Here is a 72,089-nt window from a genome sequence, read left to right as displayed (position 1 = left end):
CTTGCACTGGGTACTGCTTCATTTACACATGCGAGGCCGCAAATTCTGAAAGGCCATAGAATGGCACATAAGGGGTGTCAAAAAATAGTAGATATTCAAATGTCCTCGAACTACGGAAACAAATACATATTTTGTGGTGTGGTCGTTTTTTGTGGTTGTTTTTTCTTGGCTATGGCCTCTATACATAGAAACAAACATGTGTCCTTAAATCGGGTCATTATGCACAAAAAGTGTATCTTTATTTATAGCGGCACCTAACAAAAACCGAGTAGCAGAATTCAGGGCTGTGCTCAAAGCTCTTGTATTTTGCCGCGCTGTCTAGGCTCGGTGCAGGCTGCCCTGGCGGAAATTCAATTGTGTGTAAATGTTGCAATCCCAGTGCGCGTGCAAAAAACAGTAGTATTTTATAGCATCTTCTAAACGAGAACTGTGCAGGAAGGAAATCGATGCCCTTTTTCATCATCATCATCATCATCATAATTATCATCATCATCATCAGCCTGACTATATCCACAGCAGGGCGAAGGCCTCTACCATATTTCTCCAATTACCCGGTTCTGTGCTAGCTGCATGCACTTGACCCCTTCGAACTTCTTAACCTCATCCGCCCACCTACCTTTCTGCTGCCCCGTGCTACACTTTCCTTCCATTGGAATGCAGTTTGTTACCCTCTAATGCAACTCCGACGATGATTCTGAGGCGAGTGATTAGGAGAGAGATTCCGGCAGTTCAAGAAGCTGCTCAGAAGAGCACGGTGATAACAGTGAGCCTCTACATGCTAACGGCGCTTCTGTTAGGTCTTCCACTGTGAGAAAAAGCAGGACATTGTGGATCACTAATAAAGAGAACCACTATGCAGGGAAGCGTGCTGGTTTTTTTGGGGTTTACAGGGTCAACATGCATGACAGATATATCGACTGACTACTTCCTCGTTTTAATTCCTCAATCTTTACTTCAAAATACTGTGTAACAAACATGTTCGTATGCAGTTCCAAAAGACAACAGGAAAGAGAGCAATGTAACCGAGGTCACGAGGCCGCACTCCATGGAAGTTTACAAAATGCATTTGAGGCGTCAACTTTATGAATTCTTTGATATCAAGGTACAGAAATAACGTCTGGAACCCAAAGGGTTACTTAACAATGCTCTTCCATCAACTAAATGCGGCAGTCCCGAACACCTCGACAGTATGGAGATGCAACAAAGTCAAGAAACGCTTTGTGGACTAACTTGAGTTCTGAATTCGCATTTCAATTGCGCTCATTAACCGCGTTGAACCAGATCAGAGCTCGGGGCGCGGGACAGTTAATCCGATGATCCTGCGCTAGATTTTATATAGAAGAAAGTGCTCAGTCGTGTGTGCCTGGAAAAAAACATGCGACGTCTGGCAACATTTTTTTAAACACGAGTAACTGAAAGTAAGCCAACGGCTGATCACGTCCTGCCTGCCGTAGCGAGACAAGGTACCTCCGCAGTCGCTGCAACATCTGTCTCTGTACGAAGTGACCCGAGTCCTTCCACAGCGCATAAGTGATGTATGCACCTTCGAAGGTTACAAAACTATGTCATTTAATAATCCAGCAACACTTCACGCCATTGAGCCAGAGTCCTTTTAGGCGCAATGCAAACTTTATGGCCAGAAGGCAAACTTATACTTTATGGTATGGGCTTGTTAACAAAACGCCAGTATTGACATAATAAATCAGCCAACGTGGGAAGGCTGGGAGGCGGCCCTGTCCAGCTCGAAACTCAAGGAACAGCGGGCCCTCGTCGAAATAGCACGGGCAGCGGCTTTTATCAACGGTGTCCCGGACCAGGAACCCGATCAGCCTTCCCTTAATCTAAGCCAATGTGGCTTTCAATAAACGCTTTCATCTTCATCATCATCCTCTCCATGCCACACGAGCAAACTTTCTCCTTGCTGCTTCTCGCCTTCTGCGCATGCGCCTGTCGCGCTGCAACCGTCTTGCCGGGGGCGTGGTTTGAGCCTGGCGTGGTGTCGCCGACTTGACGTATCTAAATTCGACCAGGGCTCGCCTTCTCACCGAAAACGTTGGAGTATAACTTTACTTTCACTAACCGTAGCCAAGTCGCAGTCATTTGTTCTCTCCGCATTCTAAACAACAATGAGCCTATAAGGGAGTGCAAAGGAGTAGCATTTCCTCCAGCGCACTGCCGTGTAGGGGCACGGTATTCTCTTCCATCTCTCAGATAGATTATCTCAACTAAATATACGTAATGTATTATTCTGGAAGCAGAAGGACAGTCTCTTCCTAAACAATATTTATTTGATGTAATTAGCTTTGAAAGAAGGCTTTTAACCGCAGCACCAGAATTATTGACCTTATTGATTAGAGGGCATAGAGATTTCATTTCATATCTCCATAATGGCTGGAACTTTGCACATTTTAAATGCGAGAATGGCTTTCCGTATTTCTAGTGATGAAAATTTGTCCCACGGCTCGGCAGCATGTCCCTACTATAGAATGGAGGGCGCTAGACGACAAGCTACTGCCTTATTGCTCCTTATAGGCCTACTTTTTTCTCTTGTAGACACATTGATCTGTAAGGTATTCATGGTGTCGCAGGGAAGTGAATTGAACATGCTGCAGCTGCACACTGTTATACTGAAGATCTCTTGGCTGTCTGGGTGAGATGTGCTTTCATGATGACACAAGAACGCGGCAAAGCTGTTTCAACAGCATTCCTGCGAACATAATTATAGTTACGTCATATTTGTTATTTGGTGTCCCTGATCTTAGGAGTTTGCCTCAAGTGTGCGGGCCCACTTAGATTTAAAATTTATTGAGATTATGATATCGCCCTGTTAACATCACATTACTCAAATTATTTTCTGGTCGGCGACCACTACCAACGTTTCCACCAACCAATCAGGTACTGTAACGGAGAACAAGGTAGAAGAAAATATACTGGCAGAACTTTAAAATAAAAATGAATACTTGGTGCGATTTCGACAAAGATAAAAAAATAATTACTTCATTGCGCTAAAATGTCTGGAAGCTACATTAATTACCTGTTTATTTTTGTACTTTCTTCATGTTGTTTGGTTGTTTTTAAGCATGTAATTTTCACTATTTTTCCATGGGTGGTTTATTCCATTATTTTGTCGGACAGGAGGATCTTTTTCGCGGCTACTTCCTTTGTCATCTTTTTCTTTCATCTGTATCGTTTTATTACTTTTCACACAAGCCGTGTGTATCAATTAATGCGACTCTGGCGTTATTTATTCACTGCATTTAATTCACACAATCGCTTGCTCTTGGCATACCCCCACAGTTTAAATTAATTTTTCCTATGAGCTGTTACTTCGCCTACTTCACACGCAGCTTCGAATTATGGCTACATGCACGGTCAGGCGTTGATACTGTTCATTTTCATCCAATAGGTGTGCCATTTGTATTAGATATTTGGTGCATCAACAAAATTTTCCGTTTAGTGGTCTAACTTGTATCTTTCTTAGCACAAGCCTCAATTTTAGAGATAATTGCTTTGCATTCTCGACATTATTTTCACTGCTATTTTGATTTGTGCCAAGGTTTTAAGATGATGAAAAACGGACACAACAACGAAAGCACTGGGTAGCATGACGCACAATGCTAGTAGTTCAGCCCCCAGCCACCAGCAGGCAGCTAAGGAGGCTTATATAGGCGTCTTCAACGCAACCACTATGCATTACTATGCTACAGAAAGACCCTGATTACATTAAAATCTTTTTATCTAAAAAACAGCAATCGGCATCCCAGAAACACTTTGTATATATGAGCCATTGAGCAATTTCTCAAAATTGTAACATACATGTTTCAGATGCTCGTAACGAAAACGTGTTATAAAAATATACATACCGGTGCATAGAACTAAGTGAAGGACTGAATTTAAAGAACGATGCTTTCTGTCGAGCCTTCTTTTCCTCATCAAATTCTTAGCCGTTCTTGCCATGATCAAGCACAATAACATGAATAAATCCCTTTCAAAACCATACACTCCTGCAATATAATCCGAAAAGAAAACCAAGAACAATATGCCTCAATGTGCCAAATAAGGGACCCTACTGGCGCACGCTCACTGCTAAAACTAATTTAAGCTAACAGATAATGACAGCAGTTTATACATTTTGCCTGCCATCAAGAAAAATAAAACCACTACAAATATCAGTATGCATGCGAAAGATCGAGTCTCGTTTCTAAATACTAAGTCCAGCGGATTTTGGTGTTATGTAGGTGCACTACGGTGGTCAACGTTCCATTGTGTTCTTCCTTAAACTACGTGTGTTTAAAAACCGAAGCGATTGTTTTTGCGGTCTATATATCTTCCATATCGCCGCAAGTGCAACGGAACGTGTGCGCATATATAGGTGCTATGCTTGTTCCACTTAAATAAACACAGATTTGCAGCGAATAAAGAGACACTGATTCAGATTTCTCCTTAAATTTATTTCAGCATCAACAACTTGGAACAAGTGGCAGCCTAGGCTCGACCAGCGTCAAAACTATGTACATGCGGTCAGTGTTTATATTTTTACCAAATAGAAAAACCACCATCCTCCGCTGGCTGACAAGTTGCGCCACAACCAACACCCGGTCAATGTTGGACCAACTCTAGATATTCGCTTCTATATTTGCAACAAAGCCACATTGCATGCTGCACATCATGCCTTCGGGATGGAAGATACACACGCCCTCAGATTTATTGTCTACAAAGCGACGCTTCTTATTGGATAAAAAATGACAATGTCGAGAACAGCTTCGCATCGGACAGAGCAGTGACACGCTGAAAAAAAGTGACAGTGCTTAGAAAGAGTGACACGCTCAATAATTATTTATAAGACACACCACTTTTTTCTCTCATACAACAAGTTTCCTCTCTTGTGTGAGCTGGCTCAGTGGACCTTCAATACTTCTCTCTGATGTACTGCTGAATGTGCATGACTCGCAATATTATTATTTGCATTTGTGTACAACAGAGCCCGTTTGTTATAATACATATCGTTCTTCAAGGGGATAAACTATACCTCTTCACTTTTCTCAGTGGCTAACGAATTGCACTCGAAGCCTAAGCAAAAAGAGCCCTGGTGCATATTCGGTCTCCGCCTTTTTTTTTTTTTCGGAACATCATTCATTAGTACTGGACGTGAATTTCATCTTTGTTGCATTTTGCTTTCAGATTTGTTCTTGGGGAGCTCTTGCTACGTGATGTTGTTGGAGCGCACTTCACTTTCGATCTTACACATTCGCTTGCTATTTCGTCCCCAAAAATACCCCGTTGTATTTGTCTGCCCGGATGTTTATTTGCTCCTGTTCACTATACAGCAATAATAAAACAGAGTGCGTGTATGTTGCTTCGTATTTTTCTCGCACCATGCACTACCACAAGACTAGGCTGAAGTTCGACCCATGTGTGTCTTTTATCTTTTAGGCGTAATGATATCCCTTAGTTTATGACAAGGCCTGGCCTATAGGTAGGAATCCGATTTTAGAAGGTGCAGAGGTTTACTCCTTTCTACACTTTGTTGGGAGAAACTAACATTTTCAATATAAACAGGTGTACCTGAATGTGGTCCTATTCACAATTAATTGTGGCACATGAAAATAAATCAACTGGTTTCTTGGTACTATGAAGCTGACTAGTATCAGCATCGCACTCCATCATGCCTTATTCATGTTTATTCACAGAAATGAGCAGCTACAGGTCTGCTCACCAAACCATTACCCGAGAACAGATTTAAAGAAAAACGACGAATAGTCACTAAACAGTGACGAGCAATGCCGTATTCCTTTCGACATTCGGCCCAAACTTCTGCATCTCAGCACCAAGTTTCTTACACCCGGGGACCACAATAAATGCATTAAAGGTCGCTGTTCTGTAAGTATTAGTTGCCATTTCCATTAACATTGTTACATAGGGGATAGTGTTTCAATCTGGTGAGTTGGTGTGTATTTCGCACGAATGAACCATTTCGTCTGAGAACAAGGACGAAGATTTCCTGCAGTGTGTGTGAAAACACAAGGCGTGAAAACAACAGTGCTTCTATTATAACTCTATTTTAGGTTTGTTTCTAAAAACTGTATTTCATGCCAGAGAAATCAAGGCTATCTTAAGGTAATGACTGCGGTATATACCTACTGTACTATTTCAAACGTCGCAAGTCATAGACAGTCAGTCACTATATTGTTCGTCTTCACCCCATGGCTAACATTGTCAACGTCAGTTCACCACTCGTGAATTCCAGGTTTAAAGTCCCGAGCCATAAAAGGGAAGCTTCTGCCAGCGTTGGCCCAACATTGGCCAGTTCTGGCGTTAGCACTGTAGTCTGTGCAGGGGCGATCGAGCCCTTCGCCTTGAAAAAGGTAAAAGAGCAAGCGTTATTGATTTTAACATGTTTTATCGCCTTCGCCTAGTTATTCAGCTTGTATTCTCTAAACACTCTGTCATTGAGATAGCAACGCAGCAAAGTACTGTAAAGCCTGTCACACCACGCCGCATATTCTAGCCTGGTCGCTTATATGCCTGAGCATCACATTTTACAGACAATTAAGTACGCTCCTGACGTACAACTGCGTCACAAAAATCAATTGTATGTTTTCGGTCTGTACAGAATCCTATACTACACAACAATTTCCAAATCAGACCGATGATTACAGCGCCGACATGGGAATTCAAACATCTGGACAAGCCTGTTGGCTTTATTTACATTGCATTCCAGGAATATTTGAAAGCTTAAGACAAAATATTTCCATAAATTCATATTGTAAAACAAATTTTGATAGGCCCAAAACCACATAGTAGAGGTTAGAGTACAAGCAGACATCGCTTTCCTTAATTCATATAATTTTTCTCTGCATATCTATGTGGTCGTACAAACAGCAGCCTTACAAAGAAAGATGTAACTGCAATGTCATTAGTTTCAATAGATTGCAAGCGCGCCATGTTTTCTTGCTTTGATCACGTGCGACTAACGTTTGGCTTTCACTAGCAAAAACACATTCGTTTCGCATCGATAGAACTGGCTCCGGCTGCTGGACCAAACATAGGCGGTTTCTGCTCAAGATTTTGAGAGTCTTTCGAATAGTGCAATATGAGTTCTCAGGTTGCGTGCGACCAGGCCAGAAGATAAATGAGCACTGAGTCCTACGAGTGGCCTTTGTGAGCCCGGCGTTGCTAAGAAAAGTGTCTTCGAAAGCACTACGGTGAAGAGTCCTAAAAATTCACCTTCTAAACAACAAGGTCGCCCTTTGTTTTTTTCATTGTTTTCTTACTTGGGGAGTAGACACAGCCACGTCAACGCAGGAAAGAAAGGTGCGGGCGGGTGTCTCTGCTTGGGATCAGTGAAGCCTCAAGGGGAACTTTGCATTCACTATCCGCGTTTGTATATTTGGCGCGAATAGTGCAGCCATGAATAGTGCAGTTACTGAGATGTCCTCAATGTCAAGAGAATATCTTTAGCTGGTAATTTTGAAGCAATTATTCTGAGTAGCTAAATGTGCAAACGTACAGCGCTTTCCAAATCATCAGGGTACCAGCAGGCTTTTCGACACAACATGCTACTGTTGCTCGTAAATAGTTCCAAAGAAGGTATCTGCAGCCGTATAATTTTTCATCCTGATTATTCTCAACACTTACACGGTAAACCCACCCTGCGAAACTGCCCGTACACATCGCATATTGTGTAATCAGGCTCAGGCTAATATTAGTACCCTAATTTCTAAGGTTGTGTCGTAACAAGCGCAAAGTTATGTTGGACTTTCCTAAATAAACATTTGCGCCCGCATTTTACTGAGGTCGAACCTTATTCAAGTGAGCATACTCTGTTACGGATGCAGGAGTTTTGTTCCGCAGGTCAAACAGAAACCTTTGGGTGGATGTGCATGATGCGTGCGTTCCAGATCATTATGTGAGCATGATGCTAAAAAGCCAGCTTATTACCTGACACGCTTTGTGCCATATATAAATATTTCTTTTTTTTTCTGCGGGAGGGTCGTTTATTGCCAGAGGTAATCGGTGTAGCTTAGCACTTCTGCGTAACGAATATCAACGATATATATAGTGTGGATATAATTTCAGCAGAAGAGGTGTACTAAACTTATGCAAGCCTCAAAACATTCTTCCCTACCGTGTCAACCGGTGCCTGCTTCACACTTGCCTAAAAACACCCGTTCGCACCTCGTCCTCGATTTTGCTGTGCGGATATTTCGACAACAGTGAAGTGTAACAATCAGTTAAACATAATCAGAAAAAGAGAGTTTCCAACATAATATTTTGCTCTTCCAGCAAGTATTACGGCCATATGCAAAATATTGGAAGGAAGCGTCACGGATTCTCTCTACATATAATATATACCGTAGATTTTCTAAGTGCCACGCATGTCGAGGGGTATTCTGGTTCTACTCTTACATAATAAAAGCGATGAACGCCTACTTGCATACCGACAAACATCAAACTCGAGACTTTGACAAAAGTTCAAAACGATTCCCAGTTGTAACCATAAAATCAACATACGGGCTCCGAACTAGATGAAGTCATGTCCCTATTGCAATTTCTTATTCAACTGTTCACATGGACAAAGTCACATTCTTGCATGTTCATATTTGCGGCGATATGCCACAACCAGATAACCCTCAGTGCCATACAGATAAATGTCGGTTGAGCTCATAAGCAAGGAATCAAGTATTCGAGTGAAGTTCGGCACACAGCTGTAAAAACTCGTGGTAGCCATCCCATGAGACACAATTCCATCAAAAGCCAACAAGCCTTGAGTCGTTCATTCACAAATGTAGCATAGCAAAAACATGACCATTGTCAAGACAAACATCACGGGAAGCATGGACTCACAAAGGAGGATAATATGAACATTGCATATGCAGCAATACTAACAGTGCCTAAACATCTTTACCGAAGTAACATCTAGCTCAAGCAGCGCAAAGAAGACAAAGAACAAATTGAAACTTCTTCCGATACGCATGAATGGGAGACAAACTACGAAATTGACTTCCATACGCTTCGTCACATTCCGTGGTTTGGCAAGAATGTGTCAGCCTCATTGTCACTATTGTCACTTTACATGGTGGCTTGATATTGTACAGAGAACTCCACAACATTTCTCGTACTATTTCATTTCGAGACAATGTCAAGGTTCGTGCTACGGGTTCCGGCACGTTTGGAACACATAATGCATATTTGTGACCATATCGAATACTATAAAGACGCTTAGCTTGTCATAGAAAAGAAAAAGCAAAGAACGATTGTTGGCATAATTATGTTTCTATGTCAGCACCTAAGAAATTGTCCGACAAAGATTTCCGCGCTAAAGAGCACAGCTCAATCAAAAAAAGTTTAGAACCGAATATAAGTAAATGCTTGAAAAGGGAGTGTATGTCTGCAACCCTAAACCTGTTTCGATATGTACAGTTCCCGCTTTCCTCCGGAAGGCTTACTGAGTCCATATGACCACTCCCATGTTATTCTTTCCAACATTTAGAATGTCCACTAATGTGGCCATTTAGAATTTGGTTGTGCTGAAACACTAATAATTCCGCTTATTTCATTTTCTTTGACTGCATGCATGAGTTTTAACCAGCATTTTTATTGAAAACAATTAAGAGGCAACTGGCAATGCGCTAGTAGATTTTGGCATGAATAAACCGTCGCATTCACCTTTTATTGGTGCAATAAAAAACAGAGTGAGGAACTATTGAATTCGCGGGTAGCGCACTCAATCCAAAAGCGCCGGTGGTGGCTCCAGACAGTGAGAGTGAACGCTGAGTACCTGACAAATACACATTTCGAATGCTTCAACGGTAGAAAGCCGAAAAAACCAAATGTGCAACCGTCACTACGAAGCTCGATTCAGCGCCCGCTAGTGTCCCTGCATAGTCATTGGAGGACCCCTGCCACCCTCCGCGCTCCAGAGTAAAAGCTCCTGAAACAAGCACCAGCACAGTTGCGGCATGCATTCATATGCAGATATACAAGCTGGCAGAGAGAACAGTTTGAGAAAGTGCATAGTATACATCGGAGAACGGCTGGCGGCGTTGGTTGGCGTTGCTGGCTCGTGCGTCAGCTTCCTATTTTTTTCTTTGATTGCTTCCTCAAGGCATACCGATACTTCCCGTTGACTGGGTGTTACAATTGCGCGTATTTCGTCTAGAAACTGGAGATTCTCAATAGTTGCCGTGATGACCAAAAACCATGAGGTATAAATGTATCTTTTTCACTTACATGCTATCTAGAGCTGGAGCGTTCTTTTCATGCACTGAGTTCTGGCAAGGTTCACAAATCTCTTCCATGTCTGGTAATAATATCAAACTTTAACGCAAGAGCCACCGTCTTGAAATAAATTTAAATGCGTCGCAGGGGCTGAAATATCATTGCACGCGATTTAGTACTTCCAGTTCCTATCAAGCATTCTAATGAGCTGCATTCTTTCACGGTCTGCGCCTGCCAAAGCATTGACACCTTAACGATGACAGCAGCGAAGTATAGCTTTAGAAACATTGAATTGCAAAGCGCTTTCAAATGTTGCAGTATTTTTATCCCAGTTTCATTTTGCCACTCTTTGGATTTGCTTTCCTCTCCAGTCCGCTGAACCTCCTAGTACTTCGCAATTACACTGAGAGAAAGAGAGACAGGAATAACCCCCTGGAACCCGATGAACAAAAACTCGCTGTGTTTTTATCGCGACGAGATATCTTTATGGAAAGCACTCAGCAGCCATACCAAGTGTCTGCTGGTGTATAAACAGTGATCTCCATAGGCGGCGTTACAATCTCACAAACGCATCAGCAGCTATATTTAAAGAGAACCAAATGCCGCTATTCTAAATGCCTCGCAGTACGCGTTCTAGAAGATGCGTAGAAGTTAAAAATACCCTCTTTATATTTGCCTATGGCATGCTTTAAAGCAAGCACTACCATGTCAGCTGTGATATAAGAAGCTGTAGGAAAGGAACGGGACAAGCTCTGCTGGAGTGTCAAACTCTTCTGAATAGCCGGATGAAAGGCTCGCATACAAAGCAAGCTGGAAACCTTACTCTTACAGTAGTACATTTTGCATTGTTTTGAAGTGATCGTATTTCGCAAACCAACTCTCATTTGAGACCTCTGAAACCTTTTTGGTTGATGAAAAGTATGCTTAAAAAATCTACTACCATAGTACTAGCTTCCCTAACCTTAACTGAATTGAACTGCCGTCCTACTTGGAGGCATAAAATAAAACTTAGAATATGAGGAAATTAGAACGTGAGACTAGAGCCAAGCGTATTGCATACTATGGCCCGCTCTCTAAGAGTTTCGATCTATTGATGGCTTTGTTATGATTAGCGCCAGTTATTTTGGAAGACAAGGCGACGCAAGCCAAGCCAAAGAAATTGAAAACTACTACTGGCGTCCTTAGAAAACTGTTCAGGGTAGAGTTCCAATAAAAGCTGCCGCACTGATATTTGTTGACCCTTTTCAGCCGCAACAATAACCATGACCTTCAAATCATGCCATATTCTCCTTGTTGCTACCTCTCATGATAGAGCGCTCCTGAAAGATGGCCTCGGAAACACGCACTCACATTTGTTGTGGGAACCCCGACTGACAATATCAAGTGGCAACTTATATGTCTAGCCAGGATAGCAACAGTCATTGTAGTCACAATCTCAGATTAGAGCATCGCCAGCGAGAAACTGTACTAAGCCATGACAGAAAAATAAATATGCATAACGCTCGCGGTACTCTTACCCCAAGTTTAGAAGGCGATCATCTTATGCTCACTCTGCAGTTTCCTTGCGTCATGCAACGTTTCTTTTTCACTTTTACATATACTCTAAATTAGAATGACTCCCGGAGTCTTGAAATGTATAACCGTATTTCTGGAGCTGAATTTCTCACTACTCTATAAACCTCAGCGGTAATGTAGCAAATACAGGTGTAATGCACGGACGACTGTGCTGCTAATGTTTATCCCATTTATGTGCACTGCACGTCGGCGCAACTAAGACCAAGAGAAAATAAAAAGAACTTCAGAATAAATTATTCTCGGGAGTTTTGGATTCAACTGAAGACGTTTTTGAAAAAACAAAATGTTTTTAGCGCTGCTGAAGCGCTCACGTCTAGAAATAATTATCCGCCTAAATCTACAATGCATGCTTTCCACTCGATTCCGCGTACCCTATTAAGTTAACCAACTGTAACCACAATATGAAACAGCGGTACTTTCTAAACGACATACTTAGGTTCACGAAGATTTTATTCAAAATTTTTATCATAATGCGTTCTTCCGTTCATTGAGCACCCATAATATTTACGCTCTACTACTCTGAACGTAGCTGCATCAATTCACATTTCAATGCTTTGTAGTAAACTGTTCAGATAATTAGAGCGCCAGTCAAGGCGGAGCGTCGGCAGCCCTGACACCAACACAACCGTATTGCTTCTTCCAAGTGTTGCTAGTAAGATACATTTTTTCTCTTGTTCCGTGTGTATACGCGTCTATATGTATATATTGTATATAGTTTATATGTATATATATATATTTATAGATATATATGTGTATGTGACTCTTCTCGGTAGAGGTGTGCCAAAAATCACAAAATACTACATCATCTTCCTCAGCCCCACAAACCACATCCGTGTAAAGCGCTATTAAATTCCTGCTTCAGGAAAGAAGCAAGTTTTTCATGCGGTGTCTGTTGAGCACAAGAGTTGCCTAAATTAAGCCTGGAATCATTCAGTACACCTAGTTGAAAGAAGGTGAACACAAATCAAGCTTCAGAAGACACACTGTGTGTCCTAATTGCTGCATTTTTCTTTAATCGTAGCCTACGTCGTAGATTTAAAACATAAGCTTTTGATTGCAATCTTCTTCTTGTTCATTTTCAGGGTGTTCAGCAAAGTCTAAGTCCTTTTTTTCGGCTCTTTAGAAAAAGAAGCTAAGATATTTATTTTCGTGGAATCCGGAGTTGCAAATATTTGCTACTGGTATTGCCGAATGAATTTAAAGAACGCTTCAAAGCCAATACATCTGGAATAGCAAAGAGCTGTTCTTCCCGAAATGCATAGTACACAATCGTTAATGTGCTGATACAACAGCTTTCTTCAAGAACAGAAAGCTCAAAATGATTGCAAAATATTTGGTACAATTCTTTTTCTGACTTATCCCCTCACAAGAAACCTGCTCTATTTTTGTGACGAAGTAACTGTCTCAAGTTTTGTCAGAAAGCGACATTCAATTCATTGTGAATGAACATTTGTGTGCTGATATTTTTCGTCTTTGGGAACTGGTATAGGTTCCAACTTTTCCGCGGCAAGGATGTTTTCATATGTCTTCGATGCACGAGCAATAGATGTTCTAAAAGTGTTTTAGCCGACAGTAGATCCTACTTACTATCACATTAATGTATGATGATACTGACAAAAAATAAACAATTATACCCGCTGCCAGCGGATATTCTGCATAAGAGTATCAAATGAACGAATAAATACCACATATGGTATCGTGACACTTGAGCGATTCGTTTCCGACGTTATCTTCTAAACGAGGCGTAACTAAATGACAGTACATAGAAATCGGTAACTGTAAGCAGATTACATTAGATTTATCGGGGCTAAATGTCCCCGTTTTTACGCTAATAGCATAGATTACATGAAATAAAACATTCGAAACATCTACCGAGCGCACAAATCATTAAACATGGGGCAGAAGCAATCAGATACATGAAAACATCTATGAGAAGCACAATAGATAGCAACGTATTGATTAGCTCAATAATCCGTGTAGATTAGCGTAGTAAAACGATTATCCCTTTTATCTGCTTGTACTGCCGTGTCTTTCACAACAATTTGCATAAATGCTTACTCAAATCTCGAAATTATTTCTCAATGTGTGCCTTTCGAAAGCTCTCATTATGTGAAAAAATTGAACAGTGGAAGTTAAAGGAGCCCGATAGTTTAATACGGTTAGAGTAGGCAAGCATTTTCGGATCTGCAAACTGGCGGAATACTACCTACTTCACATACAATAATAAACTAATTGCAACAATCCAATTGTATTCACACCTTTCATGTCGGCAATGAAGAAATGTTATTTTTTATATATAAAGCTCGCAATCATCGGCTACTAACAGAAGCATACTTCACGTTTTTCAATTAAACCTCGGGAAACATATACACGGAACGAGTTTCATTTACTATTTGCACCTGTAGGCCTGTTTCTAATAAGTGCTTAGCAGCAGTCAAAGTTTGACGTTATTATTCGAACAAAGTTCTCATGCTTTTAGGGGCTAAACTATCGTTGTCTAACGCCTCCCGCTTCCCAGATGTTTCGAGGATCATGGCCGAACACTTGTGCAGAACATCATCGGTTGTCTGGATGTCTCAGGAGCTCAGGAGAACAAGAGTGAGCAGGGCGAATTAGCTCAACTACACAATGATGTGTTTGCTTCTTATCATTTGAGCTACGGAATGATGCGGGGGCTACAAACAAATTGCCTCCCAAAGACTCACCAGAATGCGCAACATCGATCCAACGCGACGAAAAAAAAAAACAAAACAAAAAATGAAAGCGATGGTAAAGTGGTCGTTTCCTCTCTTGCTGAAGATAAAGCATTAGGAAGCATTGGACACCGAATCTATCGACCTGCTACCTCGCTTCATTTCGGAGATTGTGCATCAATATGACGCATCAGAATTATTTCATGATATCAGTTGCAAATCTGCTCCCCATTCTTACATGTATCTCTCAATCGCTCGTGGGAACAATAAACTTTGATCTATCACTATGAGTGAAAAAAGTTTCACGAGCCCTTAAGTCAAATTGGGTGCACATTAATGCGAAAGCATTTCTCGCGAAGCTGCCTTTTAAGTTGCTCCATGCACGTTTCTTGAAGCGTTCGGCGTATCTTAGACACGTTTTTTCGCTTTAACGCAAGGATACTTTCAGGCTCGAGACTTATTCACTGTTCCCTGGTGCATGAAACTATTGTGACTTGGTGCTTTGTGCCAATCTCGTTAGATGGCGAAAAGTGCCTCGCTAACGGGAGATTTATTGGTTTTCTTTAGGTTAGAATTTTAGTCATTCTTTTCCCGCCATAACCTATACTCTTGGACAGCTTCCAAAATATCTTTTATTTTTTCGCTATTATCTTAGCTATTGTTCTCCTTCCCTTGAGTGCCCTTACACTAGAGAATGAGAATTGCAAACAAGTGCACAGGCATTCCCTCAATGCAGTCGATTGCGTGCTCGGCGGAGGAACAGAAGGACGGCAGTGTGATTCCTGGCAGCGCATCGAATTTTTCCTTACGCGTCATTTCGATCGTAAACATTGACGACCGGCTCTGTCAGCGCTAGCCATGAACTAAGAAATGCTTTCGCATTTAAAAAACCTACACGCACGAATTCTTGCACGAAAATGTTACACTCTCACATTCTTGTGAGGCATTCTAGAAGTCAAAACTTGATGGAATGAGCATATCATTTCTATTACGATGGGTTTCATGCGCAGCTTTGTAGCTGATATCACGAAACACTTCTCAGAGAGCGGGAAGTGCGACTAAGGGGCTGCGTCGCTAATGTATGAAGTCAGCAAGCAGGGAACGTACGGAGGTAAACTGTGGCACTTCTAACATTCGGCCTTTAATCCTATAAAGGATTCTCCTGAGATGAATACTATAACAATAAACAGCGGCTGAACACGTGTCGAGAACTGGTCGTGACAGGCGCAATGAAGCATGTAAATGTCCCAGTGCCGGAAGCTTAACATAAGCAGCTTTTTCTCGAAGCTACTGGTAGCACAGCAAGGTTAAGCTTGCCGGCTTCCACCACACTGTAACTTGTAGTGCAGAACAGCTGTGACCATTTGGTTAAGCCTTCTGTAGAGGCTGCCACGTTGGCGAGTCTGCGGTTTTCTCAAGTGTTGTTGCAAGCCTCTCTAAAACCTTCCTCAGTAGCGAGGTCTTGCGCTGCTCCACTCAAATACAGCGACACCAAAATGCAGTGGCGTCTTCAGCGACCGTCTATCATAACCAGCCTATAAGAATCGCCTCTCAAAATTTACTTGGCAGTTAATCAACGCTCACTGCTCCAAAACCACTCTCCTCACGGTGCTCCTCGTACTCTGTGTTTCTGGCACACATTGCACAGTTTAGGGAGTAATTAGAGGTGTAAGTGTGCCACTGTTTGGTCCCAGGGTGAGACTGGATAGGCTGGGGACACGAACCTGCGTGACTTTGTTACGCCATCCCTGCCGGACATTTATCTCTGCAACGTATTCAACAACAGTTGTTCTCATTCGCCGTTAAAAGGATCATGTAGTATGTCTATCAACGTTTGAGCAGAAACGTGTAAACTTCCTTCCATATACAACATTCCTGCTCTTGATAGAATTAAAAACTCTTCAATAAACATGCTAGAATAAACTAGTCATCTGAAAGGAGCATTGTTCAAAGACAGTCGTAACTGTTATTTTCCATTCAGAATTTTTGCTATAGAGAATTAACTATATGCACGTCTCTATACCGTGTTTTAGAAGCCATCGAAATAAGATCTAAACCGTAATATGTACATGCGACTAATTTTATTCAACTCAGATTTTAGATTTCTTTAGCTGTTCCGTTTGCCTAACCGGCATTTGACAGATATTTAGTGCATATAGCTGTTGCGTCTGTTGCACACGGTGACGCAAAGAAGTGAAAGGATTGAACTGAACGCCAATGACAAAAACCGCTGCTGAAAAAAATTCGCATGATTCACAATAACCTTTTACAATTTCTTACTAAACTCATACTAAACTGATACAAATGTCACTCAACGCATGAGAAATATATGGTATTGTATGGCATTTGTATGAGTTTAGTATAAGAAATTTGTATGAGGTTATTGTGACTCACAAGCTCTTTTTCTCTAGGGACAGCACACACACCAAGACACCAAGATGAACATTGGTCGTTTACGTTGCTTTTGTTCCATTCGTTCTGCTTGAACAGCTCGTTTATTACACGGTCAGTTCACGCGAGACTCAAAACTTGCACTGCACCTTCCAGCCTAAGTAATACCGCACATTACGCAACATTTAATGATGTGCATCCGAATGCCATGACAAACGTTACAACCTGATAAAGAAAACGCCTTGTCATTAGGCGCTCTTCGCGTACCATTACAGCGTGGTGAATATGTCAAGTGCTCCTCATAGGTTACCAGCAACCAGTCTCTTTCATGCCAGTTCACTGGACCAGCACTTCTTTAGAACCACGCCGTCCCTGATATTCTAGTTTGGTGTGTCGAGTACTGTTGGTTTCAACAATGGTGTTCAAAACTTCGATATCGAGACCGCTATTTCACAACATCACCGATCGTCTACCCCTGGCGATCTTCGCGCAAACTCACTGCATATGTCCAGCAGGGATGGCTGTGTCAGCGTCGACGCTAAGCAGCAATGATTACATGATGGGCGTCGCGACGTGCGCGACGTTTAGCACCATAGGCTTCCTCCACCCATTTCAAGACAAAGAGAGCGATACTAATAGAGAAGGCAGGGGGAGAGTACATTCTCCTCGAAAACGCAACTAGGTTAACAGCGTGTCCACACCACGTATACGAGAAGGAAGGCGGAGGAGCCAAGAGTAGTACAAGCAATAATAGCTAGCAGTAGTAGTTATAGCACAATAAGAAGGCGATAGCGGTTCGACGTACAGAGAGATAACGGACCCGCGGTTGTAGGCTCATCAAGTGCTGCAGTATGTGAGTGAGAAAAAGATGGTCTTGGGCACCCGGTGAACGGCGTGGAGTCCTTTGGCAGAAGTTGAGGCTTTTAAATCACCGCAATCGAACTGTTGAAGCACGTTTTAGGGAGCAAACAGTAAGGTGTCGCCAAACACCTGCGAAGCGTGCTTGCTTCCTGGCGTCAAATGTCCTGCCCGTTGTGCATCAAAGTGGACTGTGTTGCTTCTGGAAATCTGTTCAATGACTCTAAAAAAGAATACAAAGAGCCACTGTGGTTTCCCGCAATAAGCAAGAAATATCCTGTGCGTAAGTCAACAAATCAGGACGGCCTCCTGGACTCATGCGACGACTGAATGACGTTTTTGCCGCGATGCTAACAGGTGACACTAGGTGCATATGTGAGAAGAACTGCTTGCGCACTGCGGCAAAAAACTCGACTTCTGCATAGCGATCGGAACGCCAGTCCGCGTCCCAACACTGCCCCATGCCTGTAAAAAACAGACGAGGCTTAGGGGCCTCCCGGCCGTCACAAGACTTAAAAGCCCATTTCGCATTCGTTTCAATGGCGACCCTCAACGGTTGTCGCACGGAAAATTATAATGAAGAGCCGCCTCGCGGAGCGACTCTTCTTCCCATCATCAGGGCGGCTTTTTGTGAAGCGCGTTGTGCAGGAAGGCCAGTTTTCGCTCCAGCGCCTGCTTTTCGCGTACCGCCTCGCGTAAAAGGTTGAGCAGGCGCCGCTCCGAGTCGCGCCAGCGTCGGAGCAGTTGCTCACGCGACAGGCCCTGCAAGCAGACGTCGTCCAGCGCGCCCGACGGCGCTAGTTGCACTCTTCGGGGTTCCCAGGGCGGCCGCAGCTGAGAGAGATCGCCCAGGGACTTGGCCCGACGTCGGCGCACTGGCACCCGGGGCGCGACCAGTGTCTCGAGACTGACGCTGAGCAGGGCACCCGCGCCTCGGAGTCGCGGAGAACCCGGACGGGAAGTAGGACTGCTGCTGCTGGTTGACGGGGACCCTGCGACGGTTGCCCGAGCGTAGCAATGAAGACGAGTTAAATGGTTGTAGATCGCGTCACAAAACGTTCTTTTCATTTTCTGGGAACGCTTTCGAAAAATACAACCAGTGATTTTACTTACCGCTCGCTATGCAGAGCTTAGAAGCAACGGCCTTTTGACCCGAATATTTTATTGGGGTTGTAAGAATGAGAATGCATTGTCGAATTTGAACGGCTATGATATGCACTCAAAGCATTTGTGCCAACAGCAATACAAGAAAATACTCACTTGTTCTAGCGTTGTCTAGTAAGTGATACTCAATTACTATGTCCCAAGGCAAACTGCTCTGCTAGAAGCAAAATGAAAGGGAACAAGGGAGCACGTGGCCTCCGCGCTTTGCAAAGCGCTGCCACCAACACAAGACGAGAATGGGTAGCACCTAGGGCATGCTTGGAAAGAGCAGCCGACCAAGCTTACTTTGGGTGCATTTTTACCACTAATTTTTATCACCTGTCGGAGGCAGCGCATTTGAAAGCGTAGAGGCCACGCGCTCCCGTGTTCCCTTTTATATTGATTCTAGCTGTACTTGGCACTTCGCAAAGCCTATAAATAAGCACCAATGCCTTCAAGTGTTTTGGAGCAACATCGCTATCATCAGCGGGATTACACCTGCTGCACGGCGAAGGCCTCTCCCATATTACTTCGCCTTCCCCCGTCCTGTTCTAGAGCTGCATCCACTTGATTCATGCATGCGAACTTCTTAACCTCATCCGCACACACAACTTTCTGCCTCCCCCTGCTGCTGTTTCCCTCCCGTTGGAATTCAGTTTGTTTCTCCAATGCGGCAAATTGTGGCACAATGTTGGAAATCTGGCTCAAATATTCCAAATGTCAAGTCTGAAGACGGGTGTGGCCGTGGTGGCCATTATTTTATGTAGTAGGAGATACTTTCTTGGTCAGCTATGGACCCGCCTGCTTCAATGTTCCTCTCTCTAACCTCAAACATTTTAATCCTTTCTCCATAGGTAAGCCACAATTTCTTGTCAGGCAACTTTTTTCGCTTTTATTTATTTTGTATTTGACTCTGGTGCAAACATATTCAGTGCATGTGCCTTCTATATGATTACCTCGGTTTTAGAGGAAGCAGTGCGTCAGACTCTTCTAATAAACTAAGCACTGGCAGTTAAATCACTTAAAAGTCACACAGCCTTTATCATCATTTATATATAATTTTTAATTCAGGAACTGCACCTCCAAAATCGGCTGCGCTTTGCACCCAGGAACTTAGATGGGGCCGCGGATGACGTTGGCGCAACGCCGGTCGGACGCCGATATAGCAGCGTTGCCGACATTGCATTATATAGCGCATTGAGTTAGTACTATTGATAAAATAATGCTGTTATTCTCTGAGCGTCTTTGCATTCTCGGCTGTAGTGCAAGTTTTTCCCTGCAGTTTAGTGTGGGTGCTGGCACAGTGGATCAGTTATCAATTGACGACATAATATAGCATGTGATATTGAACGTTATATCTTGAACGCAAAAGGTTTAAAATTATTGCGTTCAGATAGCAGGTGGTGTCGATCACCTATTTTTTAGAATGTTTTAGAACAGGGCAATTCTATTACAATGAACTATGAGCCAGAATACTCCAGCAATAATGGGCGTAAGAGGAAGAAGAGACGATTCTCTCCGCCGCCCGATGACGCTTTGTCTTGCAGCTGGGATAGAACAGTACACCGAAGGGACAAGTTGTTGCGAACAACATGAAGGGTGTGCAGCAGACTCTTCAGGGAAAAAGATATTGTTCAATATTGTATGAAAACAACCTGCAGTAAAGTAGCCAAAATAACCTACGGTGCTGGACGGTCCTTCAAGCATGCATGATGCAGTTCGTAGCATGTTTCCTGGTGATCTAAATAACTCTCTTTGAATCAAGAATGGCAAAAATCTTAAAAAGCAGCAACATTGCACGCAGTGGCACAAGACCAAGGGACGTGTGGAAGACATTGAGTAAATCAGCCGAGTAAAAATTATTTCACTGGAAGAGCAAAATTGGCGCTTTATGGTTACTTACAGCTAGACTAGGAGCTCTTCATGAAAATGGGCATCAATTATAGGTTTTTTTTTCAGGCAGGAATATTATCAAAAGTCAGTGCTGGGTTTCGCGATGTCATGAGTTGCGTAATATCTACCTGCTGACAACTGGTGCCGAAGTTGCCCATATTGATCTGGCAATTACTGCGTTAAGAGATGTAAAACTATTGTGTAGGCTTTGATAACTACGCAAGGCATGTTGGACCTCTAAGAGGTGAAGGACTGTCTACCACCATCAGGGTGAATTTCCGAATTAGACAGAAATGGTGTGTAAAGTGAATGAAAATGGGAGGCCGTGAAAAAAAAGGTGCACTATATTAACCTACAAAAAAAGTTCGTTTTGCGGCCCCTCATTTGACGATGAGGCTAGATGACTCCTGCAGCTTTAGCCCGCACAAAAAAACAAACAAAATTAGCCAACTCAGGGAAGAGGGGATGAAAGCGCAAAAGTTCTTATGAAAGTATAAGAAGACCTATAAGGTTAGGATATATGGCAATTAAAGCGGATGTTTCGATCCTTTATAAGGCCCACAGTCTTTCAATCGCCTCAAACCTCGGATTCAGGCGACATCAACGGCCAGAGGCTTCACCCGTACTTCTGATACAATGTATTCGAAATGGCGTGCCTCTTACTGTGAGAACAATAATGACGAAGAAAACGTCCATTTTGATGGAACGCGTTGCAGTAGGAGTGAGTGTAGCGAGAACGCGCTCTATTTAAAGACAACTTACGTAGATCACGTTGTAAAATCTAAAAATAGGGGGTCCGCTGTAAAGACGCTATAGCCTTTCACGATGCTTTTACCGTATTTTTCTTTCTTAATAATATTATTTTTATTTTTATACTCTAGTATTTAGCATCAGCAGCATTAGCTTTCCATTATGATAATTTTGACGCCTTTAATTCTTTTTCCATTTTATTTTTTGCTTTAATTCGTTCAGTTATTTTCAGCGATTTCGTTAACTCGCCATCGTCGGCCACAAACCAATCAGTTATCAATCACTAGAACCACGAATAACAAAGGTAGGATTTAGCTACAGCAGGCCGCGACTACTTCCGACGCATTGAGCGTACTATACTACTTCGCCGACGACATTTCGACTGGAGAAAGTGTAGAACTATAGCTTAACATCTAACGCTACTACCAAGATTGAATCACTCGTAAATGTTAGAGCCCGTTGCCGTAGCGCTTATTTTTCGAGCGCAGCGCTTTGGCGCCTGGTCCTGCTTTTCGCATCGTCGTCGCCGTCGGCGTCGGCCCTCGTAGTCAGCTCCGCAGCCGGAACATCGCCCGCTTCTGCCGCAACCATTCTCCGCTGCGCTAACCTCCCCCTCGTGTTCTCCGGTTGTTGTGCGCGCTCCGGCCGCCACCGTACGCCGCTGCGTGTACCCTCTCTCCTCATTCATCGTCCTCCGTGGTGGCGAAAGTGCCTATTCTCCGAATGCAGCGCTCGCTCCAGCCGCCACCGTTCGGCGCTGCGTGTGGTGGTGGTGGTAGAAAACATTTATATAGGACAAATACAGGAGGTTATGCGTGAGCTGACCCTGAAGGGGCCAACCCTCACAAACACTAGGTGGAGGTCCCTAGTTCGGGACCCCAGTGGCGTCTGCCGCCGCTCGGGCTCGCCCGACTAAGGCCCGTTGGGCCTTCAGGTCGGAGCAGCCGAGCAGGGTCGCCTCCCAGTCCTCCCGGGTTGGGTTGGGGTGAGGGGGGATAGCCGGATTTGAGGGGCAGGCCCACACCATGTGGTAGATGTCCGAAGACACCACCCCACAGTGCGGGCAGCTGCCAGAGAAAGCAGGGTCGAAGTGTTTTAGAGCTGCCGGGCACAGCAGTGTGTTTGTATAGAGGCGGAGTAAGAGCCGCTCATCCGCCTTTGAAAGGCCTTTACATGGGCGGGGGTAAAGGCTGTGGCTAGATTGGTAGTAATTTACGATATCTTTGAATGTATAAGCCGGATTAGGATCAGCGTCCTGGTCGGAGGGGGAGGAGAAGGAAACTTCCCTGAGAGAGAGCGCGCGGGCGGCGGCGTCGGCAGCCTCGTTTCCAGCCAGCCCCTGATGAGCAGGAGCCCAAATAATATATCGGGTAGCGGGGTCCCCAATGTAGGAGCTATTTTGAAGTATTCGGTAGGCTAGATAAGGGGTCCAGCCCTGTTCGACATTCCGACAGGCCCCTCGCGAGTCAGAAATTATATATTTCGAGTCAGAGTGGGAAGCAGCCAATGCTATGGCGACCTCCTCCGCATGAGTTGTGTTGCGGGCCCTGAAGCTAAGACCGCTGACTGTTTTCGCCTCGTGGACGACTGCGGCCGTGTACCACCCCCCATGGTGCGGGCCAGAGGCGTCCACATAAAAAACGCCGGGTTTAGAACCATAATGGCGTGCCAGGGCTTCCGCCCGCGCCAGGCGTCTGCCATCATGGTCTTCGCGTGCCATTTTGGCGGGAAGAGGGCGTACGCGGAGGGCGCATCTCCACGGCGCTGGAATGCGTGCCCGTTCTTCCATAAGTGTCGTATGTTTGATGTGGAGCCGGGCAAGAAGGCGGCGGCCCGACTGCGTCTGCGACAAACGCGTGTATTGATTTGTGAGGTGCGCTTCCCTCAATTCCCTGAAGGTGTTCACCATTCCCAGTGCCATGAGGCGCTGGTTTGAGGTAGTCACCGGAATATCGAGGGCCCGCTTATAGATTTTGCGGAGAATGACCTCGAGGGCATCCTCATCTTGCTTCCGCAGGTGGAGATATGGAGTCGAATAAAGGATTCGACTGGTTACGAAGGCGTTTGCCAGCCGCAAGGCATCCTTGCTTCGTAACCCCCCGCGTTTATTGGAAACCCGGCGGACCATGCGGCCCACCTGGTCCCCCACCTTGCGGAGTTTAGCCAATGTGGTGTCTGGCTTGCGGTGTTGGTGAATGGAGTCCCAGTACTCGGACTTCTTGTGTTTCTGGAATTTGACCTGATTGAAGAGTAAGTTGAATTTTAGTAGTGCATTTTGGAGAGGGGCGGATGTGCACAAATTCCGATTTCTGTGGGGAGCATTGAAGGCCGCAGCGGCTAGCATAGCGGTCTACTATAGTCGCCGCCTGCTGCAGGCTGGCCTCAATGTCTCCAAGTGAGCCCTGTGTAGCCCACAGGGTGATGTCGTCGGCGTACAGAGCATGCTGCACGCCCTCGACAGCACCCAGCTGGACCGGCAGGCGCATCATGGCCAAATTGAATAGCAAGGGAGAAAGCACTGCGCCTTGCGGCGTTCCCCTGGTACCTAGGGGGAAGGGGCCGTGTTCGTTATCCTGAATGCGGATGTAAGATTGGCGGTCTGTGAGGAATTGGCGGATATATTGGAAGGCACGGTGGCCACAGTTGGTTTGACTTAAATGAGTGAGAATAATATCATGCGTTACATTGTCGAAAGCCCCCTTAAGGTCCAGGGCGAGTACGACCCTGTCGTTATGAGGGCACTCGAGGGGGTCAAGGACTTCCCGATGTAGTTGAAGCAAGACATCCTGTGCGGATCTGTGTGGGCGAAATCCGTACATGGTGTCCGCGAAGACATGTTGTGTCTCAAGGTACTCAGACAACCGGTCCCGCACCATCGTCTCCATAAGTTTGCCCACACAAGAGGTAAGAGAGATGGGGCGAAGGTTGTCCGTGTTTATTGCTTTGCCGGCCTTTGGTATGAATGTGACCACAGCGGTTTTCCAATCAATGGGGAGTGGCGTATCTCCTCGCCATATTGCATTGATGTAGTCCAATAAAGTGGTATAAGCTGAGTCGGGAAGGTTAGCTAGTAATTTAACAGTGATTTTGTCCCGGCCAGGTGCAGTACCACGTTTCATTTTGCCCAGGGCTGCCCGTAAGTCGTGGAGCTTAAACGGCTGATCAAGCTCAGCGTTCTCAGAGCCTGCATAAGAGTACGCCTGCCCACGGGTGTCCTGTATGTTGCACAAATATCGGTCCCTGAGTTTGTGCGCGAGTTGTGTAGTATTACCAGAGAAGGTGTGGATTACACGCTGAAGATGTTTTTGTGTTTCTCTACGGGTCTGAGTTGGATCAATGAGGGCGCGAAAGAGGCGCCATGTGTTTCGGCTGGACATTTGACGCGCTGCCGTGTTGCACCTATCCACCCAGTTAGAGTCGGCGAGCTGGGCCGCATACTCAGCCGCTCGCTGGGTGAGCTCGGCAATTCGAGCTTTAAGGTTTCTGTTATGTTTCTGCCGGCGCCATCGGCGGACGAGGGAGTGCCGAGCTTCCCAGAGGTGGAGTAGGTGGTTGTCCACATCCGATACCACCTCTGAAAGCTGAATCTGAGTTTCGGTGGAGCGAAGGTGTGAAACCAAATGCTGGGACCATGAGGTGTACCCTTGCTCTGTAATGGATGTTGTGTTGTCGAAATTTTGTCTGAATTTCGTCCAATCTGGGAGACGGGCTTGTGTTGTGGGTTTAGAGAGTGGGCGAGTTCTGATTGTGGTATTGATAATGCAGTGGTCGCTGCCGAGGGTTTCCTCGGTGTTGACCCAGTCTGCATGTTGGATGTTATAAGTAAAGGTGAGGTCCGGACAGGTGTCCCTTGTCACGGAGTTACCAAGTCGGGTTGGGTGGACGGGGTCAGTGTGAAGAGTGAGGCCCAGCGTGGACGCAAGCTCCGCCAACCTGCGCCCTCGCTTTTCTTCACGGTGGTAGCCCCAAAGCCGACTGGGGGCGTTAAAGTCGCCTACAATCAGAAGGGGGTCTCGACCCGCGACTCTCAGCGCTCGGCTGAAGAGGTCTGAAAAAGAAATGTGTTGCAGTTTAGGAGGACAGTATACATTGAGAATGTGAAGTGGTGGGTCCTGCTTGCGGAGAGGGAGGAGAGTCACCATCACATAGGAATATACAATTTGGAGGTCGAGGTCGACAAGATTAGCTGTATAATTTTTGTGGACACAAAGACAAGTCGAGGGGTCTTGTTGGAATGTCGTATAGCTTGTAAGTGTGGCGCCCATCCCTGGCTCTTGGAGGGCTACCACGGCTGGTAAGCATTCAAAAGTTGCGAGGTAAAGACGAAAGTTGGCCCGCTTACAACGAGCACGGAAACCTCTGCAGTTCCACTGTGTTATTGTAAATGGGGAAGCCGAGTTTGAAGGTGGAAAGCGCCTACTTTTAGGGGGCCCCGCCATCATTAGGATTAAATATAAATTTGGAGGGAGCGACTACCTCAGAGCCAGCACCCAAAGGCTGGGCATGGAGCTCAGTCCCCGGGTGAGGGGCAGCTTCCTCGGAGTCCGAGTCTATGACTCGACGGCTTGTTTTGGGAAGTCGAGAGGACACAACCCGAAGGGGTCCCGATCGTCGGAGAAGGCGGGCATTTTCACTGACATGTTTTGAAATCATAGCCGGAACAGTCTCCATGACCTTGGTCAGGACCTGCTCCATTGCTGCACTGATCATTGAGGTAAGTTTCATAGTCAGGCGGGCCTCCATCTCAGCAAGGACCGCCGGGAAGGCTGGTGATGATGCCACCGGCTCGCTCTCCATGTTCTCCGGGCTAGGAGGGCAGGGAGGATTAGAAGCCAATCTGCTTTCTAAAGCTTGAATTTTGGTAAGCAGCATCTCATTTTGGGCCCGGATTGCTGCCATCTGTTTTTGGAGCTCGATATCAACGTGAGAATGGGAGGGAGGGGGAGGAGAGAAGGCAACCCCACCCATGCCACTCACCTGTTTGTCATTTTTCACGGCACGGGCCCAAGCGTCAGCTGTGCCATCCGTCTTGTTAGTATGGGCTTTGTGGCCTTTTCCCCCATTCGGTGGTGGCGGAGGCGTCTGTCCCTTGGCGCCAGCTCCGTCAGGGGACTCCTGCTGCTTTTTCGCTGTGATGTTGGTCTGACGTTTTGCGATGTCTTTGGTTGTGGCGCCGGAGTGTTTTGGCTTCCCGTCAGAATGCCGTGTTGCTGCAGGCCCCGAGCGCTTGGCCGTAGAGGGCGAGCGGAATTTCCTCGAGCACTCAGGAGAGTTTGTTGGGTGCCCGAACCCACATGTCGCACATTTCGGCTGACAGTCGTGAGGAGCCCGCACCCCCTCCACTGCCGGCACTTTTTGGCCACACAGGCCGCAGTTTTCACCATTCGGGTTGGGACATGTGTCCGCCCGGTGTCCAACTGTACCGCACTTCACACATGCCGGAATTGTTCTTTTGTATGCCCGGACCAGGGCAATTTCTGAATTGTAATGCACATACCGAGGCACAGTCTTCCCGGCGAAGGTGAGCTGGGCCGCGTTGGAGGTGCCGTATTTTCGGATGTCGACGATCTCTCCGGCTCGCCATTGAATTTTTTGTTGCAGGGACGCAGTGGTCTCGCAGCTCGCTACGGTGATGACACCTTTAGAAACATTGTCGGTTTGCTTAAGATGACCCCGCATGGCAATGGAGCCTTTCGGAGAGGCAAGTTGAAATTCGCCAATGAGGCGATCTGCCACGTCGGCAACCGGGGTGCCCGTGACAACGAGATTTTGCTCCCATGAAGGAAGCAGAGTGAGAGTAGCTGCTGCCGACTCACCCAGTAGGGCCTTGAAAGCTTCTCCCAACTGACCGCATTGATACAAATCCCGGAGGGCCACCGGTGTGCTGGGTTTGAGGACGACTTGATAGTCATCCGGATGGAATCTTGGAAGTGGTCTGGGCTTCCACTTCGGTGTCGGCTTATGAGCTGAACCGCCTTGGGACGCATCCTCGCGATGGACGCCATTTTGCTGATTTGAGAGCGCTGACTTCGCTGACGCGGCGGAGGACGCTATCTTGGCTCGTCGCTGGGAGCGGCGTTCCACGAGCTTGAACAGATTTTCATGCCGGAGAGCTGATCCCGGCGGAAGCTCTTCGGTTGGGGCAACCGGGACCGTGGACCAGGCCATAGTCTCGGGATCGTAGCCTCGCTGAGCTTGCAGAGCGGCCATATTCTCCGGAAGGGCTCCTCGGCTCGGAGACGGCGTCAGCCGTCGGGCGGAGGAGGCAGCCGCGGCAGCGCGGCCTGGGCCAGACGCTTTTCGGCGAATTTCAGCCCCGCTTGGGTCGGCGGGTCGCAGTTCGCGGCGAGAGGCACCGGAGCCGACGGAAAACACGTCAGCCCTAGGTGCGCGCTCGAGGTGCCGTTGCTTCGCTGCGTGTGCCACCCCCCTCTTCCTGCGTGGCAGTGGCGGTATGCTTCGGTTGCCGAAGCGCCGGCTCGGTATCAGCGGATCACGGTGCATGCATCCTAACCCTAAACGCCGAGCCAGTTAACTTGAATCGCTAGCGGCGTCAACGTCATCGGTCAGTCGCTGCTATCTATTCGCCCCGCAATGTTCCTATGGGCCCACGCGCTGCCTCCCACGACACCCCGATAGCTTAATTGCTTTCTTCGCTTCTTTTTTAATGCCACTCCTCTGCGGCAGCAATCAGAGCGCCGGATCGGGGGCGGCGGATCTCGATATGTGTACCACCCAAGCCGCAACGCATAGCCGCCGCCGTTCGTCACTGCGAACCGCCTGCCAAAAAGTTGTGTGTAATTGCACATACATATGTTCATGGCATTTTGTGCCACAATCTGTCAAAAAGCTGAAATACCTGATGAGCTTCGCTCCAATTTCGCATCAGGAAGCAACGTAATCGTCGGTAAGTTTTTCTCGTATACGCATTGTCGCGAGCGCAATACTGCGGGACGTCAGAGCGCGTGGCAATAGTGCGTTCTGCGCCAGCTAACGGCCACCGCCCACTCCTTAACCTATCGCAGACATCTCTGTATCCTCATTCCTTTAGGCGCATCGTACTAGAGCGGAACCGACGCCAGGTGCCGCATCGATATCCGCTGTGCCCCAGCCACCGCGACGGGTGAAGCAAATCGCGTGCCGCTGGAGCATGGTCTGAATGAAGGGGAGGGTTCATGATGTAAACAGCGCAACTACAAGGGACAAGAAGAGAAGAAGAGACACAGGACCAGTTCTGATTCGCAACTAGAGGTGTATTCACTAAAATCTTCATGTATGAAAGAACAGCCAAAAGAAGGTTCACAAACAGCCAAAAGAACGATCACAAAAACATAAACAGTACAACCGCCACACATATGCTCGTAGAATCGTCAAGAACTACAGAGATACACAATCTCCCTATCGCAAAGGGAAACAGCTGGTTTGCTGAAGCAATTCTCTTGGTCCTTTGCGATGTAAAAAGCCTCAAAAACCTTCCGTATCGTCTGATATTTATGTGTGTACAGTACACGTGTGTGATTAAACAATGCATTGCACTTTTTCCTTTTTTTTTTCGAATTTAAGTTGAAGACAATGTTTAACCAAATGTGAAGGTCATTCCCATTATTTAAATTATTTGTGTGTTTCTGTAAGCACTTGTTAAGGCACCACCCTGTCTGATGGCTCCACAGGACAGGGGAAACCCTGTAAACAACACGTTTTACAGGCACCATCGTATCCCTGTGCGAAGCGCCCTATCTTTCTTTTTTTTCTTGGCCTCTTTTTTTTTAAAGCAGACATAGCTTTTTGATCTTGAAGGGGACTGAAAGAAACACGTCAACATTATATATGCTTCCTACGTTCTTTATTTCATGGGAGAAGCAATGTAATACCTTGCAATTTTTTAACGGTATCACGCGAGCGTCAAATGTTGGCTTGATCAGCGCCCTATGACGGAACGAACCGTCACAAATCACTGAGAGTTGCCAGATGCGCACGAAGACTACGCCATGGTGGCCTTCGTCTGCTAAGCTGGAGCTGCCTGCGGCCCCCGAACCTTTTCTTCGCTAACCGCACCACACGGCATACCAGCCGCTAACACAGCGAAAAGAGTAGGCGAGATTGCTGATAGTAGCAGTCTAAGCATTCCTCAAACAAATCTCACTACCTGCGTTTCGCACTTATCAAAATCGTGGACCACAGCCATATGCGCGAACTGCATGCAAAACAAAAGCAAACGAACGATTGATCGCAAAGTTTGTTCGCGAAACCGTGAGTACGCTGGTTGCAGCTTGGTGGCACGTGGCTTCTCCTGATTATCGTGGGCGTGGTCGAGGAGTATTACGATCAAAGTAATGGGCCATGGGCTGCGCGCAGCTCCTGGAACAGCCTAGCAAGCGACGGCCACCATGGCGTGATCTTGGTGTGGTTGCGGCAACTCTCGGCGAGTTTGCCGGTTCGTTTCGTTATAGGACGCTGATCAAGCGAACGGTCAACACCCGCGTGATAACGCTAAAAACTTGGATGAGTGTACATGCATATGCGCGCATTCATTAAAGCCAAATGGAGAGATGCCTACGCACGAAAGTGGCTGTTCTGCCAAAGGGGATAATTATCGCAGAATGCCGTCATTTTTTCTACGCAGCAATCGTCCTAACTGCCACAAAACACATATTCGTCCGTAAATGCATAAAGCGCAGATAACGACGCCACAAAGTGCAAGCAACGCTTCAGCAAAATTCGAAGGAAAAGCGGAACGCCGCACGTGTGTAGCAGACGACGCTCTTCCTTGGCAAAAATGTCGACCGCAGCGCCGCAGTGTTGGGAACAGCGGCGGGTCGCCTGCTGCCTACTGGCGCGTCGAGCAGATGCAGAACTGAAAAGGACCTATAAATCATGGCCTGTGTATCACATGTCACCGAATATACTCTGCTCATTGCTGAATTCGTGGGAAGGGCATGGCAACGGAATATGTATATGGCGTTGTTTGATAATAAAATGTAAAGAAACAAAACAATAAACGCGTTTTCAGAAAATTTTACATTCTGGACCTCGAAAGCTTGCGTATATACAGAAACCATTAAAATATTTCTTCTAAGTGCATTGATGTGCAGCTGTAGAAATAAACTAAATACATATAATTACAGGACAATTTTGTGCACTAGAAATATCAACGTCACTTAACGGAAAGCGGAGTGCACTGGTGTGCGTCAAAACTAATCCTTGGCCGCGATAGTGTCTAGTACTCTATCTCAAAATTTTCGGAGAGGCTGTGGCATAGTTGGCTGATGTAAATGAGACGTGGCAGTGCCACAATCTATTGAGGAATCATGTTTGAAGTCTGGAAACTTAGCTTCGCTGTACGGGAGACCCCAAGTATACCATCACTTGTCAACAGCGTTGAACAGGAGAAATGTCGAATGCAGTGAAACGGAAGTTATAGCATTGCGGCGCATTCCCCCAGTCTGCAGAAAGAGAGCACGTAGTGCAGTTCTAAGTTATTTCTATTAAGGCCAAGGCTACGCTGCTTGAGGTACGCTTACTGCCTCCCACAGTACAAAATACAAAAATTCGGTCTCCGTACGACTTCACTTATACCGGGAAACGGGTCCGACGCAAAATGATCAGAGCTAAGGTAATACCGGTGGAAAGGAGGTTGTTAAGGGAGTATGCACGCGCGCGTCGAGTAGGGCAGCGAATGTTATGCCAAAATGTATCCACAGGCCTGCTCTGTTGACTCGACAACGAATTTATTAAACGTTCGTCTTGCGCCTCTGTGAGGGCTCTGACCGAACTGTCCTTCACTCTTTGTTGCACAGATTTCTACGCAATGGACGAAGCCCACTTAAAAAATGCGGCCACCAGAATGTATCGTCAAGCTACAGACAGTGCACTGCAGCCATGTATACTATTTTGGTTTAGCGGTTAGGATGTTCGACTGCATTATTCGATGTCACAGGTTTGATTCAGGTCGTCGCAGCCACGTTTTTATATAGGAGAAATGCAAGAGAGCAGTGATTTGCGGGATCAGTTGATGCAAAGCAATCCCAAGTTCTGAAATAGCTAGTCCTATGCAGTATGCGTTAAAGCCAATGCTCTTTGGAAGGTTAAAACCTAGCGTAAACCAAACCATATCAAGAGCTACAAGAGCGTTGTGTGCTTACATGTGCATCCGACGACGGGAAAAAATTCCAATGTTCTTCAATTTGGCTCCGCTGTACGTGATGCAAGCCTGTATTGAATGCAGGTCCAATTAGACAGTGTCCCGCAAGCGATGGTAGTATGAGCAGAACTGACCGCCAAATATTGGCTTTGTTCGAAATTGCATCAAGCGCTCGTTCTCCCCGATAGAAGCATTCCAGCATCGTTGAAAGCCGCAAAACTGCTTCCATAATGAATGTCAGCATGGATATCCTGAGCCAAATGAACTCAGAAACTCACCTCCACGCTCCCGTACTAAAACTCGATGTAGCGATGAGCCCGCTACTCGATGTAGCGCTGAGCGGGCCATCATCCTGGCGGCTAGTCGGCGAACCCTCCGCTTCTCCGCCACGTTCCGACTGTTGCTGTTGAACTCTGCGGAGGCGAAAATCGCAGATTTACAGCTTTGTTCGTTGAAATAGGTAATTATACTGATTTCAGCTTAAGAATTCTATGTATTCAATAAGACAGCATGCCACACAAGGAAACATCTGAAGCACATTCAAACCATGCGTCCGTGCTTAAACACAAGCTTACTGAATGTTAATCATGAAACTGCACTCAGGTTATTTGAAGTTCTTTTCTGCAATTTAGCGAGATTCATATTGCATCATACACATGCTAAAATAATATTTGTTTGTATACTAGCGTGTTGATACAGTACCCTGCATACCTGTCTCCTGTGCTTTACGCTAGGAAGGTAACAACGGTTTAAAGTTTGAATTGAAGTTACTGTTCTGCGCTTAATGTGTTGGTACTTATGCCCGACGGATTTCCTTGATGACCTCGAAGAACTGGGACTTGCTCTTCCTACGGCGAGCCTCCTCCTTTATTTTCTGTGCAGGAAACAGATTATAGCACCGATTGGTCAGTACAATGCCCCTGAGGTCCACAATGGTTTTACATAAGCCATCACTTGGGCCTAAAGAAGCAATATTCTACTTACATTCGATAAGTGCTCGATCTCAGTATAGTATTTTGGTGTTAGGGAGGTATGAGCTTCTTAAGATATGGAGGTGTGAGGGAGGTATATACAAGTTAAGACAGCTCGAAACGTGCAAAAAAAGCAGTTCATTCGTTTGGATACTCATGAACCCGGCAGCAACGGTAGCATAGAGTATCTGTGGATAATATTCTGTTTCGCGATTTTATTCTTGAGATAGAAAATAGGCTTCATGAACTGCACGATTATATGCTGCTGGATATAAAGAAGATGCACCTCCGTGGGCCAAACTATATTATTAGCTCGGAAAGTATAAATGTGCCAGCAAATCTCTTAAAATCAGGGCGGCCTGACAACAAAGAAGATGTAGCTTTAAACGTAGAGAGAGAGAAAGAGAAAACTTTATTGTAAACGTAGACAGCAGCTTTGACATACGTTTCGACAGAAGTAGGTATTACTCCTCATAACTTAATGAATTTCAGCTTGCCGCGTTCCGCAATCATCCAAATAATTCTCATCATGTTAAAGTTTGCTTCTCGTTGGCCATAATTACTGATATCAGAGGAATAAGCACTCCACAAGCCATTTTGTTACAAAAATTGGAACATGCAAAGATAATAATACCATGAGTACCGCATTCTATTTTTTTTTTGTGTGTGTTAAGCTTCATAATGTCTGACCATAGCGTTCCAACGCAATGTAGACAAAAGACTGAAACACAAAACATCTGCTATCAACCGTGTGTAAAAAATGAGAAGGGTTCAACGCTGCTGAACCAAATATGGAGCGAAAGCATTAGATGCGGGTGACTAAGCGTTCTTCTTCGTCGTCTTCTTTAATTTCTTCTTCGTCGCCTTCTCATCCCCGAGGAGCAAGGGGGTCCACGGACCACACGACGAGCGGTTAGACCTGGCGTAGTATTGCTTTCACAATACCTTGAGCAATTAAGTGGCAGTGATAGTGATGTGTGTACCACATCTTCCACCAGACTGCTTTTGTTAAAGCTCATGGAGGTGCTCATTATCGAGAGTGCTGACTTGCTATGCTATGCTTCATGTCCTCTAGCTTCGTCACCAAGTGAACACAGAACTTTTGGGTTACACCTTGTATTGTACACCTCCCAGGTAAATCCTCATACAATTTCTATTGTATAGTCTAGGCTTCATTATATTTCATTATATGTTATGTCAGCATAGATGGCAACTCTGGCGCAGTTTTTCTTTTCACCTCGTTAAAGTAGGTCTATTTTATAGCCTTCTGCATTTATGTGAATGATGTTTTGATGTGTGCTTTGCTGATGTCTAGACGACCCCGCACTCTGCACATTTTGACATGGTTGCTTTTCTGAATGCATACTGCTGTGCAGGCATGAGGGTCACGTCTTCTCAGTCTCATCAGTCCACTGGTACCCCTGTGATACGGGACTTTTCACGTCTTCGGGCATGGAGGGGAAGATCTACATATGGGATACTAATGCGTTGCGGCAGGCCGACTCAGTGTGCCTCGGCGAGCTCATCTTCTGTCACCACGTGGAAGCCGCGCAGCCCAACCTGCTGGCTGGTGAGTCCAACTTGTGCCCATACGCGCACACACGTCCACACGCATGAATGCACATGCAATGTGGGGGCCACATGGGAGAAATCATCTTTAGAGAAATCTGTTTACAAAGGGCGGCCTAATGGTTTGAGCATGTAGGTTGCATTTTGGAGGTGTGGGGTTCGATCCCCTGTGCCGGCGGGTACCCACCGAGTGCCCATCGTGTGCCCACCAGGTTTCCACTGGGTGCCCGTGGGTGCTCACCAGTTTTAAATGGGTCTTCAACAACCCCTCGTGGAGACCAAACTTTAGGCGGGGCTCCCCTAAGCACAGGCAGCTTTTGCAGAGTGACAGTATTTTAAGATGGAGTGCCTCAAGTAGAAAGGATATCTTTTTGCAGTGAGTGTGACGCCTGCATGAAAGACTTCATTCACCCTCGTTAAAGCTGCATCACCATCAACCTCTCTTATATCCTAGCCAAACACCCCAGTGGCTGTGAAATAACTGCACAGAAGGAGGTGGTGTGTTGTGACTACTATCCCTTAAACTGGACGCTTTAGTTTAGGGGGCTCTTGAATGATGGAGACGGCCGGGAGTTCTCGGAACCCTGCACTGACATTGCGCCGCACACTGTTCAATTTGGATTTTTCCACCATTAAAATGCGGACGTTTTGGACAGGATTCAATCCATTGGCCTCGTGTCACATTCACCGAGACAAACGAGGCAGGCATTCATAAAAGGGCAGGGACGGGCTTATCAAAGGTATAGCAGCTTTTAGCCATTCTGAGGCAACTTCACGCATACCTGAATAAATCAATGAGCATCTATTTTTAGTTCATTATCACTATGTAGATGATTCACTCTGTCATTAGGCTTCTGTGTGATGTCTGAAGTCTCTAGGCTTGTGCAGCAGCTACACTTATGAGACATGCCTTTTCTGTGTTGGCGGTTTGGATGTGGTCGCAAAACCACGTCACGGCTGAATTGGCAGAAGCTATCAAGTTTGGCAGCACTTTTGAGATGGTAATAAAACCCTTGAATCCTGAGTCATACTACTCCTAAACCTTGGAGGCACGTTGAGACAGCTTGGTCAAAGCAGGGCTTCATATCTGTGTCGAGTGACCTTTTCACATAAGGCGGTATCTTACGACTGTATGTTAACAAGTATTTGTGACCTGAAACCGAAGCGAGAACCAGGTTGCTAGAGCACTTAGCATTTTAAAGGATAATTTTAAAGGTCAACTCCGGCGATTTCTTGATGCTCACAGATATCAACAAAATTTGCATCAGATGTTCTTCTCAATGTAAACATTACGTGTTTCAAAAAGCATATTTGAGGACGGTTTAGTTTTCCCGTAAAGTAATTTTAAAGGCAGCGCTCCGGACCTGTGACTGGCGCTGCCAGACAGGAAATATTTACGGCCAACACTCTGCTTGATGATGTCACACTCGTGAAGGGGTTTTCAAGCAGACGACGGCGACATTGCAACGGCCCCACTGGGCACGGCTTGTACGGTGTGGCGTCGCCTGTACATTTCTATCAGGTGCTACTGACACGAGGTCGGGCGACGGTGGTGCTACTCAGGAGCAGCCTGAGACGATGCAGGCATGACCGATAGGTTCCTTGCAAACAACGATCTTGGAATCACTGTCTTGTAGTTTCAGCTCACACTTTAATTCATTGCTTTGCAACGATGTGTGGTTGCTAGTTTTGTGTTGTTGGCTGCACGAGTGATTCTACAAAAAACAATGCACTGATATAACACTGACATCCTAAGAAAGCAGAGCTTCGCGACAAACACAGGATGGTTCTGATAAAAGAGTTTGGCCTCGCGAGTACTAGGCGATGGTTGAAATTGAATGCTGTGTCGACAATCTTTCCGCACACAACAGAAGCTAAACCACCTCCTGCAACACGCCGTTGCCAGCAAGGCGGATAGTTTGTGAGGCACCGTCGGAAGAAAAAGCATGCTAAACTCTGATCTCTTAAATATGCGATTGGATAAATTCATGCAAAAAAGAAACCCTTACTGAGGATCGCTGATCTGCAACGAGATTCCGGGGATAACTTCGATGCAAGATAATTTCTGCTTGCAGCTCCCAGCTGCCAGTATGTGGCTCAGCTCATTCCATCTCGTACTCTAGCTTCGCTGCTAAGGCATCGGCAAAATTACGTCTTTTTTTTACTCTGAGACAGGTTGACAGTAAGGCTGCTCCACGAACAGACCATTTGTCATCGTCATCATCATCAGCCTGACTATACCCACTGCAGGGCGAAGGCCTCTCCTATATTCCTCCAATTTACCCGGTTCTGTGCTAGCTGCAACCACTTGACCCCTACGAAATTCTTAACCTCATCTGCTCGCCTAACTTTCTGCCGCCCCCTGCTATGCTTTTCTTCCCTTGGAATCCAGTTTGTTAGGCTAAGCGACCAACAGTTATCCTTTCTTCGCAGTCATTTCCTGCCCATGCCCATTTCTTCTTGATTTCCACTAGAATGTCAGTAACTTGAGTTATTTCTCTGACCACTCTGCATGCTTCCTATCTCTTAACGTTGCCCCTACCACTTTTCGTTCCATAGCCCTCTGCCTTGTCCTCAACTTAAGTAGAACCCTCTTTGTTGGCCTCCACGTTCCAGCCCCAAGTACAGGTCAGATGCAACTGTTGTCTACTTTCCTCTTGAGCGATACCGGTAAGCTGCTAGTCATAATCTGGGAGTGCACTTTCTGTGCTCCCATGATTAGTCCATTTACTATAGCGCTGATCAATTCTAAAGCACCATCCGCTGCGGATTCGGTGTGAAACAGTGTAGGCCTAGCGACAACTGGACGCAGCGCGGGGCCAGAGCACCGTCGTCCGCCACTCTCGCAGTCAGCATCGTTAGGGTAAGCTTGTAGCATTCAGTGCGGAAAGAGTGTTGTGAATTTGTCGACTACTTTCTCGACGCGGCTGGGGTCAGTCATATTTTGATTTACCGTATACACGTGTGTAATGGCCGCACTTTTTTTCCGAGATTGGAGTGAAAATCAGGGGGTGCGGCGATTACATCAGGAAAAAGACAGCGAAAAAAATGATTTGCGGTGGTACCTGCCTTTATTATTGTCAAAAAACTCCTCGTCCTCCTCCGCTAAACTCGTCGGGATTTCAGGCTCGTCCCGTGTCCAAAACATCACTCCTCGTCGTCGTCGTCCTCCTCCTCTGAACTCATCGGGACTTCAGGCTCGTCCTTGTCCCAGATGAGGTCATCTTCCGTACCGTCCAGCCTGTTTCATATCCCTGTCGCCTTGAAACTTTTTTCCACAGTCTCGAAAGAAACCGTGGCCCACGCTTCGAGTATCCAGTGGCAAACGACCACAAGCGATGCCCGTTTCAGTCGGCCGGTTGGAGACTTCTGGTGGAGGGCCGTTGCCATCAACTCACTGTACGCACGGTGGAATTCACACTTAAAAGGGCGGTTTACGGAGACGTCCAGCGGCTGAAGCATGCCGGTCATGCCTCCACTCGGCCAAGTCCTTGTTAGATGCGCGGAGCTGTTGCCGCACGCTCTCTGTCAGGCGCCCCCTGAAGCTGTCTAGGACGAGTAGAGAATGCATCGCAAATTCGCCCCTGGTCGCTTCTCCCAAACACACTTCAACCAGTCTGTCACCAGCTCATCCGTCATCCATCCTTTGTCCTGCGCATGAACAAAGATGCCATCAGGAAATTTCTCCGCAGGTAGACGTTTCCACTTAAAAACTGCGTAAGGCGGTAGTTTTCGACCATCCGCTGTGATGCAAAGCATGACCGTGCATCGCTGCCTTTCGCTTCCTGATGTGAGCACACGCACGCTCTTCTTCCCCTTCGCCTCGACTGTCACATTCTGGGGTCCGTCAAACCAAAGCGGGGTTTGATCGGTGTTACCAATCTGAGAGAAGGTGCTCATGTTCTCTGCGCTTGTTGATAACAAACTTGTGGAACTGCAGAAGCTTTTCACCGTACTCCTCGGGTAGACGTTGACACATCGTCGTGCGATGGCGATTGGACAGGTTTTTTCACTTCATGAAGCGCGAAATCCACCCATTGCTGGCTTTAAACATGGTAACCGCAATCCCCTTGCTCTGTGCAATGTCTAGCGCTTTCATGCGCGATGTCTTAGTCGAAACAGCAAAGCCCTTGCTCCGCGTCTCAGTCACGTACTCGAGAAGTGAGTCTTCAACTTCCGGAAACATGCTCTGTTTCGCTCGGAAAGCGCGCCTCCGAACATTTGTTTTCCTGAGGGCATCCTCTTGGGAGCACCATCGCCGTACACATTTTTCGTCAACGCCGAAATTTCGTCCAGCCACTCTTTTTCCTTCTTTCTTAGAGTGAATCACTTTCAGTTTAAAGTGAGCGGTATAACTAACATATTTTCCCATCGAGGAAAAAGAATATCTTCAGCTCACGAGCGCAGAACAAATCAGGGCAGCGATGCGTTCCGATTGCGGGATCGCACGTGATATGCTTCGGGCGCTCCAATGCGCTCTTCTTCCTTCCTGCCAGCCATTTTGAACCTCAGCAGTTAGGCTGTGTTGTTGTTCGCGTGGTGTGCCAGTCACTTCAACAAATTATCTATTTATGTTCATCTGACTTAACAAGCTAATGGCAAGCAAATTTCGTTGCGCTTTATTTATGAACACCGCCGCATTAGGATTATTTTTTTTATCCCAGGAACTTTACAGCGCCTATGAAACTGTTGCGCCTACATGTTAAGCATAATGTATCTTTTTATATCCTTCACGTACCGGTCCGGACAAAAGTAAACTGAGCACGTTTTTTTCATCCACCGTTTTTCATGTGTTGCATAATTGAAACTAGCAGTCTTGGTAGTATATGCGCTGCGGTAGTGGACGCCAGTGCCCTTTTTTTTTGAACAATATTGTTTTGTTATCTGCAGTGCAGAATTCATGATTTAATTTGAACGGAAAAGCATACTCCATTTACTTATGCCCTCACGTGTACATTCATGCATATGCCAAAGAAACAGCAACAAAGAAATGAAAGCTGGAGCTACATACAACGTAGTTTTCATATAGTATATGAATTTTAGCCTCCAAAAGCGGCATCAGCCATGAAACACGCCGCATTGTAGTGCTCTGGAAATTTATTGACTGTCTGGAGTTCTTTAACGTGTGCCGATGTCGCACACTACACGGGCGCTTTAGCTTCCTCTTCATCGAAGCGTGGCTGCCGCTTCTGTGATTGAACCTATGCATTCCCTTAAAGGAAAAACGAAAGTCAAAGACGAACCATTGTTGGCCGGAAACCCACATTTCGCCTAAACAAACTTCAGTGCGAGGCTCTTCGATCCGGTTAAATCTGACACCAGGTTCAGGTTCAAAAATCTACATCCTTGTGCGCAAAATCAAAAATTAGGAAAAAAACGTGAATATCTCACATGTGAAGGGCAGCCCCCTCCCCTTCCCCCCCCCCCCACACACACAGAGAAAAAAAAAAGAAGAAACAAGTCACTGCTGCACATAAACGGCAATTTACAGTTTGTATCCTGCATGGCTGACTACCCTCGCTTATTACAGCACGCTTGAGATCGCTGTAGCACTCCGTAGAACAGGGACAAATGTATGAGGCGATGCACAGCACACACCTACATGCATAGGTGGTAGAGCGTGTGAACAACAGAATTGAAGAACGGTGACTCACAAACACGCATACACGCACTCAAAGCGGGGTGCCCGCGCGACCTTGCAGTCCCCTGTCCACGCGCGCCCCTCAGATGATGCCTGGTGTCGAGAGCAGGAGCGCTCTAGCAGCCTGTGTGTGAGGGTAAAAAATCTGTCTATATGCAGTGATAGAAGGGGCAGTGTTATCTGGTCACCTCACATGTTGCGGCTCTGAAATTTGTTGTCAGTGTGAATCGTTCGCGAAAAGCTCCATTTTGTGCGCATGTCAAGAACACATGCACTAGGATCGCAGAAAGAGTGCGCAAGATGCGTGTGCCTGGGAAAAACGTTTATTGCGGCACTCTCTCGCGACCCAATATTCTGGCATTGATACCAACAAAACGTATGTCGCCCTCCTTACACCTGCACATATATGGGGCACCTGGCTTGCATGACAGCCGGGGGCGTTCTGTGTCTATCACAAAAATCCGTGATTGGTTCAGAGAGGTGACATTATCTCATGTCTCACGCCGTGCTGAGCAATCACAGTTCGGATGAGTTTATGTGGCAGTTGGACTGTGACGCAGCTGAATTCTGATTGGTTGATGGAGTTTGCGACATCACACAATACCTTCTGACATGGCAACCATCACACCGAGCATCCATTCGGTGTGATGGTTGAGAGGCTGTACAGAGCTGCCTCATGCTGTAATGTAGACGGTGGCCACATATTATTACACTAACACTTAGTTGAAATTAGGGCCACATTTACTACTACCAAGCGTCCCTTCTGTACAGCTCTACTACTTAGCTGTTTCACTTCGCACTACTAGGGCAGAACGAGAGGAAGAAGGTGGCTACAAAGAATGGAAGAGCACAGAACAAGGGTAGAGGGGGTGCCTCAGCTTGCAAGCCAAGTCAACACTTCAACAAGGAGAAATGTCTTTGTGAACGCAGTGCGGTCATCACTGGCAGGGTTTTAATAAGTTTTTGTTTCTGAAGAAGGAATGCGAGGGAGGGAGGGGAGAGAGGAGTGGAGAAAGGAGTGAAAGGATGTTTCATTTGGGAATTAATTTTTATGAACCTGTAACAAGTGGTTTTGTTGTAACACTATGACAATACTAATTAGCACTGCTAATGAGTGAGGTATGCTAATTATTAACTATTTAATACTATTACTTTTAAACAGTGCCTAATGTTCTAAGGCAATGCTATTGCACCCGCTCCTAATAAGGATACTTGCGGATCCCTTAGGTTCTTTTTTCTCACTCACCTGTATCCTGTAAATTTTGTTTAGAACTGTACACGGGAAGTTGTTTCTCCAGGGTGTATGTGTAGCAGCTGTAGCCCCATGATGGTGTCTGAAAGTATAGGCCAGAGTTCGCTCCAGTGCTTACGTGCCCCGCGCTGTGAAGACACCGCATGTTAGTTAGTTATATGGTACGTAAATAACTATGACTATCATGTGCCGACACAAACACCGTATGTATCACTGCTTGCATTCACAGTGGGATCCAAGAAACCGTGGGTGGTGCTCTTCGACATCCGTACTGGCAGCAAGTGCCAGCAGTTGAGGGGACACCTGGGCAGTGTCCTCACAGTCCGCTGGAGTCCGCATGTTCCCGGACTTTTGGCCTCCGGCTCCAGGGATGGTGCGGTGAGTTGTGCAAGGTGTACAAAGTTACGGGTAGCATTAGATATTACACTACCACTTGAGATCCAGTGTCCTCGCTATTGGCCAAGAAGATTCATGGGTTCTGAGTTTTGCAGCCCATATCTGGACCTATTATTAATATAAAGCACGTTCCTCCTCCCACGTCTTCCTGTTGCAGTAATTTTAGGCTTAAAGAGGCTGCGCAAAGAAGACATGTCGGCGGACTTTGTTGAGTGTGCAGGTGAAGCTGTGGGACGTCCTGTGCGCGCGTGGCGCCCTCGCCACCCTCCAAGGGCACAAGATCAGCACCACTTCTCTGACTTTCTTGCCCGATGGCTTGGAGCTTCTCTCCATGGAAAAAGGCGGCCAGGTCAAACTGTGGGACGTAGCGCTTCGGACCTTGAGCAGAGCACACATTGGACTAGCCTGTTGCAGGTGAGTTGGTTGTGATGTGCTGAAGTCTGTTGACTAAATGGCTTTAAACAGGTTCTGAAGGGCCTTTTGAAGATTTCAAATAAATCCGCGCAGCCATTGCATTATCGGAACCCTATTGTATGTGAAGGCTTCACGGAAAGCTTGTGACATAAAATCTTACTCTCAAAATTACCTTTTATTGCGGAAAAATTGGTAGGCTCATGGTGCAAAAGGCACCTGTAGAAAGTGTGCACAGAAAGTGAGCATAGAAAATGTTTGACCACACAACCCGTATTGGTCCTCGTGGCTCTGGCAGGTGGCAGGTTATATGGCCGTGCATTGACTGGCCTTCCGATTGTGCGGCGTCACGAGACCTTGTTACAAAGTCGAAGCAGCAGGCAATGCCAACACGGGCTACTCGTTTCAGATGAGTGGGTGAGATGGGAATCGAATCTATCTGGACCCTTACACGATGAGTAAGGAGCGCAATTCTTGCGCCGCACGGATACGTCCAACTGGCTTATTTGATGCGGGGCTTCAGATGATCGTACACACATCTGGGTATTCAAGATAGTGTCCGCAGTAAAAACGTACAGAAAGCGTCTGTCCACAGGTTATAAGTATTGGCCGTCTGGACTCTCGAATTTTTGGTTCTGACAAACATGGTGAAGAGCTTTAATTTCCTCAAATTTGCCTTTGAGAAGCACAAAAAATCAAGCAAAAAGCAAAATCTGTGGCAGTGACGATGGGAGTGAGTGAGTGTTAAAGGCGATATAGCAAAGAGGTTAGACCGAGGCTCATTCTCTAGGCAGGTGACAGCACACACACACATCAGCGCGGCTCTCGGTGACTGGAAATTTCAGTGATGACTTCCATGTTCAGGTGGGCCACACCCAAAATTGGGCAGGCTTACACATTCTTCGCACGTGAGAGGCTGCGTGCACCATTGGATTTTTTTTTCCTGTGCTTCTTGGATTTCATTATTTCTGAGCACTTTACCACTCACCTCATGTGTTTACCTTATTTTCGGCTTCATATCTTTCAGGGGCTGCGTTCGCATTTTTGCTACAAGCTGGGAAAGCTGAACACTGGGTAATCTCAGTTGTACAATGCGCAATTTCTACAGAAATGTATGGGGAAGAAACGGGCATGAGGAGAACATGTATTTCGAAGAGAGGATAACCGATGGTCGCTTAGGGTAACAAATCGGATACCAAAGAAAGGAAAGCATAGCAAAGGATGGCAAAAAATTAGGTGGGTGGATAAGCTTAAGAAGTAAGTGGATGCAGCTAGCACAGGACTAGGTTAATTAGAGGGAAATGGGTGAAGCCTTGGCCTGCAGTGGTTATAATGATGGAGGAAAATTATGCACTGAAATCAGAAGTCTTGCGTAGAGTGATACGTAGTGAGGCATGCAAAATGAACACAGGTATTCGTGCTGTTTTAATAATTGGGTCAGCACTTTGTGGAAGGTTCTAATATGCAGATTCAAGTGTTGATTTTCGCTTGGATTTTTTTATGCAAGCAAAAACGTTTTTGGTTAATAAGCTGTGTTGCTTTATTGACAACATATTTTGAAAGTAACGCATCAAAAAAGCCTGATTTGAACCTTGAAAATTTTGTGTCATTTTATGGGTATATGAGGACTAGGCGTAGTGGTCATGCTTAATCAATGGGGAAGGTTATATATTTTGGGGCATAGTTCTGCTGCTGACACCCTCCAGGGCCATTTATATGAGCAAAGTACGTATTGCGCTGGGACCAGCTTGATCTGCATCCCGTCACAGTTGCTTTGCGCGCTTGCTCCTTCATCTCGTTGCCAGCCGAAACGCGAGAGATGTCTCGTAATCACATGACCACGAGCTGCTCCCGCTCACTGCTGTTATAAACCCCTGCTTGTGCTGCCACATTGCAGCTGCTAGAGAGGATATATAAGCTGCTTAACTAAGGCTCGTTTCATCAGTCTAGCCATGGTTTGTGTAGTGTTAGGCCGTCAATGTCTGCGCAGTCGCAAGCATCATGCTGAATTTGACAATCATCTTCATGGAGCCCAGCGCGAGGCCTATAGAACTTAGGTTTGTAACTATGTTCAGCCAAGTTGAACTACGTATACTTTTTTGTGTCCAGTCCTGGCATGCTGCTTGCTAAATCTGTAATTTTTAACCGCTACCCACCAGTATTTTACTTGTGCCTGCGGGGCATATATGCTTGTTTTGTATTTCTTTAACTTTTCTTGCGGTACTTTATACTTACACTGTAATTGATGAGAGATTTGAGCAAGCAAATTCTTTCAACACAAGCCATTTATTTATACTTGGTGAACTTTGCCAGCAACAAAGAAAGAGAAAAATGAATTTTGCAGTGACATTCTCTTGACATCTAAAGGCACTGTTTATTTAGAATACTGGGTCAGTTGGCAAGGCTCTAGTGAAATATTGCTCGGGACGTTTTTAGGAGTAGCATTTGTGCATTGTAAATAATAGTCCTGGGCATGGTCAATTTCTGCCTGTGTGATCATGATCAATACTAAACAAAATATACGGTATAAATTCACCTTAATATGAAGCACGGTTTCATAGCTGTTCTTTGCGTAGTGCATGGAAGCCTTGTTCGGGGGTTATGCCTTCTAGTACAAAAACTAGCTTCACTAGCACCGGAGTATTGTCAATCAGAAATGATGTTCCTCCGCTGCCCCCTCTGTACTCCACTCACACCAACATGCAAGAGGAAAATAAAGCAGTTTGTGGCAGCATCACACTGTGCCCTGTATCGCCAGTATCTCTCGGGAGCGCCCAATGAAAGGGCAAGTAGAAGGTGACTGCGAACGTGTGATGAGGTGCCGCCCTAATCGGTTTCGAACTTTTGTCAGGACCACTTATTTAAGATTATTTGTGATTATAGGGTCAATGCAGAGCCTTTAAATTTTTTAAATTTCACTTGAATGCTCCGAGTGACCATCCCTTCACGTTTTGTACTTTGGAATACTGTCATACATATCTTTTCTAGGTCCCCTTCAGCAATCATTATTATACTTCACGTTCGAATTCCATGAAAATTTTGAGCTTAATGAAAATGATGTTGAAAAATTTCATCTCAATTTTGGCTACAAAACTGTTCTTTAGTACATTCTGGGGATTTAGGAAATGAAACTTCTCTACTGCATCGAAGCAGACATGCAAGCGAGTACAAATAATAATGGGAAAGCACTTCTTGGCTAACATCATGGATTTTGGCCGATTTCTAGAGTCTGGAATCTGTCCACCTGAGTGTTGCTATGGCAATTTCGTGATACCATCACATTCTATGAGTGCCCATGTCTATTATGACCAAAGTCAATGTCAAATATATTAAGGCCTAAATCAGGTGTTCTCAAACTGGGTTCCGCGGGCTGTATTCTTGTGTTCCGCGAGAACCCGCACCGGCCGATCCCCGTTCCAGGTTCATTTTTAGTGTACGCGCGCAAACCAAACAGCACTTGGTTCATTAAAGCTAATTTTTACTCTTCGTAGCCTCAAAAAACAATCTTGCGTGTCACGCCCGCAATAGCAGGAGTTGACAGTGGACGTCTTTTTCCGTACGATCGAATTACAATCCTACCCATTTCCGTGGCCTCCGAGATCACGTCTGCGCGCGTGTTTCTGAAACACTCGCGCGGACCTAATTTCGGAGGCCATGCGTTTTTATAGGCACTTCTGTATGTCATCGCAAGATGGCACTAACCACGCCGCCGTCGCGAAGCCAAGCCAAGCCTAGACAAGCAAAAAGAAGCTCGTTATGTCGCCGAGGTAGCAACTGGATCTTAACACGCAGTACTTTCGCCCTAGCATCATGAGCCAGAAAGCAAAAGGGAGATTGTACGATAGCAGCTATCTTGCATACGGCTTTACGCAAAGTGGAGGAAATCCGCAATGTGTTATATGCTGCGAGGTTTTGGCTAACAGCTCGATGAATCCGGCCAAGCATCAGTATTTGTATTAATCACATTAGTATTAATCACCCGTTACATTAGTATTTGTATTAATCTGTGCAATAAACATTTAACCTTTGCAACTCTTTGCAAAAATGCACTCGACAACATTGCCGGTAAGTTAAAGCGGAGGGGGGGGAGGGGTTCCCTGGAACTTATGGAAGGCTTTTGGGGTTCCTCCAAGTAAAACAGTTTGAGAACCCCTGGCCTAAATAATACTAATTAATCCCTTATAAATCACAGGTGAAGAAATGAAGTGTTAATGTATTTGATTGATTAATGTAAGTAATGCCTGCCTTAGGCTAATGGGCCTAGCTTAGCTTTAAGGTCTACAAAAACCCATTACGATGGTATGTTGCTCTCTATACACACATTGGCCGTGGTTACACCTTCCTAAGTTCAATTAGGCTGGATTAGGCTTACCTTAGCCTAATAGGGCTAACTAAGACTATTTAGTGCAAAATACTTCTAGCTTTCAGACATAAAACTTGTGCTCAGCTAGAGGTAAATCACTGTTGTTTTGTCAATTTCTTTGTTCGTTTTTGTGATTTCAAAGTCATGCCCCTTTAAAGGCCCACTGTCCACCCTCTGGTCGAAAATATTTTATTCCCCGGTGACTGTGAGACTTCGGCCCCAGAACGCAAGGCTCCAAAATGTTTTTGAAGATTAATTTATAACGCAGTTACAGCTACCGCAACCACCTGATTCTATCATGTTTCTCTCCTCCCGTTCCTGCGTGTGCGGAAAAAAAAAACGGGTGAAGGAGTGCACGCCGCTGCAATCATTCCGGCCGTGGCGTGTGAAAAGTGCGCAGTGAGCGGTGGACACAATTATTGGTGTGCGCCCATCATTTACCCATCAGTCAGCGAGACTGACCAATGGATGTCGTTTACTACTCAGACGTCAGTCTTGCGGCTCGTAGCGGACGGGGAAGCTGGTTTCCCGAAGGGTAGGAAGAGAGAGTTTTGATTTGTATTTTAGTTGCTTTGCGGCACGCGTATCGCTGTAGGATTTTGCACAGACTATCTCTGGTACCTGATCGAAGCACTGGACTCCTTTGCTTAGAAGGTCATTCCCTGGACAGTGGCCCTTTAAGGGATTCCTTCTGTGCAAATTTGTGAGGCATTGGGGTGATCAGGCACTGAAGCTGCTGCATAATGAGAGAGGAAGAGTGCCAGAGAGTGAGGCTTTTGGAGATGCATCTCTGTCTTTGATATCTTTGTCGAGAGAAAAAAAAAGGTAAAAAAAAAACTGCCGACGATTACGTTCCTTCGCAATTCGACACTTGAGTGCAGCTCATCAGCTGTTTCACGTTTTTGATAGATTGAGGTAAAATTTTCGAGCAAGACATATATATACAATTTGCCGACTCTTTTTTTTCACACATATTCCTTCAAAAAACACTCCTCTAACAGTTCTTGACTGAAGGAAGCTTTGTGGTCGGAGAAACGAAGAGAGCAATTAAGTTACTGGGAGGTTGCGGGAGGTAGCGCGTTGGCCCATAGGAACATTGGGTGGCGAAGAGATAGCAGCGACTGACTGATGCTGCTGACGCCGCTAGCGAGCGAAGACAACGTGGCTCTGCATTTCAGCTTGGGACGCATGCACCATAATCTGCTGATAGCGAGCCAGCTCTTCAGCAACTGGAGAACACCCTCGCCTCCACGCAGGAAGAGGAGGGGGTATAGACAGCGGCGAACGGGGGTGGCAGAAGTGCACGCAGCAATCAGATAACATGCGCAGTCGCCGCCACGGAGGAAGAAGGGGGCTGAGCTGGGGAGCTGAAATGGGGGCAGAGCTGGTTACGAGGCCGACGATGACGCGAAACGCAGGAAAGTGCGCCAAAGAGCTGCTCTCAAAAAACAGGCCCTTTCCCAGCTGAACAGATCAGGCTTATTGCTGCAAGGCTTATTGCAACCTGCAAGGCTTATTGCTTCCACTCGTCCAGGGATCCATGTTCTGGTATGTCCATGTTGTGCACTCGATCCCTCCCCCCTCTCCATGCGTGTTTCCCGACTACTTGATGATTTGATGTCAGTTACTCTGCAGTCATGAAAGCCTTTAGGTGCAAGCCATTATGCCTGCTGCATCTGGAGTGTGGCAGCGGCGGGTGAGTGGGAAAGCCCCATTTGCCTTGCAGCTTGAAAAGAGCTGGCGCTCGGTCACGCTAAGGGTTTTAAATTAATTGGCCAGGCCTGTAAACTGAGACCACTGGGAAACTGTGCAGAGTCGTGGACATTTACCCCATTGCAATGTGTGAGCCACTGATATCAGCTCTACAAAATTTTTCTTCTTGACAGTGCCATGAAAAGAGCTGTTGCATGGGGTTGCCGTGGTTTGTGGTCGCTCAAATGGCAACCAAGCAGTGGTGTCTGATTGAACATGCTATCAAAGAATTGAACTTAAACTATTTTAATTCGTCCTACTGCATAAATGCCTTGGGAAAGTGTGTGAATGAACTTCGTCTGTGAAGCGACCACAGTGCAAGTGTTTTGTGCGAGAAAACAAAATTCATTGGAATATGCACACCAAAACCGTTCGGGAATCTATTTTCTAGTCGTGATCACACGCATAAAGTCAGCATACCACACTACCATACATCAACATGATAACGCTCATTCTTTATTCAGATGAGTAATGGCTGGAATAACCTGTTTTCAACCTTCCTTGTGCATCCATAAATGACTGAACATTTTCAAGACTGCAATGACTAACGTATTAGTACTCTAATGTACCCCTCATTTTATTTGAATTTGTGCGTTATTTCATTTTTATTTCTGTTCTTTAATTTCATTCTTTGTGGTCTATTATATCTCACTGCTTGCGTTTGTTGTGGGATTTTTCGTTTTGTTTGGTTTTGTTCTTTGCACTTAGTGTTCTTATCGTCTGCTCTTTTTGTTGTAAATGTTTGCCCCTCCCCTCTGAAATGTATCTGTATATATACCTTGAGGTTAAAAATATATAAATAAATAAATATGTGGGCTCCTAAGAAGGGTGCCTCTCATTTGTGCACTTTCAGCACAACCACGCAGATGTCCGCCACCCAGGAGGTGGCGCTGCTGCCTTCGGGCCACTGCCTTCTTGTGATGGACCTGACCAAGAAGCAGCCATTGCGGTCACTGGCTGGGGCCCACTTTGGCCAGGCAAACTGTGTGGTCATCTCCAACGAAACCCTGGAGGCATTCAGTGGTGCAAATGACCGCACAATCTTGTGCTGGACATCGTGCGGTGACCGGGAGCGGGCCTTGGACGATCATCGGGACGGCATGCCAGACTCGTGGAGTGATGAAGACTAGCCATTCTGAGACTGAAAGAACTTCTTTTTTTATATATTTATGGACGGTTTGTGAAGCGCTCTTAGCAAACATGTCCAGTGCTGCAAGCAAGTATGCTGCAGGTGGTGTGTTTCTACAGTGTTGCACTGTCCTCTGCGGTGCTTGCTCATTAGCCCTCTCATTTATTGACAAATGCTAATTAATTTTTAAAGGACTACTACAGGCACCTCATTTTAGTTCCATTCTTTTTTCGGTACCAACGTGTGAAACTTTAATTTACCTGGACCACCACTTGTTGGTTGTCTACGGCTGCTAAGTAATTTTTAACAAACAACTTGTAAAACTGCTGTCGAATCTCTGATAAGTCATCTTTTGTTATTCAACTCTTGAAGCGGCTGAGCACAAGCACTGCTGTGAGTAAAAACTAAAAACTATCTATCAGCGATTAAAGTGAAGTTTTTTTGCATTCCTATCGTGACCTGAACACGATTAACGCATTAATGTAGCCATTGTTCAGTTGCCAAACTGATAGCAAAGCAGCATCAAAAACAAATTCAGTTATGAATTATTTAGCAATTATAGGAGTAATTTAGAGGATAATTCATGTGCGCTTATGTCTGAGGCATCATTTGGAACAAGAAAATACAAGAAAAAATTTTGTGTCTCGGGGAAAAGCGTCGCATGAAAATGCGAGTGCAGTAGAGGCAGACAAACTGACCACTGGGTTTGTCTGCCTCTGCTTCTGTCTTTTTTGTGTTCCATGTCGTTTCTTGTTAAACAGTTCTCACTAATGTTCACCTAGTCAGTGACAAGAGATGCGCTCAGTTTCTCCCTGTAGTTGAAGTTTACCCACTTCAGGGGTGCTGTGTTTTTACCCGTGCTATTAAAGAGATGTGGTTTTCTCTGACTCATCAGGTGGCAGCTCTTGTGAACTAGGAGATCATACTAAAAGGCAAGTTGGTGTGTATGCTGTGAGCAAGTCATCGAATAGTTGGAACTAGCAAACCAGGTCAGCTAATGGCTGGTGTAAGCTTTACCATCGTACAGTCTTAGTCACACATGCATCCAAGGAAAAGCCAAGGTCCCTCATCTCGATACGAGGAGTCAAAATGCATGCTTCCTGAAAGCTATCTGGATATATAACTGAGGAGCATTTTTAGCCCACCACTTCTTTCATGCGCATTGAGGTGTGCTCATTACCTGTGGCTGTTTCAAACTAAGGGCCAAACACAGATGTGCATGCAAATGGAGTGCCTTCCACTTGTGTGGCGACAAAGCTGCCCTGAACAGACCATCAACAACTGCATGGCTGTCAAGATGCAATGCTCACAGTATCAATGTGATCACTCTAAATCTTTGTCGGACGAAAGGATGCTGTGTGTGGCACAAGTTACCATCATGCGAATGTAGCTATACCTAGTGTGAAGACAGAAACAGCTAAGTGTAGCATAAAGAGGTTACGATGTGCTTTTAGATGCGCAATCACAGTTTATTCCTTCTCTCCTGCTTTGCTTTGGCCAGTGTAATGGTTCAGCATATAGCCACTCTTCTCAAGAAAATAGTATAGGGGGTCAGTGAGATCTGTACCGCATGCCAGTGTTGGGCATGCTGCACACGTTTAATACCGTCGATTAAAGGAATGCGGAAGCCGCGCGCGATGCTTATCAGCAGTGCCGTGTAAGTACTGCATTGGAGTTAGGATGTTGATGGTTCATACTTCTGATGGTTTCCGAAGTTTCTCGGTTCCCCAACGAAGTGCAGAATAAGATGCAGCCGGTTCACCAAAGTTAGACGAGATACACACAATTTATTTACATATTTACTAGTCAGAGTCAAGATTGAGGATCAAGATGAGAATCAAGATGCTTAAAGACTTTACAGAGGTTCCATTTTAAGGCTTCCGAATTGCGAGGGGAAATTTTGCTGTGTTTAAAATCAACCAATCACATCCGTTGACGAAAACCTGCCCACGATAAGGCGGTGCCTTCACACTCTCGGTGATCTTCCCACCACGAGGCTGGTCGATTGATGTAACATCACTCCTTGGACTGGAAATCTTCGGAGCCGACGAAGATGATCTATGCCCGTCCGCCGTCAACCTGCTGTCAGCCCATGAACTTGAACGTCCAAAGGGTTGCTTCTCCATCGACTGTCGATGTATGGGCCTCCTGCTCTCTGGTTCTGTCGCCCCCACTTCTTTTGACCAGCCACCGTTTTCCAAGGCAGAGGTAAACATCCCGGAGAGTAAACACGCACACACACTCTGTTTTGCTGCAACAGGCCGCCATCCCCATAATTCAGTCGGTTTGGCCAACTGTCCAAATTCCCGACCAGTCGATCCCAACAATTGGTGTATCAAAGCAGCTGCAACGAGCTGCTTTTGCCTCCTCTCTTGCCTTGTAACTGGCCACTGTGCTCCGCTTTTTGCTCTTCACCACTCCTCCCTCCCCAGTCGCTACGTTCCCTTCTCCATGTAGCTGCTGTGAGGCCTGTGAGTAAACCAACGCTGACAATAGAAAATTTGTTTCGGAAGTGGCGCTTCTAAATGCAGACTGGGCCATGTCACATGGTCTCGTGGTGTTGCAGACCTTGTCGACGAATCAGCGTTTGGCCAAGTCATGTAACCTCGTGGCATACTGGTGAGGTTTCAGGCAATGCAGGGACCTTGTCCCTTGGAAGAATTTTTCAAAGTGAGGCTTCTTGTGCTGAAGCCTACAAAACGCATTTATAAAGTGTAACATCCCAAAGCAATAATGGCTGTCAACACATTTTAGTGGAGGGCTTCTGAAATTGCAACTGCTTGGGACTTTTTAATGTGTGCTAACATTGCTCAGTAAGTGGGTGCTCTCGCTTCCGCCGCGGCCAAGATCGAACCCGCTCATTCGGGAAAGCAGTCGAGCGCCATATTCATTCGGGCAACGAAAAAATTGTGCTCTTATGCTTTGATTCCTCCCCATCGGTGCATATTCGCGGAAGTGCGGGGAAGCAGTCTTGTGAATATGCATTTTCTTGCTGATGGAGGAAGGCAATGACACTTTTGCGCAGGCCTGCTCACATTGCTGCGATCTTGCTCTAATATCTGCATTCCATGCACTTCACATTGCGTGTTTTCCATGCACAGAGTTACCCACGCTGCATCGACGTGGCACATCACAATATGCATATTATCATGGTGCAGAAACTCATGATACACTGTGTGCACAGAAGCGCATGGTGCGCGCACAGCCACGCAAAAAACGAGCATTATGCACCTGCTCGCTTCCTCCTGTAAACCAACTATAATTATATGTCACACTGCAAGGAACGCTGATAAGAGGCAAATGATAGGAGAGAAAGGGTAGGCTATCGCCATTCTCTTAAAAGACCCTCTAATTTTTATTTCATCCGCTAATTTACTGTAATTGACCTTGGTTTCGTAATGCATCTTAATGCTTATTCTTTATTACATAACAGAATAGGGAAGCGTGGGATGCTGTTTTAGTAGAAAACAGACTGAAAAAAAAATTCATATGCAATGTTTTGATGTTCACTTGCGGTTTTACAACAATCATTAAGGGTGAAAGCGCTTGACTGTTCTTCCGATGAGTACCACTAGACCTTGGGAGGACTGTGGGCTGTGGACAAAGGCAGCTTCAACTCAAAGAAATGATCGAGTTTTTGCTTCTCAGGTTTTGCGTGTAAACATGCAGGTGACAGTATTTACAATGCTATTCTTGTTTCCTTTTTTTTCTCGGGCACTTTATGTTTCTTTAATGCTGAGTTATATAACTCATTATCCATAGGTCACATACCCCCTCCCCCCCCCCCCCCCTATATGTGTTTTTCCCCGGAGTGCAATTAATCTCTTCGCAGGTATGTACACTGTTTTAGTGTTAGCTCTACTGCTTTCATTAGTGAATTTAGTCTCGCGATGGCGGGGGGGGGGGGGGGGGGGGGCAGCAAACGTCATCGTGTCCAGGGACCAGAGCACTATGTTATCGCTGTAGCCAATCACGCCTCATGTGAAACTGCAAAACACGCTCGCGCTGTGTAGTATAAACATCGGGGTCTTCAAGTTCCATCTGCGCCACTTTTTCATCTAACCAAGTAATTACGATATACACATACGTCATCTCACTAATGGCAAGATACCTCAGCCTTGCCAGACAGCATGCCGAGACCATCGAACAACGAGAAGCCAGACTAGCTCTTTGCCGATAGAGAAGCTTACCAAGCACGAAGCGAGCCAAGATTGAAACGGCAGCAGTGCCTACGGCGGCGACCAGTGGCTAATGCTTGTGAAATTTGTACCAAGGATAGTTGAAAGTCTTCAATCTTTAGAGCGCTAGTTTTACTGCTACCATTACTGTAGCCCGTTATACCTAGTGGCATGGGCAGAGAAATATTATATTTTTTTTTGTAGCCTCACCATAATATATGCTACCATTACTGAAGGTCAGGTGACGCCTAGGTTGACCTCTAACGAAGGAATGCAGTCGCTAGTCACATATACGCCATCGCCGTGGCCGAGTGCGTCACCATGTGTACAAAATATCGATGCCCAGCCTGATTCGGCCATAGCGAACAAGATGGTAACCTCGAAATTCAGCCCCAATTCACTCTCAATCTTGGCCCGGGCGAGCCCCTAAATTTAGCCTTTGGCAATTTGGACCAAACTCGATGTCCAGCCCGACGAACAGAGTGGTGATTTCCAAATTTGTCTTGGTCCACTCCCAAGTTTCGCCTTGGCCACCCTCAAAATTTGACCTCGACCTACTTGGTCCAGCCAATTTGAGTATGGCGAACACGATAGTGACCTGGAAATTTAGCCTGTGCCAACCTTAATAATGACCTCAGCCGTTTTGGACCAAAATCGATGTTCAGCAATGTCATATTTACTGTCAAGAGCAACATACAGATGCTACTGAGACAACAGAAAATTCTCTGCATTTTTCGACTTCTTCAAAACGTTATATATGACAAAAAAAACACATTTGAAGTTACTGAAAAACAACAACACGAAGAGTTCAGGAAGGCAAGAATATAGACAGCGTAATGAATGTAGCATAGCAAAGTATAAAAAAGTGCTGTGTTGCCTCTTTAATCTGAAAGCTTGGTAAGACTACCTGTAAGTCTCTGTCTAGCGTAGTGGAGCGAAAGCTTCACTCTGCTAGGTAGAGCATTTCTTCGCATGGGCTTAGATTCGACCTTCAATGAGCCGGATAGACTTGCTATGTGGTTGGTTCGGGTTTCCATAGAAAAATGTGACAGATACTGTGGCTTTCTTTTCCAATAAACCAAAAGAGAATATATCTGGGTGGAAGGGGAACACCACAAGGTTCTGTGATGTCGCCGTTCCTCTTCAACATTGCACTGATAACACTGCCCCCCAGATTCGCCGCTATCGAGGGGCTACAGATACGTTTTACGCAGACAACATTACCCTGTGGACGAACAGGGGAAGTGACGCCTAAATAGAAAATGTGCTTCAGGAAGCAGTCGACACCATCGAGATACGCTTTGAGGGCGGGTCTTGAATGTTCACACTCTAAGTCTGAACTCGTTGTACTCCGAGAAGACCCCAATCGAAAGAACAGACCTCCGCCTCCTGCAATCAGGGTACTGCTCGAAGGACTATCAATCAGAAGTAGACACAATCCGAATCCTAGGCATGTTTATTCAGAGTAACCACAGAAATTTAGCAACATTAGATAAACTGACCATAAAAGTCACCCAAACAGCCAGATTATTAAAGCGAATAGTCAAAACGAGGAGGGGCATGAAAGAACGCGACACCGGGCGACTCATTCAGGCTTTCGTCATCACCAGGCTAGTCTACATCCTGCCCTATCAGCACCTTTACCAAGACGAAAAGCGAAAGGTTGAGTCGGCAAGCTTACAAGACAGCACTAGGACTATCGAGAAACACCTCAACCGATGGGCTCCTAGCTCTGGAAATGCACAACACACTTGATGAACCCAAGGAAGCGCATTTAATATCTCTACTCCAGTCTGGCGCGCACCAAAGCCGGGAGGCTTGTCTAGCTGAGGCTGGGCATCAATGCCAAACCTATGCCGGATGATCCCAAGCAAATACCCACAGCAATCGGGAAGGAGTTTATTGTTATCAAGCCCCTCCCTAAGAATATGCACCCCATTCACCACGAAAGCAGGCGACTAGTACGCGCGCCACGTGCACTACACACCAAATACAAAGGAAACCAATCGGTTTCTTACGTAGATGCGGCCGAATATATATGAAGAGACGCACCGAAGTTTCGCTATTTGTGCGGTGACTGGGGCCCATGAGTTCACGGCTTCCAAAACCTTAACTTCAGCTGCTGTACGCACCAGAACCTCCGAGGCTGCAGAGGAAGCAGCCATCGCGCTGGCCGCCGCTTCTATACACTGAAGCAGATATTATATTCAGTGACTCCAAAATAGTCATACGGAAATTCGGGAGGGGTTGTCTGTCGGCTGCCATGAGGAATATCCCTAAAAGTTACCGTCCAGTCCCTGATAGGACGATAGAACTGGTATTGGTTCCGGTTCACTCGGGCAATCCCGGGAACAAGAAGGCTCACCAATATGCCCGAGGTTTCGTCGGCCAGGCGGTGAGTACCCCGTTTCCCGCGAGCGCGATGGAGGGCTTGCTCTCGTTCCATATAACTCGTCATTTTAGCCTAGAAAGGCGCATCTTTCCCCCATCACATAATTAAGCAAGGCCCAGGATATACTCTGGCGCCAGCTATAAACCCGCTCTTTAACCCCTGCCCTAAAGTATATTCGTATATATTCAAAGAGCAGGTTGACCCTAAATGCAAAGAGCGGCGTCGACGTCACTTAAACTAGGTTACATGGGGGTGCGCGGCCAATCCGCCACCCGCCGATGCTTTACCGCCGATTTGCTGCCAGCTCTATCTATGGAGGCGGTCGAGGCCATGCTGCGCTGCTCGGACCCGAACATACAGGCTCGGGTCACTGAGTGTGGCGAAGAAATCGCCGACAGGACGCAACTGCGACCATCTGGCACGGCCAACCATCAAACTGAACGCTCACCTCTTAAAGCCTATGAAAATAAATGTTTTCCCATCCGGCCATCTATGGTTTGATCGATTTATGGGGTTTAACGTCTCAAAGCAACTCGGCCGGGCCATGAGAGATATAGCGGAGGGCTCTGCCAATATCGACCACCTAATGGACTAGCCGCTGACCTTCAAAGAGCCACAGAATTAGTGGCTAAATATACTGTGCCTTCCTTTTACCAACACATCCAACCGGTAATGCGCGTGCCCCGACGCGGTGCTGCAGTGGTAAGATGCCCGACAACTGCGCTGGAGTACCCGGGTTCGATCCCGACCGTGGCGGCTGCATTTCGATGGAGGCGAAAGGAAGAGGCGTCCGTGTGCTGTGCGATGTCAGCGCACGTTAAAGATCCCTGGGTGGTCGAAATTACTCTGTAGACCTCCTTTACGGCTTCTATTTCCTCTTTCTACTTCCACTTCCACCTCCCTCCCGTCACTTATGGCGCAGTTCAGAAACAAGTGTGACAGATACTGCGCCTTCCCTTTCCCTTGAACCAATATTATGGAAGTGTACCGTTGCGGAAAACCTTGTTGTCGCACCACAAGGTCATTAACTTGACCCGTTGACCTTTGGGTACGTGGCCCTAAACCTTTCAAACTTTAGAGCTGAGGAGAGAGTGGAAGAGGGTGGAACATGTGATTAATGGGCACGGAGTAAGATTACGAGCACCGACTCCGCTCTTTGGAAGGGCGAAATTTTGCTACGTCGGAGAAAGCTTGGTGGCGGATCCGATAGATGGCGCTAGTATTTGTCAGTACTGATGGTGCCCGGAGCACCGCTAGCACAGCACAAACGTTATTTTTTTTTTAATATTTTTTTTGGTGTTGTACTTTAATTTTTTATTCTGGTCGGACTCGGTTAGCCCGACGTCCACCCGTTGCAAAGGGCACGACCGTTATATCATCATCATCATCATCATTTGCCACCGGAAACTGACGGACTGGCGACAGCGGGAGCTTCCGAAGCGTCAAACAGATGAGTTCTTTCTTTTATTACCTTATTTCGCTTTCAGCTAGTTAGGTTAGGTGCAGCCTAAAGAATAGATTTTAGCTCTTTGTCCTAGCGACCTGGTTTTTCGTGCCGGCAGCTAGGTTTTCTCGGCGTTCATTTTTTAACTATTGTGTTTAGATAATTTTTTTTTTCTAGGCTATTGGCTTTCGCAGAATTGATTTTAACGCGTGTTTGCTAGTCGTTTCTTGTGTCTTCTTTTGGCAGTTTGTATATTCTGAGATTTCGTAATAGATATAGTTCAGTCGATACATGCTTAAGATGTGCAATCAAAAGAAAGTAAAGTGTACTCAGTGTGAGGCGCAGGTTAATCTCAAGGAAACGCGTTTTGACTCTGTAGGTGAAGCGGAAGGTATGGACTTTTTGTGTCAGTGTTGCGTGCTGAGTGCGCGCTTAGATAGATTTGATCAAGAAAGGGGCAGTTTAGTGTCTCGTGTGGATGATTTAGAAAATGAAGTACGTTTGTTAAGGACAGAAAATCAGAAACTGATTGGACAGCTTCCTCAAATAGAAAAGAAAAAGGCCGACTTCATCATTGGAAACAACGAGGACGAACATTCCAATGCGGGCAACGTGGCTGGGACCAGCACTAGCATGGAAGGCATAAGCAAAGTAGGTCAGGCGCATTCGAATCGACAGAGCTATTTAGAAGCAGCTATACTAGAAGCCGGAAAAAAAAAAGAAAGAAGGAAGAATGACAATACCAGAGAGAAGGGCACAGATAACCGAAAGCTGGAGCCAACAGTTGGGAGAGGGAGAGAGAAGGCCCAGGTGCTTATCGCCGGAGATTCTAACATGAGCAGGTGCAAGCGAGATATCTTGGAACGTGTAAAGGGTGATAAGAGAGTGTTAGTTGGAGCCTTCCCAGGGAGCACAATGAGGGCAGTGCTGAAAGAGAGTAAAAATAGGCTGATGAAAAATTCCGCAGAGCGCAGTATGGTGATAGTAGCCGCGGGGCTAAACGATGTCCTAAATGGTGACGCTGCAGGAGTGGTGGAAAGTTTAGCTAAGGGAGTTGACGATTTCAGGGAGATAGCACAGCAAGCGCAGATAGTTGTATGCACAGTACTGGAGGTGCTAGGACTGAACGGAAAGGTGGAAAAGGACGTGGTGACAGTTAATCAGGACATAAAAAAGTTAAGCCTGGAGAAGCATTTCGAAGTGGTTGAGATAAACAGGGAGGTACATAAAGCAGGTTTTGGTAGGGCTTTTCAGTGAGATGGCATTCATTTTAACAGAATGGTGGGAGCAGAGATCGGCTGGCGCCTGGCAGGCAGGGCTGTAGCTTTTTTAGGGGGTCCGCGAGGACTCCGTGCACAGAGGTAGTTAGAAGTGAAGAAGAAGAAAGTGTAATAACGGAGGCTGAGCCCCCCAAAATGGCAAGGAGGAGGTCGAGAAAGAAAAGTACAGAAAAGAAATTGAAATTTAGCACTAGGATCAGCTACATAAACATGCAAGGAGGTAGAAAAAGAGCGAAATGGCTAGAGATAGAACAGCAGTTGAAGGATGACAAAATAGGTGTGTACGCTCTTTGCGAGAACTCATCTCAGGGATCTAGAAGATCCGCCGCCTAGGCTACGTCTGGGAAGGGTGCAACAGAACGAGAACAGAAAAAAAGGGTGGAGGGGTAGGTATGTTGATACACCAGGGAACAAATTGGCAAATAATTAAATCATCTTGTAAAGAACATATCTGGGTATCAGGAACAATTTCTGGCATAAGGACATGGCTACGGGTAGTTTATTTAGGAACAGGACACCAATGCAGGCAAGAAAACAAGGATCTTGTTGAATGTCTCAGTGACGATATAACCTCCCGAGACCCGGAATGCATTGGGTGCACTGATTTTTCTTTAACTTTCAGAATAAGGCAGTATGGTTATGAAGGTGAAAAGTGTTAAACGTTTTTTGAATAGCCCTGATAGTATCGGCTCAGTGCGATGTCCAATATATTGGACACTGGGATTCTACCCGTTCTTTTTTCACCAAACGCGTATGTATTTACATGCCGCAAATAATGCTCTCAAACTCGTGTGAAATTTTTTTTTATTAACTTCTAAGGTAAAATGGTCAAAAAGAATGTAAAAGCGAGCCTTCGTCTGCTCAAAAAAAAAAAAAAAAAAACTTTCGCTTGCTTCTTCACTTTCTGTGGGCAATTTCAAAACATCTTCTGTCCTTTGTAATGCAGAAGAAGAGCGGGCATTTGGTGCAAAAGAACATTGTTTTATATTACAAAATTATAAAATTTTAAATTTATAATTCATGATGCTATAATTTATAAATTTTAATTTTTAATTAAAATTATAAATTATAAAATTATAAACTTGCGTCAGCTGTCTCATCAGACATGCGAGGCCGGTCTGCTACACAACAAATAGAGGCGATTTTGTCCGCAAGCCGCTAAATAGCAACAATACTCGTCTGCCATTCATAACAAGGTCGTGGCAAAAGCGCGGTCAAAATGACCGGGTTGAGTCCCAGCGTCCAACACAGTGGACACGCGAAATCAAAGGACGCATGAATAAAAGTAAGCGCTTGAACAGTTTAAATTTCTTATTCTGCACATTCGTTGTTGTATTACCTTTAATATAAAATCAAAGATATGCTTTGAAAGCAGGTAGAAATACGAGAAAAAGGACTTACTTCGCCGACAGGTGCCATCAAACGCCGCGCCGCTGAATGTCGCCCTTTTGAAAAGTTTTGGCGGGAATTTGGACAATGCGTTTTCATCTATGTTGCATAGATGGCGCTAGAAGGTGTCCAATATATTGGACTGCAGGGTTTTATGAGGATGAATGCCTTGGCATAGGAGTACTGTCTGATTACTTAGTGTCCAATATATTGGACAAATCCCCATAGCCGGGTCTCAGGAGGATAAGCCAGTTTGGAGACAGGGCCAATATTATTCTGCTGGGGGACATGAACGGCCACATCGACGATCTGGATGGATACACAGATTGTAACGGGAAGCTAATCTATAGATTTCTGTGAGCGACACGATCTAGTTATAGTAAATAGAGAAACAAAATGTGCAGGCCAAATCACGTGGGAATTCCGAAACAGGCAGACGACCATTGACTACTGTCTAATGTCGCAGGAAATCTATATCAAGGTCACAAAAATGGAAATAGACGAAGAAGGGGAGTGTAGTCTGGGAAGTGATCATGAATGTATTAGTCTGCAGATGGGACCCATGATGAAAAGAGAAATGGAACTTAGACAAAAAGTAAACGCGAAATTAAACGACGATCAAATAGCGCAGATAGCAGCAGACATAGAGGAAGCAATAGAGAAAAGCCCCGTGGAAGACTGGGATTATGAACATACAGAACTACTCACAAGGAGGAAAATTAAGGAGGTTAAAGTAGCAAACCGCTGGAATTGAAAGAGGAAGCCACGGAGCTGGTGGAATAAGGAAATCAGGGAAGCTATTGAACAACGACGGGCTGCTTCAAGGGAACACCGAGTGGCAAAGAAAGCACAGGTATCTCAGGGGGAAATCGACCAAAAATGGGAATCATATCGACAAAAGAAACTTGAGGTACAGGCCCTTGTCCAAAGTAAAATAAAACAGTCCACTGATCGCTGGATATACACGATGCCTCTAGAGGCGGAGCAAGAAAATTCTGGAACCATATAAGCTGGCTAGGGAAAAGGAATCAAAGAGGGCAAGATCGGATTCAAGATAACGAGGGAAATTGTTTAAAGGGAGACAACGCAGTGAACTACATTACATCAGTTATAGCCGAGTCATTTAAAAGCGACGATAGGGTAATCTCCGCAAATCAGGAAGCAACACAAGGTAGCAGAATACAAAGCAGCTCAGAACTGACCAATCTACTGGAAAAAGGCAGAAAAAAATATTCCTAAAAACACATCTGCAGGAATAGATGGAATTCCGATCAAGTTGATTAATGAACTTGGTCCAAAAAGTAAGGAAACGTTGGTAAAAGCTCTGGAAACAGTCATAACAAATAAGCAAATTCCGAACAGCTGGCGGCAGAGTAAAATGAATTTGATTTATAAAGGGAAAGGAGAAAAGATGGTCATAAAATCCTACAGGCCGATTACCATAACATCTGTTATGTACAGGTTGGCCATGCAGGCGGTGAAATTAAAGGTGCATTCATGGGTAGAAAGTAATAAGATACTCTGAGAACTTCAGAACGGCTTTAGAAATGGTAGGCGCTTAGATGATAGCCTGTTCGTGCTTACCCAATGCATCGAAATATCTAGAGTGGAAAATAGACCTTTGTATTTGGCCTTCCTGGACATAAACGGGGCGTACGACAACGTAAACAGGGAACTCCTGTGGAACATAATAAAAGGAGAAGGTATCGGTTATGAGATAATAGAGTTCCTACAGGAAATATACCGGGATAACACAGTAGAAATTACATGGGAAGGGATAAGAAGCACGGATGATGTCAAAGTATGCAAAGGATTAAGACAAGGCTGTCCTCTATCACCGCTGCTGTTCATGCTTTATATGATAAACCTGGAACGGAGGATACAAGACAGTAACCTAGGTTTTAACCTGTCATATAGATTAGGTGGAAAGGCGGTAGAGCAGCGCCTCCCCGGTTTGATGTATGCAGACGATATTGTGTTGCTAGCTGAGAGTCTAGAAGAATTGCAAACTCTAGTTAAGTATTGCGGAGACGAAGGGGACGCTCTAGGATTCAGTTTTAGCGCAGTTAAGTCGGATCTGATGATTTTCAACGGCTCAACTGTTCAGGGTCTTAAAATACAAGGCCATGAAATACCCAGAGTAGCAAAATACAAATATCTGGGGGTATGGGTAAACAAATTATGGTGCCCGGACTTACTTTCGGAAATGCGGTTTTGTGCCTAAAATCAGAGGTACAGTCGACATTAGAAATAAATCAGAGAGCCTTTGGACGATTAGCACTAGGTGCCCACGGCAAAAACCACAAATGAGGCAGTACAGGGAAATATGGGCTGGGCATCTTTCGAAGTACGGGAAGCTCAGAGTAAAATATTATATGAGGAACGCCTGAGGAAATTGGACAGTAACAGATGGGCAGCTAAGGTATTTAAATACCTGTACTTAAAAAACATTGACTCACAATGGAGGAAAAGAACTACGAAACTAACTCATTAAGCAACAGGTAAAAAACACAGAAGGTAAAAATTGGATAAATTCGATGGAGAAGAAACAGAGTGTGGAATTATACCGAAAGTGGAAAATGCAATCGGGAAGCTTTCTTTGATAACTCAAGAGGCAGTGCCCTACTTTTTGAAGCTAGATCAGGATGCCTTAGAACACGCAGCTACAAAAAGAAATTTAACAATGAAGATGACGCATGTGTTGTATGTGGTAACTCCAGTGAAACAATTGACCATATTATACTCGAATGTAATGGTATCCACCCGGTAGTTGATGCAGGCGCAGTAACTGTTCCTGAAGCTCTGGGGTCTAGAGATTACAGTGGCAGGGTGAATAAACCGGCGGTGGAAACTAGCAAAAAACGACTGGAAGATTGGCAGCTTAAAAGCAGAGAAGTGACGTAATGTTAGTAATGTAGCAACAAAAAAATTTAAGAAATAGAATGATGATTTAGTTAACCAATCTAAATCAATAATTAAGATATAGGGAGAATAATGAGCATGATAGCTACTGCTACCACCCCGTTTCAAAGGGGACGCTCCTATATTCCATCCACCCATCCATCCACTGTGGTGTGGGTAGGCGCGGTCGTGGGGTGTGTCCAGGTGAAGTGCTGCGTGTGATCTTCTTAGTTGATGTCTCTTTCGACAATTGTGTGTGTGTGTATTTGTTTTTTTCTATTAGAGACACCAATCTGGGTGTCCATCTGTTACAAAGGGACTAGCTAACACTATCATCATCATCATACGCTGCTGAAGCGTGCCGCCGCCGCGCCTCCGCTCCGGCGGTTCCATAGAGTTTCTATGGGCGGTTCCGTGCTGGCGCTGCGTCTGTCGTCTGCTTCTTGTCGCTGGACTTGCGTATCGCCTGCATCGCTGTGGGAATATGTATCGCCTGCATCACCGCGGGGAATATATCCCTTGAAATCGTGTTGTCTGCATCTTCGAGGTGCACTGAGGTGTCACCTGTTGCTTGCCTTATCGCTGGCATATATCTCTTTCAGTCCCGTTGCGCTCATCTGCTTCATACCGCTCACCGGCCGCGTCGTGCTGACTCCTTCCTATTTGCGAAGATCCCCACGCAGACAGCGTATTTCACCTCCCTGTGTTTTCTCTTTTGTCCTGTGATCCTGTGGATGAGAGTGAGTATTACGATTAGAAATACGGTACGCGATGTTAAGTTCAGTCTCCGGCCCCTACGCATAGACGAACAGAGGCCGAAGTGGATTGTTCTGGATAATTTGGGCCACCTAGAGCTCTTGAGTATGCGCTGACATTGCACAGCGAGCGCATAATCTGCGTGTTTATTACATTTCCGTAGCTCAACGTTGTAGATGCTGCATAGGTGGCAGAATTATGTTCTGCTTCCCCTGCTCGAAAAGAAGCTTTGAATCAGTTGGCGGCCGAAACACCGGGACTTTTATGGCGAAAGCAATACTACTTGCACTTTCAAGCCTTTGCCGTACCGTGGCGGTGCCACCGTTGACCTTTCGCGTGACCTCTGTATGATGTCACGCCGAAGAGCTGGGCGACCATCTCGCGCCGTCTGCGAGCAGTGGTGGTGCCACCACCGGCGGCCTAACTGCCGCGCTGTCTGCCAGGAGTGCAACAGGTGTTGTGACGTCACGCCGGTCGCCAGGAAGCGGCGCGCGCTATCAGCATATAGGGTAGAGTGTATATTTTGGCAGCGTAAAATTAAAGACAGGACTAAAGGAGAAAGACAAGGGACAAACGCTGAACTTCAACTGATAGTTTAATGAACGTAACATCAATATATACAAAAATTTTTTCAACGCCATCACTTGAGCGCATGCTCCCAAACCTTCGCCTCTGCGATATCGAACAGATTAGAGCCTCATCACCTATGGCCACGTGTCATTCTCCTCTTTAAAAATTCCAGCTCTTTGGGTGACAGCACAACCGAGCTACTGCTAACACAATTATCACCTTGATTGTGAATCTCAAGGGCCTCAAATATCTCCCTGCTCAACTGCTGCTTGAAGCTGCGCAGCACATGTGTGTCGCTCAACGCAGGGGTGCATGATGGACTGGTGGGGCTAGGGCAGCGGCTGCATGCTGCTTACAACAACTCAAACCTTCTGCCAAAACATTCGCCCGCTCTTTTTCTGCTACAGAGTTGTTGTAAGCAGCATGAGGTGGCGCCACCAGTACCATCGCTGGGGCAGCGGTTCGTCGTCGTCGTCGCCGCCGCATAAGATGGAAACATCTGACTTCTTTTGATCGAATCAGGCAAGTTCCCCGAACAAATTTGGTATTAAAAAATACTAGCGACAAAATTCCCTTTCTGTGCAAAATTTGAACGGTGAGGATTCCACGGTTTAGCTGGGAGAAGCATTCTACATCGTGCCTCTAATTGTGCAACGCGCTGTACATTTTTCTGCAGCGTAGCGGTGGTCACTTTCGGCGGCTGGAACGGATGTTTGTTGCTTTTCACATGCGATGCCACGAATTTTTCTGGCGCTACCTGCGACGTGTCTGAAGAGCGATGCACGCCGTTTTGAAAAATCGGCAACTGGCGTGTATGGCCATGGGCATATTACCTGGCAGCGAGCACTGCCACGACTGTCTACGTCCGAGGGCGCACGCGCGAGCTGCCGACTATTTCCAAACGGCGCGAATCAGTCTTTAGACACGTCGCAGGCAGCGCCCATCCCTTGCCAAGCTCCCTCTTCACCATGCTCACTGTCAAGCCCATCCCCAAGAACATGCACCCTGAGCATCATGCCGCTCGCCGATCTGCCCGCACCTCCACCCTCTGGTGCCAGTACGGTCCATGGTCTGACGCCATGTATGTTGATGCGGCACCCTACCCCTCGCATCCCGCCTATGCCCTGGCCACTGTTTATAATACACGAACCCCCCTCTCCGTCGCCACTATCCATGCTCTCATTTCCACTGCCGCAGAGGAAGCAGCCATCGCCCTCGCCATTACCAGCACACCAGCCCTTTTCAAATTTGGCGACTCTAAGATCGCAGTCCACAACTTTGCAAAGGGTAGAATCTCCTCCTCTGCGCTCAATATCCTTAAGCACTCCTCCCCCCCTTCCCGATCTATCCAACTCTTTTGGGTTCCGGCTCACGCGGGGCACCCTGGAAATGAGGCGGCAAATTCTATCGCTCGCGAGATGACCGAGCGAGCTGGCCCCCTCCACCCCGGGATGGACACGCGTGATTCCCTCCTCACCTTCCATGACGTCACCCTCCACTACCGCAACTCCCGATTATCCCTCCCTCCCCCTCACAAGTCCCTATCTAAAATCGAACAGAATACGTGGCGCCATTTACAGGCCCACGCTTTCCTCTCCCCTGCACGCCTTGCCCTTATTCACCCCGGTGCCTTCTCGCCCCAATGCGCGCTTTGCAGCTCTCCCCGAGCACACTATGCTCACATTCTTTACTCTTGTCCGGCGCACTTCCCCCCCGTCCCCTGGCAAATAAACAGCCCGCAGCTGTGGGTGGCTGCTTTGGCCAGCTCGGAGTCGCATATTCAACAGCGGCTTACGACCTGGGCAGCGGAAGTCGCCGCCAGGCGTGACCTGGAGTCCACGACCAGCAGCCGGAAGGCCACCCACGGAACGGCGGCAACATAATTTTTTTTTGACCTTCACTGAATAAAGTTTGTACCACCACCAGGCAGCGCCAGAAAAATCCGTGGCGTCACATGTGAAAAGCAACATGCACCCGTCCCAACCGCCGAAAGTGACCACCGTTACGCTGCAGATAAAGGTCTGCTGATAGCGCGCGCCGCTTCCTGGCTACCGGGCTAATCAAAGCCGGCGTTAGAAAGCGCTGCGACACGGTTTGCCACGCTGTCGGACCTTCCATTTACTTTTGACTGCACCGTACGTACTAGCAGAATTGCGTATGTGTTGAACATATATAGTCGACCGAAGAACAGAGGGGCGTCTTTCGATGAAATTTTCCAAAAGGCAGCGCAATAGGCAAATAGTGCACCTCTCATCATAGTGGGGGATTTTAATGCATCTAGCTTCTTGTGGGGTTATAGTAAGGAGGATATTAAGGGCAGAAAACTCGCTGCAGCCATCTGAACCTAGCATTGACGATTCTTACTGACCCGCAGCATCCTACGAGGATTGGCAGCAGTGTCTCGAGAGATACGTGTCCAGATCTTTCTTTGATTAAGTAAGCTGGAAACTATGATTGGCACAACACACAGGAAACCTTGGGGAGTGACCACTGCATTCTCAAGATCTGCCTGGACTACAATAATCATCGCAAACCGAGAGGACACGTCTGGCTCACGGACTGGTCGTTGTTCCGAAAGGCGGAAGACTCTACGCCTAATGCGCCCATTGAAAAGCACGAGGAGTGGGCAGAGTCATTGCTGGGAGTCAGGGACCGCTTTACACGTATGCTTCAGACCTCTGAAGAAGTTCAGGCCATTGACAACCACCTACTACATCTATGGGAGGCCAGAAGAAGTCTCATACGGCGGTAGAAAAAGCAAGAACCATAACTGCAAGCTGAATATCAAGATCGCGCAATTAACATTGCAAGCAGAAGCGTATGCACGCACCCTGGCCGAAAACTACTGGTTGGCTAAATGCAACTCGCTGAAAGGAAACCTTAGCACCAAGGCGGCTTGGAGTCTTCTTAGATGTTTGACAGAGCCTTCCAACTCGCGTGGGGATCAGCAACGTAATCTCAAGAGAGCCCTAATGGCTTCGCAGGCACAGACCAGCACCTGGTTGCAGCCCTCACCAGTAGGTACCAATGTACAATGAAATACAACGAGCCAATAAGAGGTTATGAGGGCTTGGAGAATCCGGATCTGGATCGAGAGTTCGATGTCGAGGAAATACAGGCGGCGCTTATGGCCATGAGGAGGGGCATGTAGCACCAGGGAACGAAAGGGTGACAGTAAGATTGCTTGTCAATCTCAATTGGCAAGTGCTTGAACATCTTACGCAGTACATCAACGAGTGTTGGAAAAGTGGACAGTTACCCGACGCGTGGAAGACGGCTGATGTCACCTTTATTCCCAAGCCTGGAAAAGAGGGGAACATCAATAACCTGAGGCCAATTTCGCTTGAGTCGTGCACAGGTAATCTTATAGAGAAGGCGGTACAAATGCGGCTTTCGACGTATATAGAAGACCAAGATATTATGCGTCACGCGATGTTTGGGTTTAGGGCACACTTGTCAACCCAGGACGTGTTACTGCAGCTGAAGATGAATGCTATCGATACCCCGTGCAAACGCAACAGTAGAGCCATACTTGCGCTGGATTTTAAGGGAGCTTTCGACAACGTTAAGCACTCCGGAAAACTTACAGGGTACTCACTGCAGAAAGCGTACCTTTAATTACATCAAGGCTTTCTTCCAAGATAGGCAAGCACACAGCAAGATTGGCGACAGAACGTCCGAGCCGATATCCATGGGCACCAGGGGGATACCTCAGGGAGTGGTCCTTTCTCTACTGCTCTTCAACGTTGCCCTCATGCACCTGCCAGAACAACTTGATGCCACAAAGGGAATCCGCCACCCCCTCTACGCGGTTACATAACCATATGGACAACGGAGGGCAATTTGGGACAGATGGAGGAGGCTCTCCAAGAGGCTGCCACTATGGTCCAAAAGTGGGCAGAAGGATGCGGACTGCGCTGTTCCCCGGACAAGTCGGAGCTCTTCGTCCTGCGCGGGAAGGGGGATTCTGTACCGCTGGATATCTTTGTACATGATACACGTATTTCCGAGGTGTACAATGCGGTTTTTGAGGCTGCTTATTAACAACAAGGGTGTAAACGCAGCAGTGATCACCAAGCTGCGAACGGTGTGCGAACAGGTCATCCGTATGCTATCTCGGATCGCAACCAAGAAGAACCGTATGCAAGAAGAAGATACCCTTAGGCTAATACAGGCCTTTATCATCTGCAGGATAGTGCGCGTGGCCCTATACCTTCGTATGAAAAAAACCGATCTAAACCACCTGGACGATATCATTCTAACTGCTTATAAGAAGGCGCTTGGGTTACCCATGAAAGCATCTACGCAGCGTCTGCTACATCTGGGGGTAGACAATACGGCTGATGAACTGATTAGCGCCCATCTTACGAGCCAGGTAATGCGACTGGCCACAACCAAGACTGTTCGCAGGGTCTTAGAAAATTTGAACATTTGATTTCCACAACAAGTGGCTGGGAGACAAGATATAACTCAAGGAGGAAGAGCAAGCTCCTTACGCTTTCGCTCCCCTAAAACATGCACCCGGAGCATCATCATACTAGACGAGTGGGGAGAAGCAAGAAGATGAAATAATCTTATTCAAGAGAAGAAGGCGCCTTCTTCGTGGACGCCGCGGGTCCTGTAGCGGGGATATCAACAATATCAGTGGGGCACCAAATGCAGGTTGTGAACGGGATTTCAGTTCGTAACGGGGATACGCAGGCAATGGAGGAAGTGGCGATAGTAACACACTTCGCATCGAAATACATAGTTACAGATTCTCAGGCAGCTTATAGAAACTATATGCGTGGCAGAATCACGCCTCTAGCCTGTAAAATTCTGAGTCAGCTGCACATAACGAGCTAATATGGGTACACCAGGGAGCTGAAGCAAACGAGCACGCACACGCTTCGGCCCGAGCTTTTCTTCACCGGAATCCTTTTACGTCCTCCCCTGTAGATTTGAGCTCCCCCTTTCCGTTAACAACATATTCAGAGATAATACAGCCTTTGTGCCTTTAAAGGCACACATTCCCGAAGCCCGCTAAGGGTCTCAGTAAATCAGAAGAGTGTCACCTTCGAAGGTTACAAACTATGTCATTTAATAATCCAGCAAAACTTCACGCCATTGATCCCGAGTCCTTTTCGGCGCAATGCAAATTTTGTGGCCAGAAGGCAAACTTATACCATATGTTATGGGCTTGTCAACAAAATACCAGTATTGACATAATAAAACAGCCAACGTGTGAAGGCTGGGAGGCGGCCCTGTCCAGCTCGAATCTCAAGGCACAACGAGCCCTTGTCTAAAGAGCACAGGCAGCGGCTTTCACCAATGGTGTCCCGGACTAGGGACCCGATCAGCCGTCCCTTAATCTAAGCCAATGTGGCTTTCAATGAACGTTTTCATCATCATCATAATCTTACTGAAAGGGGTCTGTGAATGCAACCTTAAGTTAAAATACACTCACTCGATTATGGTGAAGGTAATTTCTTAGTAGCGCAACGATGGCGTAGCGGTAGAACATCCGCCTCGCATGCAAGAGGACCGGGGTTCAAATCTTGGTGCCGCGCAATTCTCCACCGGATTAAAGAAAAAAAAAAAAGTCAGCGTTGCGACCTGATGCCGGTGAACACCTCCGGCAACGCACTCCCTCACCAGAACAGGAGTTGGCTACCCTGGTGCAGTAATTGGCCGCAACCTCTCATGATAAGCTCAAAGTCACCAGCAGCTACGGAACAACTGACCACGGCGGCGGTCAGATCTGTGACGCAGCAGGGGGTGCTAAGAATTCCTGGCTCCGCTGGACAGGGCGCCATTGGAAACTGACCCTGGTAACGTTTAACGCTAGAACCCTAGCTAGTGAAGCTAGTTTAGCAGTGCTGTTAGAGGAACTAGAGGATATGAAATGGGATGTCATAGGGCTTAGTGAGGTTAGGAGCCCGAACGAGGCATGTACTGTACTGAAGGATGGGCATGTACTGTGTTATCGAGGTTTACCAGAGAGGAGACAACTAGGAGAAGGTTTCCTTGTCAATAAGTATATAGCGAGCAATATAGATAAATTCTATAGTATTAATAAGAGGGTGGCAGGCAGCGTAATTAGGCTTAATAAGCGGTATAAACTGATGGTTGTGCAGGCCTATGCACCTACATGTAGCTATGATGACCAGGCAGTTGAACGCTTCTATGAAGATGTAGAATCAGCAATGCGAAAAATAAAGACGCAGTATGGGCGACTTCAATGCCAAAGTAGGAAAAAAACAGGCAGGAGACCAGACAGTAGGTGACTGTGACATTAGTTCTAGGAATAGCAGGGGGGAGTTACTAGTTGAGTTTGCAGAGCGCAATAACTTAAGAGTCATGAATACCTTCTTCAGCAAACGAAAGAACCGGAAATGGACATGGAAAAGTCCTAACGGGGAGACTAAAAATTAAATTGACTTCATAATGTGTTCAACCCCCGCCATTGTGCAAGATGTAGAGGTAATCGGGAAATTGCGATGCAGTAACCACATGTTGGCGGGGTCCCGAATTAGCCTAAATCTGAAGAAGGAACGCAACAGATTAGTAAGAAAGAAACCCATCAACGAATTAGCGGTGAGGGGGACGGCAGAAGAGATTCAGCTCTAACCAAGGATGGCGACATTACCCTGGAAGCAATGAACAATAATTTCAGAGATATCATTACTGAGTGCGCGGTAGAAGTAGGCGGTAGGATAGTTAGAGAGGATACCGGTAGGCTGTCTAAGGAGACGACAGATTTGATTAAAAAACGCCAGAGTATGAAAGCTTCCAATCCAACAGATCAGATCGAATTGGCCGATATATCAAAGCTAGTCAATAAGCGCAAGGTGGCCGATATAAAAAGTATAACATGGAGAATATTGAGCATGCTGTAGAGAACGGGGGAAGCCTTAAAGCGGTAAAGAAAAAATTGGGCATAGGCAAAAACGAGATGTATGCGATAAGGGAAAAGGCGGGCAACGTCATCACAAATATGGACAAGATAGTCAAAGTAGCAGAGGAGTTCTATACAGATCTCTACAGTGCCAAAGCAGTCAGGACCGTGATGAGATTGGCGGTAAGGAAAGACAGTTAGACGTTCCACTAGTGACGAAGGACGAGGTCAAGAAAGCATTAGAAACTATGAAAAGGGGGAAATCAGCTGGAGAGGATCAGATAACTACAGATTTGCTGAAGGACGGGGGGGGGGATATCTTGCTAGAAAAACCGGCCCCCCAGTAAACTCAGTTCCTGGTGTCATCGACGGTACCGGAACTTTGGAAGAACGCAAACATTATCCTCATTCATAAGAAAGGGGACTCTAAAGACCTTAAAAATTACAGAACAATCACCTTACTGTCTGTTACGTAAGGTGATCGCTAATAGAATCAGGACAACAGTAGACTGCAATCAAGCAAAGGATCAAGCAGGTTTTCGGAAACGGCACTCTACTATCGATCATATCCACACCATCCATCAGGTGATAGAAAAATGCTCGGAATTCAACCAGCCCTTATACATAGCATTCATTGATTACGAAAAAGCGTTTGACTCAGTTGAAATCTCGGGGGTTATGCAGGCATTGCGAAATCAGGGGCTGGACGAGCCGTACGTGAAAGTGCTGGAAGATATATATAGTGGCTGCACAGCAACGATTGTTCTGCATAAATAAAGTAACAAAATTCCCATAAAGAAAGGTGTTAGGCAAGGAGACACAATCTCCCCAGTACTATTCACAGCTTGCTTAGAGGAAGTATTCAGAGAATTGGAATGGGAACAGTTAGGGATAAGGGTAGATGGAGAATACCTATGTAATCTGCGATTTGCTGATGACATTGCCTTGCTAAGCAACTCGGGGGATGAACTGCAAATAATGATTGATGACCTAGGCAGGAAAAGTAGAAGGGTAGGCTTGAAAATCAATATGCAGAAGACTAAGGTAATGTTCAACAGCCTCGAGAAGGAACAGCAGTTTACATTAGGTAGCGAAGTACTGGAAGTAGTAGGCGAATATGTCTACTTAGGACAGGTAATAACCGCAGATCCGG

The 72,089-nt window shown here is 46.2% G+C and overlaps 1 protein-coding gene across 1 annotated transcript; it reads left to right on the top strand.

Annotated features, from left to right (window-relative positions):
* Positions 1 to 32,713: 32,713 nt before the first annotated feature.
* LOC146181073 (DNA excision repair protein ERCC-8-like) lies at positions 32,714 to 49,902 on the top strand. Its single transcript, XM_084575696.1, has 5 exons — positions 32,714 to 32,721; positions 34,013 to 34,206; positions 41,328 to 41,476; positions 41,715 to 41,908; positions 48,874 to 49,902. Exons 1-5 carry the CDS (start codon positions 32,714 to 32,716, stop codon positions 49,148 to 49,150), a joined length of 822 nt encoding a protein of 273 aa, XP_084431822.1. The 3' UTR covers positions 49,151 to 49,902.
* The last annotated feature ends 22,187 nt before the right edge of the window (positions 49,903 to 72,089 follow it).

The sequence above is a fragment of the Amblyomma maculatum genome, chromosome 8 (genome assembly GCF_055883805.1).
Source record: "Amblyomma maculatum isolate TAMU_Amacu chromosome 8, ASM5588380v1, whole genome shotgun sequence".
NCBI lineage: Eukaryota > Metazoa > Arthropoda > Arachnida > Ixodida > Ixodidae > Amblyomma > Amblyomma maculatum.
Note: the sequence above shows the minus strand (reverse complement) of the source record. Positions and strands in the feature narration are given on the sequence as shown.

Bases quoted from the DNA above. Each gene is read 5' to 3' on its own strand.
- LOC146181073 (XM_084575696.1), top strand. The intron at 34,207-41,327 runs GTGAGTCCAACT...TTGCATTCACAG, and splicing joins GCAGCCCAACCTGCTGGCTG to TGGGATCCAAGAAACCGTGG. The intron at 41,909-48,873 runs GTGAGTTGGTTG...GTGCACTTTCAG, and splicing joins ATTGGACTAGCCTGTTGCAG to CACAACCACGCAGATGTCCG.